Below are 66,117 nucleotides of genomic sequence, written 5' to 3'. Positions count from 1 at the left end.
AAGTTTTTTCAAATAAGTCCTAATTTTGGTTCTATGTTCAAATAGGTCCCAATTTTCGTCAATTTTGTTCAATTGGGTCCATTTTTGCTAACACCGTTTAAATCATTAACGGCCATGAACAGTGACTGTCACATGTCATTTCGTGATTTCTTTTATTTTTTTATTTCTTTATTTTTTTTAAATATTTTTTTAAATTTTTAAATTTTTTTTAAATGTACACGTGTCAATCCAGTAGCGTGTCACGTGTCATTTCATGAGTTTTTTAAATTTTTTTAAATGTCCACGTGTCAACCCATTAGCATGCCACGTGTCAAAGTCAATGTTCTATATTCAATTTGGTCCCTATATTTGTTATTTTTGTTCAATTTAGTCCCATTTTTTGTTAACATTAACCAATTTGGTCCCTCTCCAACTTGAAACCAAATTTAATTTTTATATTAAAATTTACATTTTTTATTAAATATTTTTATATAATATATTAAAATTCACATAATATAACTTTGATATACAAATTAAATTTGATCATATCTTCGATAGGGACCAAATTGGTTAATATTAACAAAAATTTGGACTAAATTGAATAAAAATAACAAATATAGGGACCAAATTGAATATAGAACATTGACTTTGACTCGTGGCACGCTACTGGGTTGACACGTGGACCTTTAAAATTTTTTTAAAAAAATAAAAAAAAATTCAAAAAAACCACAAAGTGACACGTGACACGCTACTGGGTTGACACGTGTACATTTAAAAAAATTTAAAAAAATTTAAAAAAATTTTAAAAAATTTTAAAAAATTTTAAAAAATAAAAAATAAAAATAAAAATAAAATTCAAAAAAACCATGAAGTGACACCTGGCAGTCACTGTTCATGGCCGTTAATGATTTAAACGGTGTTAGCAAATTGAACAAAATTGACGAAAATTAAGACCTATTTGAACACAAAACCAAAATTAGGACTTATTTGAAAAAACATGACGAAAATTAGGACTAAAAAGGTATTTTAACCTATTTTCTAAGATAGATTTAAGGTCGGGATATCATCAAATTAGAGTAAAAGAAGAAGACATACAAAAAAACTGCTTTCAGAACTAGGTATGGCCATTATGAATATCAAGTGATGCCTTTTGGTGTGACCAATGCTCCTACAATATTCATGGATTATATGAATAGGATCTTCCATCCATTTTTAGATCAATTTGTGGTTGTTTTTATAGATTATTCTAAGACTCTTGAGGAACATGAGGAACACCTTCAAATTGTCTTGCAAATCTTGTGAGAAAAGAAATTGTATGCTAAATTGTCTAGGTGTGAATTCTGGTTAGAGAAAGTAAAATTTTTAGGAGATGTGATTTCCAATAAGGGAGTGTCAATGGATCCAACCAAAATAGAAGTAGTTCTATAATGGGAACCACAAAAAATAGTGACTAAGATTCGCAATTTTCTCGGTTTGGCAAGATATTATAGAAGATTCATTGAGGGATTTTCTAAAATAGCTTTTCCTTTAACCCAACTCACCAAATAAGCTTTTGTGTGGACAGAAAAATGTGAGAATAGTTTTCAAGAACTCAAGAAAAGATTAACCACTTCTCTTGTTTTAGCATTACCTGATCCTACTGGGCACTTTGTTATATTTTGTGATGCTTCCAAAATGGGATTAGGTTGTGTTCTTATGCAAGATAGAAGGGTAGTGGCATATGCTTCTAGACAATTAAGAACAATGAGAAAAATTACCCAACCCATGATTTAGAACTAGCTGCCATTGTTTTTGCACTTAAGATATGAAGACATTATGTTTATGGTGGTAAGTTTGAAGTTTTTAGTGATCATAAGAGTCTTAAATACTTATTTGACCAAAAGGAATTAAATATGAGACAAAAGAGATGGATGGAATTTCTGAAAGATTATGATTTTGAATTACAGTATCATCTAGGTAAGGCAAATGTATTGTTAGAAAAATTTAGAGACATGATTTTGTCGGTCACCCTAAGCCATGATAAAATGCAATTAAATTCCATTCAGATCACTAACAATTTACAAAAACAAATCCATGAGGCATAAGAAAGTGATAAGTTCATTCAAAAGAAAAAGAAATTGATAGGGCAAAAAGATGGAGAGAATTTTGGCATAGATAGGACAAAAACTTTGAGATTTAAGGATAGGATGTATGTACCCAACAATGAAGAAATTAAGAAAATGATTCTAGAGGAAGCACATAAAAGTAAATTAAGCAAGCATCTTGGCACAACAAAAATGTATCAAGATCTCAAGAAAGTAACACCAACCACTAGAATTGGTAGAGTGGTGAAATCAAAGAAACTCACTCCACGATAAATTTGGACCTTACACAATTCTTAGAAAGATAGGTCCTGTTGCTTATCAAATTTGCTTACCTTCTTTCCTTTCCAATCTTCATAATGTCTTTCATGTGTCTCAATTAAGAAAATATATTTCTGATCCGTCTCATGTGATAAGGCATGATACAGTACAATTAAAGAATAACCTTACATTTGACGTAATGCCTATACAAATTTTGGACAAAAAGGTCAAGGAACTCAGAGGCAGACAAATTCAGTAAAAGTCATTTGGAATGAAACTACTAGAGATACCACATGGGAATTGGAAGAAAAAATAAGAGAAATTTATCCTCATTTGTTTTAGTAAATAAAATTTATATATTTACCTTTAAGTGAGGTGTCCCTAACCTCATTCTAATTTATATTTAGTTCTCGATCCTATTTATTTATTTATATTCATCTCTAGTTACGCACTGGTCCTATTTATTCAATTTATATGTTTCTCATTTACTTATTTATATTTATCTCCAATTATGTACTAGTCCTTTCTATTTATTTATATTTATTTTAACTATTCATTGATCCTACCTATTTATTTATATAATTATATGGTTTAATATTGAAATAAAATTTATGATAAATAAATATTTGATTATTGTAGTTTGAGGTATAACCTTGGGGATTTAAACGAGTTAGTATTACTCAAGATGAGATGTTCTTGAGTTACTTTGTTGGCCATGAGCTCATTTATCCTGACTAGTCACTACAAAATTAATAAATATCTTTATAAAGTATGATAAAATCTAGTTTTATGTATTTGGGAGAATTTTCATTTCAATTTATCTTATTATGATATGTTGTATATTTTTTATGTGATATTTGTCTCACTTCCCTATTTTATGATTGTGTGTGAAAAACAAAATTTTATAACCTTATCATAGATGGCTGATCCCTTCTTCGCCGACATTGTGGCTGTTTTCCCGGGGAATGCATGGAAAACCAATGCAGTAAATAATTCTGTAACATTTCAGGGAACAAGAAACTTTACTATTACTTTTCTCTCTGCTCCAAACGCGCCGATTGTCATCAAAGGACAAATTAGAGTTACCTTATATTTACCCCCAACAGTCTAAGTGAATCCTATCCATAACATTTTCCCTCCACCTGTTTGAAAACTAGTATATGAGGGGAAAACTGTAAATAAATAACACTTCTTCCTCTTCTAGTGTAGGAAATATAAGATGTACTAAACGATGTGGATATATGATGCATACAGTATTGTAAATACATATATATGTAAATATTTTAAGTATAATTAGATATCATTGTATAATTTTGCCTTTAAATTTTATGAGTATATTATAGAAAATAATAATAATAAACAAATAAATAGAACTTTTGTTTTTCGTCACAATGATACCTTACCTGATTTACCAAATATTTTGTAAATATATAGTATTGAGGAATATCACGACGTAATCAAACTACTGAGATTTAATTACATATAATTTTAATATATGAATATTTGCACCAATAAATATATCTCATAATATCTTACTACTAGTTTAGGTTAGTAAAATTGAATGGGCCTTATTGGGTTGAATCACTTAACATATTTGATGTCGGGTATGTATATAAGTTGCCCAAGCTCAGAAGTTTGATTAACGTAAATGGAATGCTTGTTGCGATTGTAACTATAACATTCTAGCATTGATATTACTTATTTAAAAAAATAAGGAAAAAAAGGGAAAAATAAATAAATTCAAATTGCATTTATTAAAAATACTTTCCCTAAAACACAGGGAAATTTTCAACTTTATTTCATAAACGCAAAAAATATAAAATCCATAAATGCGTTCAACACTTACAATTATCCAAACAGTTAATAGAAAATGATTACAAAATATACAAGAAAATCCATAACAATAAGTTCATGAAAAATTCTCCATGTTGGCCCCTCTTCGGCGCTAAGTATCCACGTGTTCACTTACATCAACATCTGCTCCCATGTAACGAGTTACATGATCATCACCAAACACACACAAATAGGGTGAGCTCAAATAAAATGATACACAATATACTATAAAATAACAATTTCAAACCCATGACCCTTATTAGAACCCCAACTCTTAAACCTGACTTTCAGATCTTCCTCTAGACACCTCTTGATCCTACACCTTTTAATGATTACTTTGGTTGATACTTATTGCCACGAATGTCTACTCGCCCCTCCAACTACAAGCCACCACCTATAGTCCACACGTGGGAATGATCTTGTCACGATCACAATTTGCAACACCAAGTGAAGTTTCCCAATACGAACCGTAGTCCGTATTTGTCCAAAGACTACCAAACTCGCCGGACAATACCGAGGAGGGCAACCCTTCGGAACCCATCCATACAAGCCACGATCTCGCACACTCCACTAGACTTCCAAAACCACCAGGCTACAACCTCGAGTGGCCACGTATTACCCCAATACAAGCTACACTCGTAATTGAGGCCCCAACAAAACATCATTTCAAGACCTCCATCCAAAGTTGTGTAGAATCCTCCCGCAGTCCAATTCTACACCTAGAACCGCCTGACACTTCATGCACATCACTAGGCAGAAACTGGTTCCAAACCGCCTAGCGAAGGCTACACGCCGCCAGGCACCACACACCTTCCCATACCTTTGCCAGTCCACTTTTTCCTAGCGAAACTACCCCTTTTGTCAGGCACCATGCGATTATAGTAGCCACTGCCACTGTTTTGGGTCTCTATTGCTTGGTGGCTCGTCCTACGTCGCCAGGCGCCATACTAGTAGCGCAAGTGCTACTGTTTTTTTTTTTGCCAATTTGGACAGGTCCTAAAGGACCTCACACTCAACATTCAATACATGATATCACATAACCTCATTCTGGCATACTCATATAATTAAATTACAGACCAACACAATCTCAAACATCATGGCCACTACTCAAACTCATTAGTCAAGTAAATCATGTTATTCCAATTGCTAACCCTTACACAATATGCACTTAAATGAAATTCACCCAAAAACAAACTCTTTACAACATCACAGTTAAGATAACATCACTTTTCCTCTCTTCCAATTCCAATCATCATATCCTCATCCATGTGTCTAATTTAATTACATGCATATAATTTCTTCTCACACCCTAGACCCAATTACTCAGTATTATGCACAAAATTGCAAGACAACTCACCTAGGAAACTCAACAATAAAACATAAACAAATTTTCCATCTGCCTTGATCTGTCGCCTGGCAGCAGTTCATGTGCCGCTAGGCGAAGCATACCATTCTGGAAAAATTCCAAATTTTTCAACACCTAGACGAACACTAAAACCCCCCAATCACCAATTCCAGCTGGGGTTTGTCATAATTTTAATGTTTAACATAATATAAAGTTCATGCTTGTTCAGTTTAAGATTATTTCATGAAACATATCATAAATCATAAACAACGATCACATTTGTTCATCCCCAATCCTAACATGAACCCTAATCCTCTAATTAGTTCACGATTCATACCAATTTCATATAAAACAATTCCATGACCTCAATCACATCAAAATTCCACACAATTGTACATATATATAGTCAAATTAAGCCTCGCAGACATCAAAAGAATCACCAAAACCATGAACTGGGTAACCCAGCTCGCGTCGCCTAGCGGGAAGAACATGCCGCTAGGCGGTTCATCTCCAAAACCCAAAAAATTGGGTTTAGGCACATGTGTCACCTAGCAGGTCATGATGACTACCAGACGATTTTTGGAAAATTTTCAAAAATGCACATAGTTACAAAATTTGACAAAAAGAGAGGTACACACAATGATCATACAACAATAAATCATATACATTTGAATTTAAACACATAATGCAACTACCCTAATATGGATTCCTCGTTCAAAAATGTGTCTAGCTTTTTCCTTCTCTAAGTTGCCCTCTCTTTGATCTCCCACTATCTCAAATCACCCTCAATTTCGTTCTACTCTATAGATCAGTGGTTGGTACTCTTTATTTTTCCTAACCCTAAACCAATTTAATTAAATTAAAATGCAATTAAATTAAATAAATAATTATTTATTTAATTATTTAAATTTCCTGGGTCTTACAATAACTGGCCATGTAGTCGAGTTGTAGCAAGGCTTTATGCTTATAGGTGGATTGGTGGTTTGGATGGACTATATGTGGTCGTCTTTAACCTTGCAAGTGGATTGGCTACCTGGTCAAACCATATGTGGTCATCTTTGACTTTGCAGGTGGATTGGTCATTTGGCCAAGCTGTGGGTGGTCATATTTGATCATGGATGCTATCTTGAGCGTTTTGAATTATTGACTTTGGTAGGATCTGACGCCATTTATTTAAGCAAGCTTTGTGCTACCAACTTAGCAAGCTTTATGTGTGTTGCCGACATAGGTAGGCTTGGGTGCCGCCTTAGTGGGCTTAATTTGATGCTACCATCTAGGTAGGCCAAGATGTTGCCTAAACGGGCTTAACTTATGTTATCGTCTAGGTAACTCGGGGGCCACATTTGTGGGCTCATGTTGCAGTCTATGTAACTCGTGTGCCACGTTTGTGGACTTTTGTTTCTGTCTAGATAACTTAGTGCCTTGTTTGAGGGATTTGCTTATGTTACTGTCTAAGTGACTCAATTCCTCATTTAAGAGCTTTGCTTAGGTTACTGTTTAAGTAACCTGGTGCCTCGTTTGAGGGCTTTGCTTAAGTTTGTCTAAGTAACTTGGTGTCTCACCTGTAGGGCTTCTGTTAAAGTTATTAAGTAACTTGATGCCTTGCCAGAGGTCTTTTTGTTAATAATACTTGTCTAAGTAACTCGGTGTCTCGCTTGAAGGGCTTTCATTATGTTACTATCTAAGTAACTAGGTGCCTTGTTTGAAGGGTTTTAAGTTAACTTGTTGTCACACCCAGAGGGTCTTTTGTTGATGTTACTGGTCTTAGTAACTCGGTGCCTCGTCTTGAGGGCTTTATGGTAACTGGATGCCTCGCTTGGAAGGCTTTTCTTTAATGTTACTTGTCTAAATAACTCAATGCCTTGCTTGGAGGGCTTTTGTTAAATTTATTAAGTAACTCGTTGCCTCACCTAGAGGGTTTTTCCTTAATGTTACTGTCTAAGTAATTGGGGTGTTAAAACACTAAACCACTCCTAATGAATCCAGCCCAAACCCATTTCTAGGCCCAATACCAAAAACAAGGCCAAAGCCTAAATAAAGGCCCAATCACTAGAGGAATGCTTAAGAAGATTTAAAATGCTAGTGATGGTCAAGATCCTTCAAGGCCTAATGGAATCAAGCTACCTTTCAAATGGGCTAAGGAATATATTAAAATATAGATAAACATTTGTTTACATGTGGATTTCGACCAATGTAATTGGGCCACCTTTGTAATTATTGTGTGCTTTCAATAATTGGATCAAAAATTCACCAAAGCATTGTTTAATTGGGCTCATAACTTCATTAAACAAGCTTTGACCGAATAGGTGTCTAGAAAACATGCCACACTTAACACATTGAGCACATGTTGAAATTTGGAAGGTGTGACTTGCCACATGGCACTTGATCCACCAAATAAGGAGATCTAGATCTAGATCTAGAAAGAATTCAACACATGTCATAAACTTAGCTTAGCTGAATTCTTCCTTCTCCTTAGGCTATATAAGAGAGCTCCTATGCATTGTGTAAAGGTTACTCTTAATTTGAATGGTAAATGCCTTGATGTTGAGAGCACTCCACACATTTGCCTTATTGAGAGTCATGAGAGCTAGGAATCTCCTTAGATCTCCTCTAGCCTCCTTCCTCTAAGATAATTTCTCTTTCCTAGAACTCCATCTCCACCACACCATTCCATTGCTCAAGGGCCTTTAACCTTGCTTACATTCCATTTCTATTGCATTAAGGAGCTTCTCCTTTCAAAAAACCAGGCAAGGAGCTCCATCAGCTATTGTACTCGGTCATTAGAACATCGAGATGTTCAATACTAAGGCATTAGAATTGCAAGTTGTTATTGTAATTAGGCATTGGAACATCATGCTGCTCTTGTACAAGGGCCTTAGAACGTTGAGTTTACTCCTATATTTAGACACTAGAACGTCGAGTTATTGTTGTAGTCATTGAATTCTTCTTGAACTCGGGTATTGGAATGCTGAATTGCTTTTTCTCTTGTACTATGTCATTGGAATGTCGAGGTGCTTTTGCACTCACTAAATTCTTCTTGTACTCGGGTATTGGAACACCAAGTTGCTCTAGCTCTTGTACTCAGTCATTGGAATATCAAAGTGCTTTTGTACTCAAGCACTAGAATTCAAGTTGTTCTTATACTCAAGCATTGGAACACCGAGTTGTTGTTGTGCTCAAACATTGTAACACCGAGTTTACTTTTGTACTCAGGTACTAGAGTGTTGAGTTGCTCTTGTACTCGGGTATGGTGGCACTGAGTTGCTCTTGTATTCAGGTACTATAACACCAAGTTACTCTTGTACTCGAGTACTGGAACGTTGAGTTGCTCCTTTCGTAGTCTACTCTACTAATTTCGACGTTTTGGAGATCAAAATTATTCTTGATCTTTGTGGTTGTCGTATTGATTAGGTAGTTCCAGTGTTTGGACTATCAGACTCCTTCCAAAATGGTTTGTGAAAAATTCCACAACTTTGATGAAGTTCGACGATTGCTCTTTAGGTTGTTCCTATTTGGAGTGATCTTTCTCTTTCCATTTTGCATGCTTTTCCCAGACTTCATGAATCAGCTTGGAGGTTTTCTTTGTTGTGCTCTTCATCAAAGTGTTGTCCTTTCAAGCTATAATAGTGTGTGACTCCCATTTCTTGTAAGGAAGAGTGAGGATGATTTTGGGGAGCTTTGGGCTTTTAATGAAGGACAATGTAAGTTGATATTGTTACCACCCAAATTGCCAATTGTGTGATGTATACAAGTTTTTTAAGGGAAATATTGTTGAAAGTTTAATAAGTAGTCTCTCAGGAAAGAAAAGTGAGTCACTAACAAACTTAAGAACCTTGTCTTTCCTAGCCAGAGTTTTCCTCAAACCCTTTTTACAAATTTCCTTATAGAAATTCATGTTCTTTATTTGATGAAACATCCTTAGCCACGACATCGAGGAACTCTACCAAAGAATATTGCTTGTTGTCCTGAGTTTCTTCTCGGTCATTATGCATATCGATCTATCAACATTGTCGTGCATCGAGGATTTTGTGGTTGTCGTGGTTGAGACTAATTTATGAGCCTCATCAAAGCTTCGTCTCTAAGTTGGAGTATTAGCTTTCAAGAGTCGTGCACGTGCTATTGCGCCCCTGTAAGAACACTCCAAGTTCTTATCATAGAGGGGAAGAGATCAACCAACTATCTTATCCATCCAAACACACCATTGAAAGGAAGTTTTTTTTTAGTTTGAGTTTCTGCGTTGTTAAGAAATAATGTGGTGGTGGAAAGGTATGAACAACGATGATGCATAGTGTTGTGTAGGCTATTACATTGGAAGCCATTGTCGCAACCACTCCACCAATAAAGAACATCACAAAAAATTATGCTTCGTCGACTTCTATAAATGGAAAAATGATTTTCTTATAGTTGTAGCACCAATGCATGTAAGCCTATTGGAACGTTAAACATCGAACATTTGAGTTGTGGTTTGGGATCTTTCATTATCATCGTCAAACTTGACAGAACCATAACCCTTTGAACTACCAAAATTGGCATAAAAAACAACTTTTGGAAATTTTGCATTACATGTTTCAATAACTTTTCCTATATTCCTTCTCATTTGTCTCTCTACTTATACTTTGACTTGACACCTTTATCACTAGAGGCTTCCTCTGGTTCCGCCACCATCAAACATTCTAAATGCACCTAACATTCCTTTGCAGACTTTAACGCGCCCGCTGAATAGTTGAGGAAGGAAAGCGAGTGGGAATTTCTTCTTTCTTTAAAAATGAAAATCAGATGTAGCTTAATGTTGGAAAGATGGATGCTAAGCAAAAGTGCTATTGTTGAAGGATCAAATATTGTTATTGAAGTTGTAGTGCAATGGCTTGGAGACCTTAAGAATTACATCATAGTACTCAATAAGAGTGAGGAACAAGGTCTGAAGTGTGACGAGTTCGACAAGAACTTTGATGGTCAGGATGCAAGTTCCTCTCTTGTGAGTGCATGAACTATTGCATTTTTTAAGTTTCCCACTTTAAAAGAGAGTGTCACATGGAGGCATTCATCTTTGTAGAAGCCATGGCAAAGAATATGAAGATTCACACAATGTGTAGTCTTGTAAGGGTTTGTAACCCTTCCTTCCATTCCCTTGCCATGGGTATTGCTTCTTGTGTTTCATGCATTGCCATCATTGCCATTATTGCCATTGTCAGGTGTTGAATTTACTTATTTGCTTTAACCATTCCAACACCAACTATTAAAGACACCCTTTCAGCTACACAAAACATTCCTTTTCCTTTCCTCCTTCCATGTGCTATGACATTACCAACTAGCCTTTCCCATAAGAACAATTTAACAATGTACTTCTTCTTCCGATACTTGAAACCGTCCATCTTATGTCCCAAGTCAAACCTTTCTCTCCTTTGAGCCACCTTACTTAGGACATCCATTGTACTATTGACTTGATATGTGGTTATTGCTCAGAAGATTCAATTGCCTCCCATTGATGTTGACCTGGTATAAAACCCTTAACATACTTCATTTTCATCACATGATTGGTCTTCCCCTTTTTGTAAGACACAGCATTGTCAGACTAATCTCTCAAGCTCTGCCTCAACTTAACATCCCACTTGAGATTCTCCCTTCCTCACTCCCTTCATGGTCTCTACTGTTTTAGCCTTAGCCTCATACGTTCCATAACTTCCCACTTCAGACCTCCAACATTGTTGGGATGTAGTACCAATTTGACTTCTCAAACTTTGTTCTACAATCATGCGCTCGTACCTCTCATTAATCTAACCTTTGATCTCAAATCCTCTTACAAAACTTGTGGTATTCGTCCCATGAACCTGTTCTTGAAGATCCCTGAGTCTAACGTGTCGCTTGTGAACTCGGATGTCGCTTTTAAGCCCACTAAACCAAACTTAACTTTCATCGTCCATCGATATACAACCTTCTGCATATTTTCATATTCTATCAAGAGATTGACTCAAAGGCCCTACCCACCCTTGCAAAGGCAAGTCAAGTTTGACCTTGGATCTGCATTCCCCTGCCATTACAGACAACACACACAAGCCACCGAGGTGCAAACATGACAAGAAGAGGTATAAAAGACAAAACTTCAACTATAACTCTACTCTCATTCCCCCAACCTTTAGAATTAAGAAAGGAAAGCTATCTCTGATATAGTCATGAGTGTGTACCCTTATCACTCTACCAAAACATTTTCTATTCTTAATACTTCCAGTTTCACACCCATTCCCTCCAAAGGCAAGCATATGAGATTCACCTTGACCCTGCGACCTAACACTTGGATAGAGCATCCAACATGTAACATCCCGATCGGATATTACTCATTTTAATAAAATAAAATATAAATGTAAAGGAAATCTCATTTATTATAACTCAATTTCCCAAAAACACAGAAAATTTAAAAAACTTATTACAACATAAAAATAAATCAAATCCTTACCTTATAAAACTCATTACATATAAAGGTATGTACATAAATGTTTACAAGTTTATTCAAAGCTATAAGTAATAAAAACTCAAATAAAGTTTGTTCCCACACTATCCCCGCTCCTATAAATCTAGGATTTTATTATCACTCATCATGATCAAGCGTATTATTAAAATAATAATCAATTAAATAACACACAATTTGGCATACATAAGACTCAAACACAGGTCCTCTCAACACAATCAAGTACTCACAACCATATAAGCTAGTACTTTTCCACCTCATATAAGCTAACATTAATTGTCATAAAGACTCCCACTACCCGCTCTTATTAATTAATTATTTATTTAATTAACTAATTTCCTCGGGTCTTACATTTCCATCACCTTATAAAATTTTCGTCCTCGAAAATTAACTACAAAGAAATAAGTGCGGATAAGACTATCTCATGAGGTCTTCCATCTCCCATGTCATATCCTAGGTTGCCTCATCCCAAAGAACCTTCATAGTCCAGATCTCCTTCCCTCTGAGTTGCTTGACTTGAGAATCTAAGATTCTCACTGGTCCAACTCTAGTACATGTGTAGGGTTTGCAATGTACTTCCTCAATTATGATACATGGAAGACATTGTGTAAGTTTGCCAAGTGAGGTGGCAAAGCAATCTCATACGCCGCTGGGCCAATCCTCCTCGTGATCTGGTACTGCCCAATTAATCAAGGAGTCAGATTTCTCGACTTGAGTGCTCTTCAAATACCGGTTGTCGGTGTAACCCTAAGGAATACATGGTCACCTGCCTCACTCAAGCAACCTTCTCTTCTTATCTGCATAAGACTTTATCCTGCTCTGAGTAGCTCGTATTCAATCTTGTATCATTTTGACTTTCTCAGTGGTCTATTACAAAAATTATGGTCCAAGTAGCACTAACTCTCCATCTTGCTACCAACATAATGATGTTCTGCATCTCCCACCATACAAAGCCTTGTATGGTGCCATCCCAATGTTGGAATGATAGCTATTATTGTACGTGAACTCAACTAATGGTAGCATATCACTCCATGTGCCCAAGTGATCCAACACGCATGCTCTTAGCAGATCCTCCAACGACTATATAGTTCTCTCAAACTGACCATCTATTTGAGGATGATTGGCTGAGCTCATTCTCAACTGAGTGTCTTGTTACATAGTGTTGTGAATGTGAGAGACGAAAATAGAAATATATTGTTTGTTGTTTTTACTTGAATCGTATCATGACACCCAATCTTGGTGAAGTTTTTATCTTATACTTAATCAAGCTATTTATTTCCATTGTGCCAATTTCTGTTTATGCTTTATAATAAATTCTAAAATTATTTTTTTTCTTTAAACAACAAATGTTTTGTTATTCTCAACCTTTATCAATAACTAACCAACTAATTTAGATCACATTAGTTCTTGTGGGATACAATATCTAGACTTGTTCACTTTATTTCTTGTATGATTTGGTACACTTACCGACACGTAACAACACCCTGCCTAGTCAGAATCATTGAAACCAATGATTTTAATATCATTCGTTGCATCACCGAAACTAGTCTTTTATGGCAGCTAGCCTAAGCAACATATGAACAATTGTTAGTTTTACGACTGGTGAAAAAGTATCGAGATAGTCCAATCCCTCTCTCTGTGTATACCCCTTTGCAACGAGGCGTGCCTTGTACCTATTAATATCTCCATTAGCTTTGTATTTTCTTTTATACACCCACTTATACCCTATGGTAGTTTTGTCACTAGGCAAGGTAGTAATGGTCCAAGTATGATTTCTATTCAAAGCATATATCTCATAATCCATAATAGAGTGCCACTTACTACATTTAACCGCTGCCTCAAACGTATTAGGTTCTTTGTTACCATCAATAGAACAAATCATATGCTTAAAACTAGAAGAAAGGTTCACTAGTGCAGGAAGGGCTTTTGGCAGCGGTTATTTTTGTCATTTTGCCCCGGTTCTAGAACCGGGGCATATTAGGACGAGGCCAAAAAGGTTAGCTTTTTGCCTCGGGTCTCAACCGAAGCAGAAGCTCCATATTCTGCCTCGGTTCTACTGAGAACCGAGGCCATATGTGCTTCTCTGCCCATCTTCTCCACCAGAAACCCTAGGTAGTCACCATGGTTAGACCACAACTCCGTCAACCACCGCCAGATCTGAAACTCAAAACAAAAGATCCGTAGCCACTGCAGTCTTCTCCTTCATCGTAAGAGCAATTTTTGAATCGTGCAACCACCATGGAACCTCCATGTTCTTCATACACAAAAATGTGAACATCACACTTGCATAAATGCAAACAAAAAGCAACCATCTGTAGCAAATCACAAACCCTAAATCGCGTCTCCTCCTCCAAATCGCGAAACCACCTCCTTCGCAATGACAAGTTTCTTCACGCTGCCGCCACGTACACATCTCGCCACCATCAACGACAAATCTCCATCCACGCACAACACCAATCTACCACGCACCTGTAACACAATGAACTGATGCCCACTTCGCGAGCCCCAAATCGCACTTCGCCAAGCCAGAACACGAATGAGCCAAACGTCTAGTAGTTGTGAGTGGTCGGAGTGCAACAACAGCAGTGGAGGTGGGTGGCTGAGAGAGAGAACGCGCACGCGAGGAAGAAGAGGAAAAAAAGTGATTCGCAATTTTTGAACCCTAATGAACCTTTTGGCCTCGGTTCAATTTTTAACCGAGGCAGAAAACCGGTTTTTGGCAGCGGTTCAATTCCACCCGAGGCAAAAAATACTTTTTGGCATCGGTTCAATTTTAACCGAGGCAAAAAACAGTTTTTGGCAGCGGTTCAATTTCAACCGAGGCCAAATGTCACTGCTATAATGGCATTTTTGAAATATTAGCCAACTTTTAGGCTTCGAGTCTTCAAAACCGAGGCATATTAGACCTTTTGGCACCAATTTTCTAATGAACCGAGGCATAAAAGTTGAAAAAAATTGCAAAATTGCCACCGCGCCATTTTATGCTTTGGTTAAGCGACAACCGAAGCCTATAACGCGAGTTAAAATGTCAAAACTGCACTAGTGGTTTTTCAAGAGAAACAAACTTTTCAATAGGATATCTTATATTTTTAGACAATAGAAAACATGTGGTAATCCTTTAAATATGAAGGAGGATTTCTAGTTCTAATGCTTCGATTATTTCTATTATCAGATTGCACATGTTCTTGTTCAAAATTATCATTAGAAGAGTTTGTGTTATCAGAAATATCATCTATGTTATCCAGCACAACATTGTCATTATTATCAGGAGTATGATCATTCACATCATCTTGAAAATTTAAAAAAAAATGAAAGGTCTCTTGATTATGTTTATCAATTTTATCATGCTGCTTTGAGTAAGATAAGATGTCTTCGTAAAAATAACATTTCTAGAGATAACTATATCATGTATTTTAAGGTTATAAACAACATGTCCGTTAGTATTGGTTTTAAAACCCAAAAACTCATCTAGATCAACATGTGAATCAAGTTTTCTTCTATTGGCAATTAAAGTACTATTAAAACAAAGACAACTGAAAACCTTGATACGATTTAAATCACATTTCTTGTTATATAGTTTCTCAAAAGGAGAAGAATCTTTTAAAAAAGGAGTAGGAGTAACATTTATTAAGTATGCAACATATAAGACAACAAAAGAGCAAAACTAAGAAGGCATTCTAGACCTTAAAAGCAGGGCATGAGTCACGTTTGTGAGATGTTGATGCTTTCTCTCCACCACTCCATTTTGCTCGGGGGTTTCTACACAACATGTTTGGTGTATAATTCCCTCAACATCATTAAAATTCTTCATGCTAAACTCAAGGCCATTAGCACTCATTATTTTATTGGTTTTATTGAACTTAGTCATCAAATAGATCCATGTAAAACATGTGTGGCCATCAACAGTAGTAAGATAATACTTGTGAGTATGCATAGAAGGGGTGGAACATGGTCCCTAAATATCAACGTGAACAACATCAAAAGCTTTCTCTATTTAGAAAAAATGACAGGCATCACATATATTAGTGTCACTATGAATGTAAGGATATTTCTCTTTCAAAATGTTCAATATATTGTCAAAGAGATGGCCTAGCCTATAATGTCATAAGTTTTTATTTAAACTATTACAAGAAGATTTGTCATTTAAAACTAGAGATTTCTCAGTATTGGAAAGCATATACAAGCCAGCTTCAGATTCAACTAAACCAATTAATCCTCCCTTTCGTGTTTGGATTCTGAATCACGCAAAGGTTAGGTGAAAACAAAATCTCAATATTAAGAGCAGAGAAAGGCTTTGAAATACAGATTAAGTTATACTCAAAGGCTGGAATATAAAGAACATCATTTAAAACAAGCTTTTTGTTAAGTTTGACTCTACCAATATGAGTTGCAATAACCTTTGAATTATTAGGAAGATGTACAAGTATGTTTTTGATGGTTTTATATGACAAAAAGTTGTTCAGAGAGCAAGAAACATGGTCTGTTGCTCTTGAGTCAAATATTTAGACACCTTTATCTTTTATATCACAAGAACTCACGAAAGGTTTACTTGGCTGGGACAAATAAGAGGTGATGATATTTATTTGAGTAGCATTAGAGTCTTCAACACCTTCCTATCTGGATCGAAGTAGAGCAAGCAAAGTTTGATCTTGTTGTTGTCTCAAACACATGTCTTGTTCACCACTCATATTATCATGCTTCTCTTCATGTTTACTCTCATTGACTTTAACATAATTGGCTTTGCTGTTGAAGAATTTGTGGCCAGACGGGAAACCATGTTTTCTGTTACATACGTCCACTTTATGTTCGTTTCTACCACCGTGTGTGCAAGTGTGTTTGGTGTAATTTCTTGAATTCTTTCCTTCATGGTTAGAAGGAAAACCGTTTTTCTTAAAAGAAATAGATTCAGTATGACCACCTTTCCCACAATAAGTACAAGTAATTTGAGTGTTGTTAGCATTAATGTTGACATCAATTTCTGATGAAGGATTGACCCCAACCAAGGATGAAGGCACATGCTTAAGAAGACTAAGCATGTTTAGAAAGGAAGTTCACTAATCCTTCATCCCTTTTCATTTGTGTTTATTATTTTTGATTCCCAAAGTTGACTTAGTTGAATCAACTTTAGTTGACTTGTTGACCTTTGACTAGGTTTGACTTATTGACTTATTGACTATAGTTGACTTGACTTAAGCCAACATGCTAATCTATGTTTATTTGCTTTGTAGGTTAATTAGGAGTAAGAAAGCAATGCTAGGTGGCGCATGGTGATTGGGGAGCATAAATGATGTGGAAGAGAGAGTAAAGCAAAGGCATAAAGCATAAAGCATAAAGTAAAAGGCATGAAGCAAGTGTACCTATGTACCTTTGGTCTCCTTTGTTTTTAGCACTCTTTGGCCACTTTTTGGAGACATATGAGACACATTCTTTGTCTCCTTTTGTGCTAGAACGAAATTAGCCTTGCACACACCATAGCTAGCTCTTTTGTCTCTCATTTTTTGTAACCTTATTTGACCTAGTTTCTAGAAGCTAGGGTTAGGTTTTTGTAGAGACATCCTTAGGTATCTTTTATTTGCTTAGAGGCCCCTAAACTCTTCTATATAAGGGGTGCTCCTAGACATGTAAAAGGGTTGAACATTTTGAAGTAAAAACACTCTTGTGTCTCAACCATTTGTGAGAGTTTCCTCCCTTGGGAGTGAATACTTCTTATCCTTATCTTGCATAGCAAGTGGCGGCACACATCCACTCATCTTCAAGGTTGTCATGGCTTCTTGCCTAGCCTTGTAGTGGCGTGCTTCTCACATTTTTACCATTTCTTTTCTTTCCATTTTATGTTTTCTTCTTCCTTTAATTGTTCTTGGTTTTCTATGGTTTATGTGCTTTCCATTTCCTTTTTGTTTTGAATCAATCCATCATCTTCTTCTCTTGAGCTTTGTGAAAGGAACCTTCACATCTAGATAGCTTGCTATCTTAATGTCCAGTGGAGATTTCACTTATCTTTCTTAATCAACTCACACCATATTCAATAATCTTAAAAAGGAACAAGTTAATCCTTCATCATTTGGTATCTAGAGCATTGGTTGTCCTTGAATATGGTGTTTTCATGTTCTAACCTTGTCTTGTGTAGCTATCTTTGAATGGTCCACATAAAAACAGTACTGGCAGCAACGTGTGCGTTTTTGAAAAAATTACTGCAACTAGCTCAGTGGTCCAAAAGTAACTTTCTTTATATCCAAAGAAAGCTCTGTGAGTCTAGTTTCCAACAAAAAAAGAATTAACGCATTTGGAGGTCTGTGGAGAGAGTTATGATAAAATGAGTGAGCAAAGGTCAGAGCTGCCGAGAATATGAAAAACAACGTTTTCAGGTTATGTTGTGGCAATTTTGGCTTCGGTTTTGTGACTCCTTTGCTCCTAAATGTGGTTGGATAACATGTCTTTGGATGCTTAGTCTTTGAGCCTCAAATCCATGAGTTTAAATGCATGATAGCTACATGTTTGTGTCTTTGTGTATGTCATGTTGAGTCTTTAAATGTGTCTAATTTTTGCTTGAGTCATATGTCATATGCTTCTTTGAGTTTTCTTATTCTTGTTTCTAAGTATTTGAGCTATTGCATGAGATCTATGCCTTTTGTTGTAGCATGCTCCTTGAAATTGATTTTGACCTAATTTTTAAGGAACTAAGTGTTCAAGACACCCTAAAATATCCTTCTCATCATCTTAAGTACCTAGTTTTGAAAAGAAAAATTATTTTCATGACCAAAAACAGTTTGGAAGAGAGCTAATGTGTTGCTTGGTGAATCCATTTGGCCATTTTTACTAGGTGTTATGCTACCAAATTTTATACTTGGATTTTGGGTGATATTGGCAAATTAGTTCCATGCTTTAACTTGGTTATGATCTTTCTTGGTGTATGCATAATTTGAGGTATAATCTTGGCTTGTTCAAATGCTTTCCATAGAGTCTTTAAAAGTGTTTTTCATTGCTTTAGTCTTGTTCAAGTTTTGTCTTTAAAAAAAAATTTCCTTAAAAGTTAAACTTTCTTGTTTTTGTGCTTTTCTTGCTTGTCACTAGGTGTTCTTTGTTGTGTCTTAGTAGTTTTCTTTTCTTGAAACTCTTGGGATGTTGTGGCCGAATCACTTGTCTTGCATTTGAAAGGTTTTGAACAAGTTTTTAAAAGTGTTTGCTTCACTCCTTTGGTGGATTTTGAGTGCTAGCCTTGCCTTGTTACTTTGGGAGAGTGATCTAAACACTTGGGTTACAATTTGGGTTGGATTTGGTCTCGGTTTTCATGTTGTCTAACCTCTAATCCATTTATTTTGTCTCGGATTTAAGTGTTTTTGTTGTAGGAATCATGGCAAGTTCATCAAATGCACCTACACCAAACAAAAATAATACATTGATGAGATTGCTTCGGGATTTGGAGTTGTCAAGGAAGGAGGCCTTTGAAAAATTGAGAAAAGACAAGGAGCAAAGTGACCTAAGAATCCAAGAGCACATTCAAAGGCTTGAAGCTAGGGAGAAAGAAAGAGATCCTAGGAAAAGAGGGCATTCTAGGCACAACCCATCACAAGAGAAGCAAACTCCAAAGATTCCTAAGTTCTATGGTGGAAGTGATCCCAAAATCTTCCTTGATTGGGAAGCTAAAGTTGATCAAATTTTCATTGAAAATCATGTAAAGGATCAAGCACAAGTTGATCTAGTAGTTTTAGGATTTTTGGAGTATGCCAATACTTGGTGGCATAAAGTTTGTAAGAATTATGACCAAGGGCCACCCGCGGCTTCTTGGATGGACATTAAAACTCTTATGTGCGCTAGATTTGTTCCTCCCTCCTATAGGAAGGAACTTCTTTTGAAGCTCCAAAGGCTTCACCAAGGTTCTATGAGTGTGAGTGAGTACTTTAAAGAATTAGAGTCTCAAATGCGTAGGGTTGAAATAAAAGAAACTAACAAAGAAAAAATAAAAAGATTTGTGAGTGGTCTTAGGAGAGACATACAAGACCAAGTAGAGTTGTATGAGTACTCCACTCTTGAAAATGTTTTCACACTTGCCCTTGGGATTGAAATTCAATTGAAAAGAAAAAGAAGGGCAAGGAAGAGTTACTCACCCAACCACTACTTTAGTCACTCATGGAAGGGAAAGGATAAAATGAAACATGATAAGTTCCCTTCTAACTCTCATCAAGAACCACCAAGTAAAAGTAAGTCACCAAGTGATCACATTCACCATTCCACTTCTCCAAGATCAAGTTCTATTAAATGTTTTAAATGTTTGGGTTATAATCACATTGCTTTAAATTGCCCAACCAAGAGGACCATGATCTTAAAGAAGAGTAATGATGTTGAAAGTGAACACTCATCTCCCCATTCTCTTTCAAAAGAACCTTCTTCCTCTAGTAAAACTAAAATTTTGAGAAAGACCTTATGTTATTAAGGCGCATGATAGGTCAAGATCAAAGTGAACTTGAGCCAACTCAAAGAGAAAACATTTTTCAATCTAGATGCAAAATTAACAAATGGGTTTGCTCTCTAATTATTGATGGAGGAAGTAGTACCAATGTAGCTAGCACAAGGTTGGTGGAAAAGCTTAGCTCAGAGACCATTTCTCATGCTAAGCCCTACAAGCTTGCTTGGATAAGTAAAGAGGGAGAAATAGATGTCAATAAACAAGTCCTAATTAACTTCTCTATAGGAAGCTACAAAGATGAGGTGCTATGTGATGTTGTTACCATGGAAGTCACACACATCTTACTAGGTAGGCCATGGCAATTTGATAAACAAACTTTACATGATGGCCATACCAACCAATACATTTTCTTCAAAAATGGGAAAAAGACAACTTTACTACCTCTATCACATCAAGAAGTTAATAAGGATAGAAATATAATAAAAAAAGATAAAGAAGAAAAAGAAAAGGGGCAAGCTTTCACCAAGTTTTTACTTGCCTACAAAAAAATTCTTCCAAAGCAAGATGTGCATCACTCTTCCTTCTCTTCCCAAGCCAAAAAGGAAGGCCCAAAGCATAAGCAAGAGAGGAAGAGTAGTCTAGAAAATAAAGATGGCCTAACCAAAGCTAGGGGTAATACATGATTAGGCCTAAAGTTATCTATATCATCCCAAATTATATGCAACTTAGTGAAAAATTCAATTACAATGGATTCATCTTGCTTCATGGTAGAAACTTCAGATTGTAAGTCAGAGATGCACATGAAGCCACCTTGAAAATATCTGGATTTCAAATCATTCCAAATTGTTGTTGCGTTATCCATCCATAACACACTTTGTCGAATTGAATGAGATACCGAGTGGACAATCCAAGAAGTGACCATTTCGCTACAACGCTTCCATGCTTGATACAAAGCATCCTTTTTCTCTGGTTCAGTGGTAGTCCCATCTACGAACTGGATCTTGTTATTGGCACGTCATCATGGATCTACACCGTGAATGATAATTGTTTTCATCAAGCACTAGAAAAACCAAGGCAGTGGAAGGATTCTCACTAGGATGCAAGAACATATGATCGGGTGTTGAAGATTGAACAAAAGATATGCCAACTATGGTGGAAAGAATCAAGAACGAACAAAAACCTACACCAAGAAAAGAAAGAAAAGATTTAGATATGTGTAGCAGAGAAAGTGCTCTGATACCATCTTAGTGTTTGTAGAAAAGATGATGATGCAGCTTTGATGTATCAGGGTGAGAATGAGTTTCTGCGTGCAGAAAAAGTAATATGGGTAAAATAGAAAAAAAGAAGTAAAAGTTGTATTATTGCTTTGAAATAGAATGCAAGCAATATCTATAAAAGGAAAGGAGAGTCACACTTTATATAGAAGTGTAACTTGTACGTGCGCCGGACTATATGGTCAGCCTTTATTACAAGGATAATGATATTTCAACAAAAGTTTTTGACAAGTATTTCACAAAATGAAATTAAATGTCAGTTAGAGAGAGAAAGTGAAGAGAGAAAAAGGGGGAAAGTGAGGCCGGGGGTTGCGAAGTGAGAAAGTGAAGAGAGAAAAGGGGGAAAGTGAGCCCGCCAGAGTTTGTGGTTCAGTGAAAGTGAGATTCCGGCAACTATTTCGCCAGGGGGGGTGGAGGATAGTTATCAGTGAAACCGAGAAAGATAGAGAGCAAGAGGGATAAAGCGAGAACGAGAATGAGAGAGTGATCGGAGTTAAGCATTGCAGATTAGTGGTGGATAATTGCAGTCATTGACGCCGTTTGGGTGGGTTACCAGAGGCAGGTCGTAGAAGAAGTCGTCGACGACAAGGAATTCGTCATCCCGAGCGTACACAACTGTATAAACAGCTGACGCCGATGTGGGTAGTAAGGACGTTGTATGTGGGGAGTTGAAGCAAAGTTTTTTGAACAAAACTGCAGGACAAACCAATAAACCTAATTAAAATGTGGTAATTGTAAGCAATATATGTCTGACTGAATCGAATATTATTGATGTATTTACTAAATTTAAAATCATTGTATTGGGTTTTTTTGCAACTTTCTTAGTAAAGTTTACCCAAACTCCGGCGGGCTCACTTTCCCCCTTTTCTCTCTTCACTTTCTCACTTCGCAACCCCCCCGGCCTCACTTTCCCCCTTTTCTCTCCACAATCATGTGTAAAACATGTCACGCAGATGTGGGGAGTTATGCATATATGTTTGGGGAGTTTGGGCAAACTTTACTAAGAAAGTTGCAAAAAAACCCAATACAATGATTTTAAATTTAGTAAATACATCAATAATATTCGATTCAGTCAGACATATATTGCTTACAATTACCACATTTTAATTAGGTTATTGGTTTGTCCTGCAGTTTTGTTCAAAAAACTTTGCATCAACTCCCCACATACAGCGTCCTTACTACCCACATCGGCGTCAACTGTTTATACAGTTGTGTACGCTCGGGATGACGAATTCCTTGTCGTCGACGACTTCTTCTACGACCTGCCTCTGGTAACCCACCCAAACGGCGTCAATGACTGCAATTATCCACCACTAATCTGCAATGCTTAACTCCGATCACTCTCTCATTCTCGTTCTCGCTTTATCCCTCTTGCTTTCTATCTTTCTCGCTTTCACTGATAACTATCCTCCACCCCCCCTGGCGAAATAGTTGCCGGAATCTCACTTTCACTGAACCACAAAGTCTGGCGGGCTCACTTTCCCCCTTTTCTCTCTTCACTTTCTCACTTCGCAACCCCCGGCCTCACTTTCCCCCTTTTCTCTCTTCACTTTCTCTCTCTAACTGACATTTAATTTCATTTTGATTTCTCTTTCCGCTGCACGTGTGAACTAACCATTTCGTAATTAAAATTAAAAAAAAAACCGCTGCTACGTCACCTTTGTCAAATACTTGTCAAAAACTTTTGTTGAAATATCATTATCCTTATTACAAAGGTTTTCATGATTACCATGACATATTCTTTCGTTTAGGTTGCCAAAAATGGTTTTAGAGGAATAATCTCTTATATTTTTTGTTTGTTGTTTTTAATTATGAAAATCTCATCACATTTTTTACATTTTCTTACATCAGATACTTTGTAGACAGATGTTAAATTTTTATGTAAATGCCTCCTTTAGTGTTATTTTTTTTTCTTCTCATTTTTCTTAATTATCATACATTATAATTTAAATGTATATTTTAAATTACAATTCTTTTATCTTTATGAGTATATTAGTGAAAACACAATTATGTTCACTTTTTTGTATAATAACAAATAATAATAAAATTATAATTATAAAAACAAATAAATAATATTTATAATTTGATTATAGATGATTTTTATTTATTTTGTAGATATTTTTTATTTATTTAATTTTAAAAAAATTAAATTAAAAAATGATTAAATAAAAAAATAGTTAAATTTAAAAACCTTTATTCTTAAAAGATAAATTTGAAAAAAAAAACTTAAAAGTGAAATTGAAAAAAAAACGTAGCAAAAAGAATAACCATGTTTATATAATAGTTTAAATATAGTAATTTTAATCGCAAATCTCCTTGAAGCTATCTTTTCTCGTCTCAATGTTTAATTTCAGTAATTATTTAAAAACTGAATTATTGAATTAAACTTATATCATATCTTACTGTAAAACAATAATGTAACTTACACACTTAAAATATTTATTTATTGTAAATTTTAATTATAAAAATACTATAGTTAAATAAACTAGTTTCAAAATATAGTTAAATAAAGGGTTTTCCTTTTCGCTTCCCTTCCTCCTAACATAATCTTCTTAAGTTTTAAAATTTAAACGGTGTTATGAATTAATGATTGTCCATTGATTTGATACATTTACTAATATAATTGATACTCATATGATTCATTATTCTTGATGTAAATATATTTGTATTAACGAGTTGATTTGTTTTCTTTATGGATTACATGTTGTATCTATAAATAGGACTATTTCTATCAATAATAATACACAGCAGAAAGTTGTTCCCTATTCTCTCATTCTCTATTCTTTCGCTCCTTCTTCTCTCTTATTAGCTTTATTTTTATAATACATTATCAACACAATGCTCCAACTAACTGAGGACTAGTGGAAGTTTTTTCTCTCTAACAACATTACTTTGTGTGTCTCAATCCAAACTCTTTCTAATCCTTTCTTCATTTACAATTTTACCTTATATTCTTATTCTTCTGATAAGAATTGTTTGGCTTTATCAATTTTTTTCTCCGTCTTATTATTGTTATTTTTATTATAATGATGATTTTTATTATTATTATTTTTTGTGCTAGTTCTAAACACGTGAAACGTTGTAAAATTTGGATTTGTGACCTTTGATATTACAATGAAGAATTATTTATATTGGATATTAAATATTGAAATACATTTAGATGCAATGGATCCTAGTGATACCATTAAAGAAAGAAATAAAGCCTCTGAGCAACTAATTTGTTCTTGCGAGAACAATCTTGTGAATAGAGATTTCAAAAATATTATGAATTTATTTCATGCTTTTGTATGGTTGAATAAAGTAATGAAGCTTTTGATGAAAAATCATGAGATCCATCTAATAATCTGCTTCATTCCTAGAAGTGAATGCAACAATAAATATTATGAATTTATTTCATATCTTTATATGGCTGAACAAAGCAATGAAGCTTTTGATGAAAAATCATGAGATCCATCTAATCTGCTCCATTCCCAGAAGTGAATGCAGCAATAAATATTATGAATTTATTTCATGCCTTTGTACGGTTGAACCAAGTAATGAAGCTTTTGATACAAAAATCATGAGATCCATCCAATCTGCTCCATTCCCAGAAGTGAATGCAACAATAAATATTATGAATTTATTTCATGCCTTTGTATGGTTGAATAAAGCATTGAGCTTTTGATGGAAAATCAAGTAACTTGTCCAATCAGTTCTGTTCCATTCCTAGAAGTGAATGTAACAACATTTGATTTATATTTTCATGATCGTGATATTGATTATGGACATGGTTTTAAAGGAAATTTCAAAGATACATTTTGTCAACAGAAGTGGCACAAAAATGTGAAAAAGGAAAAAGAAAAATGTGAAAATATTGGCAAATAAGATGAAAGTATATATTATCATTACGATAATAAAGGTCATTTGAGTTGTACTTGTCGTAAACCAAAGTATCTTACAAATAATAGAAACACATTTTGCTTATGAAGATGGTGATTCTGATTATAACCATATGTATGCTACTCATCTTGATATTATTATTTTCTTTGTTAAATCAAATGAAAGCATTGATCACCTCATTGGTTATGAGAGTGTTAAAAAAATATCATATTGATATTTATGTTTATATGAAAAATGAATGTTGGCACTAGCACCAATGATGAAGATATTTGTCTTATTGATAGTGCAACAACTTATACAATTTTTAAGAGTAATAAATTTTTCTCTTGTTTGATAATGTGAGACATCAATGTTAGCATTATTTATAGTACTAGAAGTATAAGTGAAGGCTCTGAAAGAGCTATTATACTTCTACCAAGAAGTTGAATAGAAACTTATTAAGTTTTAAGGATATTTGTCTAAATAGATATCACATTGAGACAAACAAGAATGAAAAAGATATGAAATATCTTTATATCTCTATAATTGAGTTGAAAAAAAAGAAAGAATATGTATTGGAGAAATTATTAGCCTTCTCTTATGGCTTATACTAGACATATAGTAATGCAATTGAGATGCACGTCATTGTAAGCTAGTAGCTTACAAATGGAAATGAATTTCTTGTTTGGCATGATCGATTGAGTCATCCTGAATATATCATGATGCGAAAAATAGTTCAAAAACTCATGTGGACACCTACTTAAGAGTTAAGAAACTTCTTCAGACCAATGAGTTGTCATGTACTATACGTTCACAAAAGTTAATAATAAGACCATCACCAGAAAAATTAGAAATGAGTCAATCTCATTTTCAAAACAAATACATGGTGATATTTGTGGTCCAATACACCCACCATGTGGATCATTTATATATTTCATGGTTTTAATTGATGCATCAACTAGATGGTCACATATTTGTTTATTATCAACTTGCAATCAGGTATTTGCAAATTTATTAGTACAATTAAGAGCTCACTTCCCAAATTATCCGATTAAGAAAATATGTTTTGATAATACTAGTGAAATTACATCTCATTCTTTTCATGAGTATTGTATATCAATTGGAATTGAAGTTGAGCATCTAGTAGCACATGTTCATACTCAAAATAGACTTGCAAAATCATTACTAAAACATCTAAAATTGGTTGCAAGACATTACTTACTAGAGCTAATCTTCCAAAGGCTACTTGGAGATATGCAATTTTTCATTTTGCATTATTAATTTGCATCAAGCCAACAATTTATCACAAATACTCTATTATGCAGTTGGCTTTTGGTCAGTGACATTATTCTCATGTAAATTTTTTTTATTGTGGTGTATATGTTTCAATTTCCCCACCAAAAGGGACCATGATGGGTCCTCAAAGACGATTGAGAATATATGTTGAATATGATTCTCCCTCAATAATAAAATATCTTGAACTTCCAATAGTTCGACTTATTTACAGTTCGACTTTTCGACTGTCACTTTGATGAATATGTTTTTCCAACATTAGGGGGAGAAAGAAAACAATTGGAAAAGAATATTGGTTGGAATGAATTATCATTATCTTATCTTGATCCTCATATAAAAGAATGTGAACTAGAAGTTCAAAGGATAATTCATTTACAAAATTACTAAATCCATTACCAAATGTTCTTACTAACAGAAAGGATAATCAAATCATCTATACCAGCTACTAATGCTTCAAGTATATTTGATATTAATTCATAACACGCCTGAAGCGTGGTAAGCCTGTTAGTTCCAAAGACACATTTGAAGCGTGGTAGACCTATTGGTTCCAAAGATAAAAACTCTTAAATGAGAAAGAAGCTAAAATGCAAGATGACCTAATCGAAAAGGTCGAAATCCCAAAAGATTTATTTTACATAATTAATGATTTGGTTCTAGAAGAACCTCAGGTACCTGAAATTGTTAAAAATGATGAGATCTCAATAAATTATGTCATGAATCATATAATATGGAATCAAAATGAAGTTAACATTGATGAAACTTTTACATATAATATAGCAATGAATGCTATGAATGACAATGAGGATCAATAATAAATGATCATTGAAGATTGTCGACATAGAAAAGATTGGCGAAAATGAAAATATGCAAAGAATCATAACTATATTTGCTTGCTAAACGAAAGTTTTTTGAACCTATAGTTCGCACACATGAAGGTGTCAAACCTATTGAGTACATATGGATTTTTGCACAAAAATCAAATTAAAAATGATGAAATTGTTAGATACAAAACACAATTGGTTGCTCAATGTTTTTCAAAAAATCTGATATTGATTTGTGAAAAGACATATTTTCTGGTGTTGGATGCAACAACATTGCAATATTTGATTATCCTAATTGCACAACAAGGTTTGCATTTACATCTAATGGATGATGTTACAACTTATTTGTACGGTTCTGTTGAGAATCATATTTATATGAAAATCCCTAAAGGATTTTATTTGCCCAACAAGGCAAATTCTAAAGAGGGTTATTCAACAAAATTGAACAAGCCCTTTTATTGATTAAAGCAATCAGAACATGTATGACAACCGTCTTATTGATTACTTATTAAAAGAAGGATATAGATATGATCCTATTTGTTCTTGTATTTATATGAAAAGATCCAAAAATGAATTTGCCATAATTATTGTTTATGTAGATGAGATAAACATCATTGGAACTACTAATGAGCTCACAAAGGCAATTGATTGCTTAAAGAAAGAATTTGAGATGAAAGATCTTGAAAAGGCAAAATTTTTGTTTGAGATTACAAATTGAGTATTTAAACAAATGTGTTTTTTATACATCAAGAAGTTTATATAATTAAGGTTTTAACGAGACACATTCTCTTATCAATGGACACTCAAGGGAGAGTGTTATGAATTAATGATTGTCCATTGATTTGATACATTTACTCATATGATTGATAGTCATATGATTCATTACTCTTTATTTAAATATTTGTATTAAACTAGTTGATTTGTTTCCTTTATGGATCACATGTTGTATCTATAAATAAGACTTTTCCTATCAATAATAATACACAGCAGAAAGTTACACCCTATTCTCTCATTCTCTATTCTTCCTCTCCTTCTTCTATTTCTTATTAGCTTCATTTTTATAATAAATTGTACTTATTTTACTTTTAAATTTTTATTTCAAACTTTTATTTTAAAGTAACACAGCCGTATTTTTCTTTTCTTTTCATCTCATTTTATTCTTAAGAATATTTATCTGAAAGTTTTCACATTATAATCACAACTAACTGTAGCTACCCTTATGAAATAAATAAACCAAAATTTGAAGGATTTGCTTGTAGTTACGAAGAGCTCCATTCACCCCAGGAATAGTCCATCTGATACAATTTATCAATTTATCAATTTTTTTAATCTAAATATTGAAATTCATTTTTTAAATTTATTCAATAACTAAAAATAGTTTTATATATCAATTTCAATGATTAACTGTGAAATTAAATATAATTTATCTATTTAAAAATATTTGTATCATACATTATAATTATAAAAAAATAAATATTTTTACACATACATGATGGAATTCTCAACGTGATAATTTATCGAAATAAAAACAATATAAAAGATACTTAAGTTCAACCATGTAAGTAAGTAATAAAGACATTAGTATTAAATAATCGAAAGAAAAACAATATAAAAGAGACTTAAGTTCAATCCACCTAAGAAATAAAGACACTAGTTTTATATAAGCTTGAGGCTGAACTCTAGAAATAAAAACTGATTTCTTTTTTCTCTCTTCACCCTATTATTTTTCTAAGCATTCTCTTTCAAAATAAAACAAAATAAACTGATAAATATTTTTTTGCACACCTTTGATTTTGTTCATTGTATTCATGATCATAAAGTTGTCATAAAAAAAACTTAGTAGCCAGCTATGCTTCATACTGGAAGGGCTTGTACTGGTGAAGAGCATGATCGATGCCATGAATGGCGGCACATGCTATGGCCAAAGACAGAAGCAAGAAAGAGAAGCTCAAGGTTTTAAGTCCAAACCACTTGGTTCCCTTTTTGATGTTTTTTCTTGCAATGTACATCTCCACTGGAAAATATATTGTCAATGGCCAGAACCCAATGGCCCCCAAAAGAGCAAGCATCTCATTGAAAAAGGGCATTGCCATAGCCATAACAGTCAATACCACCACAAATATGCTCCTCCAAACTAACCTAAACAAGTTAAGCCTCAACTTCATTTTTCCAATGCTCATAGGGTATTCCTTATTAACAAAACTTGACCTTTCCCACCTTTGTCTAGCACATGTTTCCACTATAGTAAAAATGGGTTGGACAACAACCTGCCACAATGTGTTCATTCAAGATCAATATAGTGAAACATGGAGTTGAAAATAGATCTCTAAACATATCTATGAACTTTGTGAAGAAAATATTTTGAATATATTTCAAGAGATGAAAGGGAATATGTGGAACCTGATATGCTCCAACCAGATGCACAACAATGAAGACATTGGCTAAGTCAATTAGCCAAAAAGGCTCTTTAAAGCCAGAGCTGAGTAGGATGTTACCAGGTGTGTCTGAACCAAATGCAGCATAACCAGAGCATCCACATATCAAGAACAACATTGTCATTGTGGATATTCCTATCTTGTTTGCCTTCTTCATCACTTTATTTTCAGGTGGTGATGATTTCAAAGAATCCTGTCTCAATATGAATTAACAATTTTTAAGTGTATAAAAAGTTAGGTTTAATTATAAAAGTGTACACTCAAAAACAAAACAAATCATTTCGTCATTTCTTAACCAATGTGGTTTTAGAAGACTTGAGTTTACAACAATATTTTTTTGGGTAAGATCAATACCTGAATATCTATAACAATTTGTGAATAACTGTTAGCAGTTGCAAGGTTTCCAAGTGCAATCAGAATATTCAAGAACTTGTGTATTGGTTTTTGTACGTTGCTGCCCCACATTAAAGAAGTGCTCTTTCCTTTCCCTGGTTCAATCCATGTTTAGCCAGATATTAATCCTCAAATAAATACAAAAAAATTTAAACGTGAGTTAAAAATTTAAACACGAGTTAAAAGTTTTACATCGAATAAAACTATAAAAATTAAATGATATTAAAAAAACAAAATCTATTATACATTAAACCTTAAAATTTTACATTAAAATGTTTAAAAAAAAAGTGAATAAGAAGTAGGGAATTAACCTGTGAAAACTATAGCAAGAGATAGTCCAGAACCAATTAATGCATAACCAAAAGACGTGAGCGCGGCTATGACAGAGAGCCAAGACAGCTTGTGAAAGTGTGGGATTTGAGACACAAAGATTTCTACAATTCCAAAACCAATCATGTACGGATTAGTCGAAAAACGACAGGCTGCTCCAATTCCATTCTGGTGGAAACAGTTGATTTTTCGTATTGTCCTGTAATATGCACCAATTAAACTTACAAAATTATTGTAATTTTTTTAATCAGTTATTGAGTAACCATGGTGTTAGCATTTCATCTAATCCTTCAGCTACATTAGCGCTCAATTGGAAAAATTAGCGCTCAATTGGAAAAATTTGCAAAGGAGGTATGAGATCACTTATCTTGATTTTATACACAATCTAATTTTACCAAACAGTATCAACTTGAGATAGATATTTGTGCACTGAAGAAAAATGACATGAGCATTCAAGATTTTTATTGTGTCATGACAACCATGTGAGATCAACTTGCCTTGACAGAGCCTACACAATTGAGTGCTTTTGCACCGTATATTACTCGTAGGAAATCACAACATTTGGTTCAATTTCTTATAATCTTGCGTAATGATTTTGAAAGTTTGTGTCGTTCAATTTTGCATCGTAACCGTCTCCCTTTTGTTGATGATGTTGTTAATGAATTATTAGCAGAGGAAATTAGACTTGTTTCCTAGTCGCAGGCCAACATAGCCTTGTAATTTGAAGGTACATCATCATCAAATATATCTTCTGGGAAATAGATCATTGACTCAGGTGTCACTAATCATATGTCACATCATTTGCCTTCTTTTGTTTCGTTATCACCTAACTCACCCATATTAATTACCACTACTAACGGTAATTCAGTTTCATTATATGGTATTGGTACCATTGTCACATCATTTGTCTTTGTTTGATGTTTACTACATACATGGTCTTGCTATGAATCTTGCTTATGTTGCAAAAATATGTGAATATGGATATAATGTGTATTTCTCTCTATTTGAATATTTTATACAGGATCGCACATCTCATAAGGTGATTGAGATAGGTCGAATGTAAGGTGGACTCTATGTCCTTAATTAGTTCAAAGAGTTAATAGTTGTAATCTCTAGTGTCGATTTATCTTCGTTTTGTTTATCTTCTTCTTCTTCCCTTTTTTATTTGTGTCATTCTTGTTTGGGTCATGTTTCTACATCTCGTTTAAAGTTTTTAGCGTCTACTAGAGTCTTGGGGTGCTTTGGACAGTCATGATATTTCTTATTGTAGTGGTTATAAATTGGAAAAAACAATTTTCTTTACATTTTAATAAAAGTATTTATTCTTCTCTTACTGCTTTTGATCTTATGCCTTTTGATGTGTGAGGACCTTCCTCTGTATCCACCAAAAGAGGTTCTATATATTATGTCTCTAATTGCATTGATGGTTTTGCTTGTTTCACTTGGATCTATCTTATGAAACATTAGTTTGATTTTCTCACAATTTCTAAAAGTTTTAATGCTCTTGTAAAGACCCAACATTTTGCTACCATAAAAACCTTTTTGTTGTGACTTGGGGGGTGAATATAGTTTTAATGATTTTACCACTTTACTTTCCTCTAATGGAGCTATACATCAAACCTCTTGCATCAACACTCCTATACAAAATGGCATTACTGAAAGGAAACATTGTCATCTTGTTGGGATTGCAAGCTCATTCTTGTTATTTACTAATGTTCCAAGTGTCTTCTGGGGAGAAGCTATCGTTACAACAACTCATGTTGTAAATCGAATCCCGACTACACATAATTATGGTTTGTCTCATTTTGAATATTTGTATGGTCATGCACTTGATAACTTTGCTTTGTGTGTATTTGGATGTACCTGTTTTGTTCTAAAACCACATGTTGAGTGTACTAAATTATCAACTAAGTCTACTTCGTGTGTCTTTTTGGGATATGGTCTTGGTAAAAAGGGATATCGTTGTTTTGATCTAGTTAGTCAAAAATTGTATGTATACGTCCTGTTGTATTTTTAAAACATATTCCATTACTTTCTATTCTAGCTAGCTCACATTATTTGACTACATCTGATGTAATTAAAATTGATCCTTTTGATATTGATTACATTACACCTACTTCTGTACCAAATCCAAAACATGTCTTAGATCAACTAAGTCTGCTTCGTGTGTCCTTTTGGGATATAGTCTTGGTAAAAAGGGATATTGTTGCTTTGATCCAATTAGTCAAAAATTGTATGTCTACGTCCTGATGTGATTTTAAAACATATTCCATTCTTTTCTATTCCAGCTAGCTCACATTATTTGACTACATCTGATGTAATTAAAATTGATCCTTTTGATATTGATTACACTACTCTTACTTTTGTACCAAATCCAAAACATGTCTTAGATCCAATTATAGACACTACACTAGAGGTTGTACTTGTTGATTCCTTTACTGTGCCTACTCAATCATCTCCTGAGGTTATGGTTCCTTTGTCACATGTTTGATATAGTCATAATTATAAATTTATTCAACTACCAGATTTTGTTCAGTCCTCTTATTCTAGTTCATTTGTTGCTTTTATTGCCTTTATTTATCGTCTTCATGAGCCTTCATCCTATAGAGAGACTGTCCATGATCCACTTTGGCAAAATGTTATGGCTGAGGAACTTACTACTCTACATTAGACTCATACATGGGATCTAGTTCCATTGCCACCAGAAAATGTCTTGTTGGATCTAGGTGGGTATACAAAATTAAGACAAAATTAGATGGCTAAGTTGAAAGATATAAAGCTAAACTTGTTGCTAAAGGATATAACCAAGAGTATGAGTTGGATTATGAAGAAACATTGTCTCCTATGGCAAAGATGACTATTGTTTTGTACCTTGATTGTTGTCGCTTCTATTTTTCAATGGAAGAATTTATAAATGAATGTGAACAATGCCTTTTTGAATGGGTATCTACACGAAGAAGTCTACATGACTCAACCATCAGGTGTCTCTCACAAATCTAGTGAAGTTTGCAAACTTCAAAAATCCCTTTATGGTCTTAAACAAGCACCTCGTGCTTGGTTTCAAAAGAGTTCTATAGTAATTGTTTCTCTTAGTTTTGTTGTTAGTCATCATGATTTTGCTTTATTTGTCCAAAAAACCAATGCAAGACGTATTTGGCTATCCTTATATGTTGGTGATATGATTATTACTGATGATGATTTTGATGAAATTACATCTTTAAAAACTACATTATTCCATCATTTTTCTATGAAATATTTTGGTGTATTGCGTTACCTTTTGGGTATTGAGGTTGCTTCTTCTTCCAAAGGTCATCTTCTGTCTCAGTTCAAGTATATTACTGACCTATTTGAATGTGCTCAGGCTACTGACAATAAGATTGTTGATACTCCTCTTGAGACAAGTGTACGATATTTCCCATCAAAAGATGTTCCTTTGACTTATTCTATTTTATATTGTACTATTGTTGGGAGTCTAGTTTATCTTACTATGACTCCTCTAAACATTTCACATGTTGTTCATGTTGGTAGTATGTTTGTTTCAACTCCAACAACATTTCATTGGGGTGTTATTCTTCGTATTCCTGAGTAACTTTGGAGCACTCAATTTCATTCTCTTTTGTTTTCTTCTACGTCATCTTTCGACTTGCGTACCTATTGTGATGTAGATTCGAATGATGGTTCTAATGATCAGAAATCCACTACTTAAGGGTGTATTTTTCTTTATGATTCACTTATATAATTGAAGAGTAAGAAACAAGATGTTACATCTCGATCGTCCATAGAAGTATCATGCCATGACTTTGACTATCTATAAGATTATTTGGCTGTGTTGGTTACTTGCAGATATGAATGTCTATTTGAAAGATCCTATGCCTCTACATTGCACTAGTGAAAAAAGGAGAATCTACGATGACTTATTATGACAAGTATAAGCCACCTGTCATAATAAGTTGACCGGTGACATTTTTGTAATAAAAATAACAATTATTATGATTGGTAAAAAGGGATATGTCATAATAAGTGAAAAGGGAAAACTTATTATGACAGGTGCAATTAACCTATCATAGTAAATAGGCACGGTGGAAAAATTGAAATTATGTTAAAAATATATTATGACAAATTTTGGGAGAACAATCATAGTATCTTTAAATCCCAAATTTTCCCCTTCCCTCATTTCTCTTTCTCATCTTCATTCTTTCTCAAGAAGTCTGCCTTCTTTCTCAAATAGTCACATTGCCTTCGTTGTCTCCGTTCATCTGCCTTCGACGAAGCCATTTTTTGCATCGTTCGTTGCATAGTTTGCCACTCCATTGGTTGTGCCATTCATCACGTCGTTCGTTGCGTCATTCGTCGCGTCGTTCGCTGTTGTTTGCCCTGGTTGCTGCACTAGTGATTCTGCCACCGTTTGGACATGTTTTCTCTCTTTCCTTCACTTAGTTTGTGCATGTATGTTAGGCCATGGTTCTACTTTGGAGTGAGTGAGAGATGCTTTGACATTTTAATGTGTGATGTCACTGTTATTTTGTGTTGGCATCATATTTCATCTTAAAGGTGTTTCTAGATTGGTTGAAATGTTCTAAGGGAATGAATGCTTATCTTGGGTTGTAATGGTTTAAAGTCATACCATGCTTGTGTTTGGTTTAATGCTTTAATTTGGTTGGTTTTCGATTCATTCCAAGTTTTTTTGTTCATGGTTTGGAGATAGGGAAATGTTAGATATGGTTTTGTTCATTAATGGTATAAGTAGGAACTAACATTAGCATCCTTAATAATTGGTTTGCTTGTTTTTCTTATTTGAAATTTTTTGTGGAAATTATGATTTTAACTTTAATTCGCCTAGCTTTTTCTCACTTTTCTAATTCATTTTTATGTCTACAAATTATTTGTTTTAGTCTCTACTTTGATGGTATCTCTTGTTAGTTTTTTATTGTGTAAAATCAATACAAAATGGAGATATATATAGGAAGGAAAACATAAAAGAATGGTGTATATAAAGACTAAAACATATATTGTTAAAGAAGTATCGTGTATGTTATTTGAGATTCAATTATGTTCAATCATATCCAAGTTTATATTCTTGGTTCTTCCTATTATCCTTTCCTAAAGAATCAGGGGATGATATTGATGATCTTATTGATTGTGAACTATATGTTGATGACTCCCCTCAACAGTTTGGTGGTCTTAGGTAAATCTTATTCCAATTATATAATTTTTCTTTATATTTTGTTTATTATCATCTATTTTTTTTGTTTTAGGTAAAATATATAATTTAGGAAAGACCATCCACCATCAGACTATTAAATATGATATGATGCGAGTGGTGGTTGTAGATGTTAAAGATTCTTCCACTAACGTTCATGTACCCACTGAGGAGGTTGAAACAATGGGGCAAGCTCTAGAGAATTTTATCATTTGGCCAGCCAGATTGGCAAAGCCAATTTTAGTAAGTATTGGTTTTCATATTTGCTTTATTTATGTACGTATTTGTTGTAATTGGATGGATATATTATTCTAATAATTTTATTTAAATTTAGGAGGGTTCTAAGAATGCAAACATTGTTACACCTCCACAACCATAATTATCTCCTCTCCAACAACTCGGTGCAACAGTAGTGACAATAGGGAATAAAATTTTCTAGTTAGATATGCCTCCTGAATTGACAGGCAAGACTGGTGCCACCTCTTTTTTGTATGTCATAAGGATATTTGTGAAATTGTGATTGGTAATGATCTCTTATCCATAATAGTTCTACAAGTTTTAAATTTGTAAGTAAGCCTTCATTAACCATAAAAATAGTTCAGTATTGTATTCAATAATTTATTCTAACATTATTTGTTGATATTTAAGGTATTTGCATCACCTATGCATCAAGAAGAATAATGCTAATATTTATGGATTTCTTGACCCTATTATCATTCAGAATGTAGGAAATAGATCAGAGGAGGTGCAAAAATAATTAACAATGATATTTGAAAAAGCCGACAAAGAGGTGTACTTAGCACCTTACTTGCATAAGTACACAATTCTTGAATTATAGGTAACTAATTTAGAACTTATTTTTATTAATATTATTCCAACTTGTAGGGGTCATTGGGAGTTGCTAGTAATTCTTCCTAATCATTCTCTTGTGGTTCTCTTGTGTTCCTTGCTTAAGAAAGCTAACACATTGTCCATCAAAAATATATTAGAGGTGTAAGTTTTTTGTTCTATTTTATTTCCTTCCAATATGATTAATATGATTTAATGAATGTTTACTTTTTGTAGGTCTTTGGAAGCTCATTCAAGGTTGTGGGGTATTCCATCTGTATCTAGGAAGATGATGCAAATAATTGCACCTAACGTAATTTATATGTCTGACTACCATTTAAGTTCTAATATAAAACATATTATAATTATTTGTATTTGATTTGTAGTGTCGACGTCCATTGGGGAGTTATGAGTGTGGGTATTACGTCATGAAACACATGCACACGATTATATGTACAAACATTATTGACTAATGGAATAAGGTAATAAAAAATTGACTAAATACTTATGTAATTTTTAATTACAATATTGTTTAACTTCATTATGATTTTTGTAGATATTTAATGATTCATCCCCATTGGAAGGTAGATAGGTGGAAGAAATTAGAACCAAGTGGGTTTCCTTTCTTTTGAATGTTGCTGATAACTTGTAGAAATCTTAGTTTTATAGTACTTTACAATCTTTTTGAGAGTATTTGTAAAAGTTATCGAGGTTGTAGGTTTATTATATACAATTTCAATTTTTGAGTTTGTTAGACAAATTAACTGTGTGGAATTGGTATGGTTTGGAATTGTTTGGTCTGGTGATATGAAATTTATTTGCATGTGAATTGAATGGAGAGGAAAATGGTAAAACAAAAAAAATCATAAAGAAAATCTGACTTACTATGACGTACTTTGCATTACCTGTCATAGTAATCTAGACTTGCTATGATGTACTTTGCATTACCTGTCTAAATAAGTTCGACTTATTATGACAAGTTTTACAAAAAATTGTCATAGTAAGTTCACTAATTGTTCCAACATCGTCATCTTGTGCGGTTGTGAGTTAGACTTATATGAATGTTAATCGAACACCTATCATACTAAGTCTGACTTACTATGATAGGTTTCTGCGACATTATAAAAAGTGTGGATTTTCTATGAATCCTACAACTATGAGGCCATAATACCTCTTATAATAAGCTTGTTTTACCTGTCATAATAAGCTCATTTTCCACTAGTGTTGTGACAATAAAAGTGTTATTCATATTGCTCGCAACCCTACTTTCATGAGCAAACCAAACATAATGAAACAGATTGTCATTTTACTCGTTATCATCTTCAACTTGGCACTATAGTTTTAACATTTGTTCCTTCGACTTTACATATTACAGATATATTTATCAAATCGCACTCCATTTTACGTTTTCATTTTTTATTTTACAAACTCTCAATATATTTAACCATAACATTATGAGTTTGAGGAGATATTAGCATAAGCCTATGTTTTAAACCCATTTACTTTGATTTTTAGAATTATCTTTGTGAATTATATAATACATCTCTTATAATAATTTCTACTCAATCACTAATACACAATCTACTTCTTCGTATATTTCTTTGATTTCTACGATGCTAGCCCTTCTTATACTCTAGCAAATTATTCTCATGTGGTAACATATTTTTTCTACTCACAAGTCACAAGTCATATAATTTGTCTCTAGTTTCCAACAACGAACCATCTTAGTTTTGAATCTTGAGGAAAACCATGTTGCATTGATTCAGTGATGAATGGATTAACGGGTCTTACTTCTAAACTCTTCTTAGCATCTAACCCATTAGCAACAAATGAGTTTTATTAAGCTGAAAAATGGGACTATTAACGAAACAGTTTGTTTGCATACTCTTTCGTAAAATATAACAAGTAGTGTTTTTAACTATATATATGTACTTTTTTTCCGGTTATTTTGGAAAATGGATTTTTTTTTTTCATTCACAAGCCTGTAATGGATTTTCAAACACACTTCAAGTAGTCACATTACTAGATTTTTATTTAAGAGAGTTGAGGTCAAAATACCTGATCAGAGACAAAAAAAAAAAACTGAATTTTAAAAAAAACTTAAAACAAAAATTACTACCTATATTTAAATCAATCTTATTTATTACTCCTTTAACATATCACGTAATATGATAAATCACTGTTTTCTACCATTCTACAAGCCATTCAAGTGACATGAGAAAAAGAGAGAACTTACACCATACTTAGGGCTGTAGTTATTGTGTAACCAACCCCTGCTGCAAGAAGGTTGGTGTACTGGATGAGTGCACATATCATAGGCATTTTACCACCTATTGTTTGACAAATAAATTGCAATTAGAATTGAGCTTTGGAATTTAATTATATATATGAGAATTACAAGGTAGACATACCCAAGATGTTTCTGACAGCATCCATGTAAACATGATTCCTCTTGCCAGTGACAGGATCTGGTGATCTATAACAGTCTGCTAGAAGACTTGAAGTAAAGAGGTTGACAATTGCAAAGAGCAAGATTGAGAATATGCCTATAATCCATCCCAATTGAGACATGGCCCAAGCTATAGACAACACTCCAGCACCAACCACTGTTGTTATTATATGTGCACTTGCTGTCCATGTTGTCCCTGCTTATTCTCAATCAAACTTAAACTGTCACTATATGCAGTAACAACTGTATAACTGTCTCAACATACGCACAAAAATTCTTGAAAATATAAAAGATAGAAAACAAAAGGTAAGAAAAAAATTTTTTTGACCGGGGACATTGATTACTTATGATGTATGAGTTGTTTATATAAGATGTCGGATACCATTTTTAATATAAAATCTTATGATTTAAACGCTTCCCCTCAAAACTTGGTTATGATATCATGTTAGAAATGAGTTTTAAGTCTAACTCAATCCCATAAAATTGACTTGTACGGTAAGATTTGCACCTCACTTATATATTACGAAATTGCCTTCATGTAGGACTTCCAACAACAACGATCATACTTAAATTCTTATATCCTCCTAGTATCATACGTGATCCCTCTTCTAAGAGGATTATTTAGAAGAGAAATATTACAGTTTTAGATTAATCAAACTTATAATATTTAGTTTAAACCATTTGGACTTGGTGATGAATAGAGTGAAACCTTGATTAAGGGTTCTATTATCATATTTAAAGTTCATGTATTCAAAACTCACATAGTAATGACCATATTAGCAATGTGTGAGGGAATCATAACTTATTCTTATTGGAGCTTACACGAAGCTAAGATTTAAAAAAAAAAGTTTACAAATCAATCAGGCAAAACACTTCCAAATCTAATAAACCTTATCGGTAATAGAAAAAAAAATCTGAACCATTCATTAATATTGATATTAAACAATTTAATATATAAAAAATAGATTAATTAGTGTACTATACCTAGGTGGACTAAGGCAACTACACGGACAAGTCTACCTAGACATAGTCCCACAAATAAAAACTAGTACATAGGTAATCAGTCAAGCAGAACCATATAGCGGCCCAGGCCGCGTATTGCAAAGAACAATACTTGTTAAGCCAATAAACCCAAACTTAGAATGTCGCAAACAAGGGTCCCTAGTACCAACAAACGCAAACACAAGGTTTGGGCCAAGCCTAGGCCCATCTACGATCCAAATACTGGTTCAGTCTATAAAGGTGGCAAGACATAATTAATTATTCTAATACGAGTGGACCCAACAATTAAAGTTATGTTTTCATTAATTCCCTAATCTGATATTTGACTTTTGAGAGCCTTTTTGCTGACTTGATCGTCAGACCCCTTTCCGCAGGTAACCCCTAAGGGTCCAGACCGCCTACGTTAAGAGATAATATGTACAAGTCAAGAAAAAGCCGACTCGAAGGGTCAAGGATTGAGGTAAGACATTATTTGTGTTTTCTAATATCTCTTATTTGTTTTCACAAGAACAATTACAAGCAATGGTTGTGTGTGTATTACACACTGTCTAGTTATTTTTAACCCTAAAGATCTATATGAAATTAGTGTTAAATGAAATAACGACACAACCTAAAAAAATGTTCAACAAGTTAGATTACGTCATCCTTAATTTAATTAAACTCTAGTTTTATCTTGGAAAGTTTGTATGACTACTTAACAGCAAGGGAAACTTTGAAGTAATCAAACTTATTTCATCTTTTGCTTTAGCTGTGAATAGTTTGTCAATTTCAGTACAGTTGTTGTTGTACTCTAAATCAAGTGAACCACATATAATGTTTAGTAAATTTAAATATAAAAAAAATTTCATATCTTAATTTAAATAATGATGTTTAGTAAATTTAAGTATAAAATTTTTATACCTTAATTGTATTCCACTATTTTAAAAATATTCTTGTCTCTAACTTTTGGGATCATCTATATTAACTAGACTGTTAATTGGAAAAAAAAATTTGGTCATTTAATGAAATTAAAATAATTAGATTGACATGGCTTTTGCACTGGCAGAACATCCTCAACAATCACCTTCCCTTTTTTTGTCACCTTTTCACTTCATGCTTAAAACGAAGTTTATTGAATTAAGTCTTGTTGTGGAGTTTAACTAATGCCATTATATATTATATAAGAGGGACAAAATAGCTAAGTTAAAAAAAAAAAACATCATAAAGCAACACAAAAACATATTGTCTAAATCACTGTGGCAAAGGAATTTAGTACTATAAAAATGAAAAAAAAAAAAACCCTTGAAGCATCGCTATTAGAAACAAGGTCGAACACAAAATCTAAAAAGTTTGGAGTGACACCCAACTATTCAAATGCATGCAACTATGTTCTATTCACGAAGTAAATCCAAATTTTGTATTCTTTTGATGAGTCATTATATGAAAAATAATAGATATTCATGTACATGCTTCTAATCCATTTATTCAATGAAAACATAAAAAAGTAAGCAGAAACTTATTAACTATTTTCTTAAAGAAGTGCTTTGGAAAAACACAGGAAACTCTATCTCTGTCCGTTGATGAATATGGATAGAATAAAAATATTTAATCAGAAAATGAGTTGTTTAAGAACCTTTATTAATTAGTGACACTGATTCTCATGGTCCTCAGACTAATTAACAGAGTCAAACTTTCAAAAACAAAACTCAAAGTTCCAACAGTCAAAGAAAAGAAAAAGAGATCATTCAGTTTAGTAAGATGTGAAAAAGGACTTTTATATATTTAATGTGCATTGCATGTCATTAATATAGTTTGAAATTATAATCACAGGAGTTAGAGCCTAATTTACTTACTTTCACCTGTGGAATAAATGTTCAAAAAAATATTTAATTTTTACATGTTTTTAGTTTCTTTATTTCAGTTTAATGTTTAACCTCCATGATAAAAAATAATAACTACAATTAAAAAATTATTTAATCTTCAAATTTAAAAAGACGATTAAAAATTTATTAATAAGAATAATTTTAAAGTAACCGAGGAGTGATTATTTAATATTTCCTATGTTGTAAAACAATTATATTACTTCATAAAAGAACTATCTTTAAGATTATTTCATATGAAATTTTAAAATAATTAAAGTTTTTAATGATGACAGAGTAAAAAAGGTATTTTCAGTGATAGTTGAAAACATTAATCAGTTTTAGAATAGAGGAAGAGCGTGAAATGTTGTATCAATTACCCCAAAATCGTATTTCGCGTTTATGATTTTAAATTATATTTATGGGAAAACAGTTATTGTAAATGTCTTAATTAATTAAAATATTTAATATATTAGATAAAAACATTTAATAATGTTATATCTGACCATATTCTTTAATTATTTATTGAACTTTTAACAATTTAAAGTTATAAAATAATATATATAAGGTTAACTTTCTATAAAAACTAAAATTCGTCAAACTGTAGATAACGTTTAAGTTTGATGTAATATTATTAGTGTAAAAGAATTTATTTTATCCATGAATAGAAAACAGTATCATCAATATAAATTTTCAAAATAAATAAATTTTATAAAACAAAACAGACTTATCATTTACCACAACGTAAATGCTACCGTTTCAATTGACCTGGCTTTGAATCTATATATGTAAACCAAGACATATACACCAGACATTTGGTTTAGACTTAATTATTAAAATTATTTTTTAATCGTAAAAAGGTTCTTATTTCAAATTAATTTTTCTTTTTCCTACCAAGAATTTTTCTAATTTATTTACAGAAGATTAATTTTAAGTAGTTTTTCTACCATAACAAAATCAATTTATACTGGGTAAATTTGCAAAATAATGTATGTATATTAAAAAAATAGTTACAAAAATAAATTATTTTAGTAATACACTCTACAAAAGTTTAACTAAAATTAGTCACTAAATGTAACGTGTAGATATGAAGTTGAACCATTATTCAAATGTAGAACAACTTTGAAGGTTTTATGAACCAATCTAACAAAATCTAAACCAAGGTGAATGAAAGTTTCTTAATATTAATTTTTAGAATGCACACAATGATTTTTTTCTTTTTCAAAATTAAAAGAGCGTTAACAGGAAATGCTGAAGCTAATAACAATTTGTGGAATAAGAACAGAAAATAATCACATTCTGATAATTTGGACAAGGAAACAAAAACATGTCTGTTGGTTTGCCATAATCAATGTCAAGAATTTAATTTAAAACTAAAGTAATTTAATTTTAATTTAAAACTAAGGGATTTGCATGAAAAAGATTTGGATTGAGAAACAAACCTGTTCTTTTAGGCTTGCCATCATCGTCCAAAAATGAACCTGCACTTTCAATTATCCCTAAAATATTCTCCTCTATCTTCATTTTCTTTTCCAAAACGTGCTTCAAACTTTTAACTCTTTTTGCTTCTATCCAAATTGGTACCAAGTCTAGAACCAAACTCAACTGCACAGTAGGTATATATATTTGGGGACTGCTACGCTTATAGGTACACATTTTTGTATTTATATATTTAAATGTAATTTAATTTTAAAATACTTTCTCTATGAAATTATACAAATGCATTTTACTTATTTTACTTTTACAAATATAATTTAATTGTTTTAAAAAAGTATTATATTTCCATTAGTTATGTATTATATTAATCTTTTTAATTGTTTAAAAAGGTTAAAATGTGTAGTCTTATAAGAAATAAGAACGGTTATAATAAATATTAATTTTTAAAATCTAAGAAATGGTCAATTTAATTTATTCTATAAATAAAAAACAATGACATTTAATATAATTTATAATAAATTTTATATGGGAGGGTTATTGGAAGACCGTGCCTATGCGAAAACTACTGTGAATAGGTATGTTATAAAATTCATCTTTTACGGCAGGACTAAAATAATTAATAATAATGTGATACGATTGCTTGATAAATAAAATATTTTAAAAATATATAGTATTAAGAAATATCAAGAGGTAATTAAACTAGCGACATTTATTCATATATATTATCAATATATAAGTATTTGCACCAAAGAAATATATTTTAGGATATCTTCTAGCCACTTTAGCTTAGAAAAGCTAGACGGGTCTTGTTGGGCCATAGCATATTCGTGTTGGATTGGGAACGTACATATTTAAAAGTATTTTTGTCTCCTGCTACTCTCACCACTTGAGTCAGTACGCTCTACGTGAGACTAACTAGCTCTTTAAAGTGTCACAATGCAATCCTTACCTTGAATCCTTACTAAATTATATAATGAGGCACCACCACGAACTTCGTGGAATTACGTCCTAAGTATGAGGCACCACCATGAGCTCCCACTAACAGGGGTCATGAAATTACGTCCTGACCATGAGGCATCACCACACAACCAACGTGGAATTACATCCTGACCAATGAGGCACCACCATGAGATCTCACCTAGAGATTTCATGGAATTACGTCCTGATCAAATTAGGCACCACCACAAAACTATCGTGGAATTACATCCTGACCACACCAACATCATGTTCCTCCAACCAACATAAATCATTATTCATACCAATTCCATGTTAACATTTATAACCAACCATTCAATCATATTCCATACTAAGATCATGCCAAACTCATCCATTTCATCCCCATTTCGTCATATATAATACATACAAGGCATCTTACGTGACTTTGTAAACTAGCACACCAACCAAACATTTGAAAGCACACACTTATCCAATCAACACCATCAATCTCGCTCAAACGAAGGAGCCCTCGCTCAGGCGAGTGAAACCCCTCGCTCAAGCTGCCAGGTCTCGCTTGGGTGAGATTATAACAGTGGGCACGTCGAGGTCTCGCTCAAGCTAGCCCATCTCACTTAGGCAAGACTACACTAACTCAAGCGAGTAGGCTTCGCTTAGGCGAGCCCTTGAAACAGGGAAATGGGTGAGAGCGTTACTTCCATTAAGACCCGTAAGCAACAACTCTTGCTTGCTCACCAAAGCCTAGAAAAACAATCACCCTTACGTACTCACCAAAACTCGATAAGGATGTTGCTTACCATGATACTTACACCAACCACCCTTGCTTGCTCATCAAAACCCGACAAGAGTCCACCACTTACCTGTTCACCAAAACCCAGTAAGAATGTTGCTTCCCCTGAGTCTCACAAACATAACTCCTGTCTGGTCAACAAAACCCGACAAGAGTCTCACCCTTACCTGTTCACCAAAACATGGTAAGAGCATAACTTTTCCTAAGCCTCCCAAGCAACATTCCTTGCCTGCTCAACCAAACCTAACAAGGACATTGTTACTAAGCTTATATCAAAGTCTTACAGTAACTCAAAATTCCATTTTTACCCGACTCTCCAAGGTCTTAAGGGTAAAATAACAACTACTTTTACTCGACTCTCCCTAGTCTTCTGAGTAAAAGTACAACCTGGTTTTAAAGGTATGAACAAATTTCGAGCATACATCACACAACTAACATAAAATTTATTTTTCCAGCCCTTTTTTGTGCAAGATTATTTCATCAAATTGTTTCTTTCTGTGTCTAATACATTTTTCATGAAACCTAGGTTCTATATTCATTTCAAAAGCAATTCCTTGGTAGATATCAATTCATTTTCAAATCCATTTTGTTTGTACTTTTCAAAAAATGAAATAAGACCTTTTAACTATTCAATAGCTTCATCAATGCACATATCTTTTGATTGTAAATTCTTACTAACTGGGTTAATTGCAAATAAAATGTCACACCAAATATTCATCCTTAACAAAAACTCAGTTTTCTAGCTCATAAGTTGCTAAGCAATCAACTTCACTTTTTATTTTAGGATCATCACTAGCTTAAGTTAATTCAAATAAATAATCTCTTATTTGTGAAGTTTTAAATCTTATAGCTTTCGCACTCTCAATACAGGTTTCCCAACGTGTTTGTGACAATGATTTAAGAGTTAAACTATGTATATGGTCTTGTAAAATTTTCCACTTTTTTGTAGAGGAAGAAAATAAAGTATATATACATTGTAACATGCCAAAGAAAGATGTAGCTTTTGGACAAGAGTTAGCCATATCATAAAGTACTAAGTTTAAACTATGACAACCACAAGGGTATACAATGATTTAGGATTAATATCAAGAAATTTTTTTTGCACACTGTGATGTTTTCCTTTGATATTAGATCTGTTATCATATCCTTGTTCTCTAAGGTTGTTAATATCAAATTGAAGACTTCTTAACTTATCTACAATAACATCAAAAAGGTCTTTTCCACTTGTATCATCTACTTTAAAAATTCTAAAAAATACTCATTAAATTGTATTGAAGTTGATGAAATATCTACACACCGAAATACATAAGACATTTGCTCTTGATCATGGTAGTTGAATCGTGAATCATATCGTGTATCAGAGAGCTGATTTATCGTATCGTGTATCGGAGAGCTGATTTATCGTATCGTGAATCGTTTCGTATTGTGAATCGTACAATTCATAAACATTTTGAAAGTTATCTTTTTTTAATTTTTTGGATGTAGTGACAGTTTTTAGAGTTACTTTTTTTGGGTGAAGTAGTAACTTTATTCATTTTTTTATGCAGTAACTTTAGTGGAAGTTACCATTTACTTATTAGATTTTAAGATATTTTAAACAAAATGAGCTAAAATTTAGGTTAATACATGCCTAATTCCAATACACTAAAAATCCTAGGGTTTTTTGTCTATCATATGCACAAGACCAACTTTGAGGTTGTGCCACCATAAGATACAATGATATCGTGCAAGTTGCTACAAGTTGTCATCGCTGAGGTCTATTAACATCTCTTTCATCGCTCCGTGAGGTAGTGAGAGACACCACGACAAGAGGGTGAGCGACAATGAGAGACACCATGACAAGAGGGGCCACCGCGAGAGACACCACCATAAGAGGCGCCACCGCAAGTGGCACCATCGCAAAAGGCGCCACCACCAGAGATGTTGCAGCAAGAATCACCGTCGTGAGAGGTGTCATCGGGAGGAACATTTGTGCCTGTGAATGCTATGATTCGGATCGATTCGGAATGATTCATGCGATTTGGAGTCCGAATCGTACAATACAAACACAATATAGGAACAAAAAAAATTCATCAAACGATTCGTATCGTGAAGCTGTTGAATCGTTTCGTATTGTACAATTCGTATCGTGGATTGTACGATACTTACTACCATGCTCTTGATGACTTATATCTGGAGTGCAATCAAGTATGATTAAATAAAATTTGCATCCCTAATATGCTGAAACCCTAAAAAAAAGGACTCTTAGAAGAGAAGAAAGTAAGGAGAGGCGAGAGAACTCACATAGAGATAAAAATATAAAAGAAGAAAATATAATTCAGATTGATTATAAGAGAATAAAGATAACTAATCATTCTCTTTTTCGTAAACAAAATTATAGTTTACTAAATAAAGGTTTTAACTCATTAGTTATCATTTTTAATACCAATAAAAATTAACAAACACTAATAATAATTTAATTACATTTTATTCTCAAACATAAACTTATAATTAATTTAATAGAGCTATATTTGTAATAAAATATTATTTTAGACATTTTTTTTCTTAAGCATAATTTTATAATTAATTTAATAGAGGTATATATTAGTACAAAAGCAAATTTTTAATTAATATAATGGAGAAATATTAATAGTAGAAAAAAATTCTGAGGTCTTCTTTTCTTAGAAGCCTAAAATGAGTATTTTACATCCTTAAGTCGGTTTTGGCGTTATCCATAGGGATAGAAATGAGACAGAAATTTCATACCCGTTGAATTTTGATAAATTTTTTCTTTGGAGGTAAATATAAGACAAAAAACTTATCTCCACCCCGCTCATGGCCATCCCCAATTATTACAAGCAATAGCTACAATTGAAGCATTGCTGTCCAAAGCAATCTTTTTAGAGAATATAACTTTCCATACCTCTGTACCTAGATTTTATAATTGATTTCTCAAAAGTAATCGAAATTCGTTAATTTTATTCCTTATATTCTTCATATTTCCCGCACTAACGAAAATATTAGACATATGTACCTTGTTCATAACATAATTCTTTTTTTTTTACTTCCAACTTTAGCCTCCTTTGTTGATATCTAGGAAGCTCTAACATGCGATGTAATCGTGTTTCCCCGCTTTTGACTTAGTACCCACACAAACATGCAATTGGAGTGCCTACGACGTGGTGTTCGATACCTTTCGTTGAACTTGACATGATCTTGTCCATACACGCTGGAGGAGATATAGTCCAATTTCGAGAAATGCCATAATATTACGGTCCAATCTTTGGACACGTGTCTCATAAAAAGACCCAAATAAATTTTTTTCAATAAAAAAATAGAATAAAGATAAAGATAAATGTGCAAATAATCTCAACTGAAAATTTTTGATAGAAGAAACCAAAACTCAAAATCTTAACAAATTAAAATTGAAAATAAAATAAAGATAAATATATAAACAATCTTAACTGAAAATTTTTGGTAAAGCAAATTAAAACTCAAAATCGAACTAAAATTGAATATCAGTGAACCAAAATTGAATGAACGAAATATTCTTCAAATATATCTATTCTATTCGAATATCTTTATGCCAATATATATCATTTTCTGATAACATAAAACCTAAACATTGTTTATAAAAGTCTAAAAAAATAACCTACAAATAGACTTACAAGAATTATAGGGAAGAAAAATATTATGTTGGTTGAGTTTGGTGAAGGAAGAAGGAAGAAAAGTCGAGAAGAAGAAAGAAGAATAGCAGAAGAGAAAGGTATTTGATAGGAAGAAGAAGTATAAATATTTTCAAGAAGAACAATCTAGAAAAAGCGAAAAAGGTACCTTCTTTACACTCTTTTTCTACAATTCTAAACGTAAATATGTTATTCATATTAAATACTAATAATTTTGTTAAATTATTTAATATTTTAAATAAAAAGAGCACTACTGCAAAACTGTGATATTAGAACAAGATATAAGATCGGTGGAAGCGAAAGCGATTTAATTTAAAACACGATGGCAATTTTGTAAATACTGGAAAATATTTTAAATCGATTATAGGGAGAACATATCTAATATATACATATTAGATCGGTTATATAAAGAACCGATCTAATATGTACATATTAGATCGATTAAAAAAACAACCGATCTAATATGTTTTCTGCACTACAAATTGCAAAAACCCTTTTCATTTTTCAAACTTCGTCTTCTCTCTCGTGCCTCCTTTGGTCTTCTCTCTTGCACCTCCACTGCTTCTTCTTCTCTTCCAAGCGTCATTGACCACCGTCGTCGTGCCCTACCACCATCGCATCGTGTTTCAATAAGCTTCTTCTTCTCTTCCATGCCACTCTTCAACAACCAATGCAACAAGTTAGTGTTCTTCCCCTCATTTTCTCATGCCTAGGGTTTTTGTTTGTGGAGAAAGCTCTCTTTATAGTTTTCTTTCTCGATGCTTGGTGATTTCCCATCTCCTTTGCAAATGAAGCAAATTTGTGACGTCGTTGCTTTACCGAATGTGTGTCGTTGGTCCCCATGGTGTTTCGTGAAGTCTCTTAGTCAAGTTTGTGGTCGGGGTGCGGTGTTCTCCATGGTGGTTCACTTCGTGGTTCATTGGTGTTGGTCCGTGGTGGTTTGTTGGTGGTCTTTGGTGGCTCGTTTTTCCTTTGCTCTTTCGCATGGTCACTTTCAAAAATGTTTTTTTTTCTTTTCAGTAAAAGATATTAGATCAGTTGTTTCAGAACTGATCAAATATGTCTTTGACATATTACATCAGTGTATATTAGATCGGTTGCGGAACCGATCTAATATGCACTCTAGAACCGATCTAAAATACTTATTTTGCACTAGTGGTACTTTCATTATTTACATCAATCCATCAATATATTTGTACCATTAACACTTTATAAGTTATAGATTTGTTCTATTACACCACTACAAGAAAGGTTAATTTTAAAGAGGGTTTATTAATGGAGGCTATTAAACCTCCAGTAAATTACACATGTAGGCAGAGGTTTTTTGAACCTCCCCTAAGTATTAGGGGTTTTATAATGAACCCCAGGGAAATTTCCCTCCATATTTTTCATAACGTCTTTACATAAATTTCCCTCATTCTTCGTAAGTTCAAAAAACACTACAATTTTTTTCTTTTTCATACCTTAATTTCTTCTTCCAATCTTCATCTATCGGACTCACAAAATTCTTCAAATCTTCAAACAACAGGCTCTTCCCATTTTTCTTCACTGCAGCTTCCGATCTCTCTTCATTTCCCTCTTCGACTCTCTCCCTGTCAATCGTATTTTTCAATTGGTATTGGTTCTCTTTTCTTTTATGTTTGGCTTTGTGAAAGAATTCAGTTTCAGGTGCTGTGTTTTCCAAAATTTGTGGTGCATCTATGACCGGCTGCAACAATTTCGTGGTTCTAGCATCTGCATTGTGTTGTGATTGTTTCGTGATTGTTTCGTATGTTCACAATTCTTGCAACAATTTCAATTATAGAAGTTCGCATTTCAATTGCAATTTCATTTCCCTTCAATTCATTATGGTTTCCCCAACAAATAATTTTCATTTCATTATATCTTACTAGCTGTAAACTGTTGGAAAGGTATAAATGTTAGAATCATGTCCACATTTATATTCCTCAGATAGCAAGAGGAATGTTTAGGTTAGAAGTTAGGAGAAAATTAAAACTAAGTTAGTTGGGAAATATTAGTTAAGTACTTCGAGGGATAGGTTTGGATTGAGGAGACTCATTACCTTTGTATTGTTTATAAATTCAGCACTGTCTCTTTCTGAAATTGAAATACTTTCAGGAAAGTTCTTTCTCTTGTGTAATATTCAATTAGTAAAATCTTTGTTGGTTCATATAAATTTATGGTTTTCTTACTTATAAATTAGGTTTCTTATACGTTTTTGTTAAGTTAGTTCTTATTTGATGCTTTTCATGATGTTTTTTATTGTCATGTGCAGAACAAATTTATGCTGACACTCAGCCCTTGATTAGATCCGTTCTAGATGGTTATAATGTATGCTTCTTTGCATACGGGTAGATTGGCTCAAGGAAAACATACACAATGGTATGAGACATGCATAATGATTACTACTTCATGGTAAGAGAAGATAAATGATGTTTTTTATTTGTGCGCCTTAAACAATAAATAATGGTATAACCAAAATATTTTAGGTTCTTTACGAAAACAGGGTCTTGCAACAAAACCAAAAGTTTAGCATTTAGAATAAAGATTTCCTAACTTTACCATAATTCAAAGGTGTAGTGTGCCTTCTATTTTAAAGGTTGAAGAATGTCTTCTTAGAGAGAGGTTGTTCAATGAAATTTATACTATTATTTATTAGGAACGTGTACTGAATCTCTATGCATGTTTACTTCCAGTGTTACCTTTATTAGTCTCTATACTTTTATTATTCTCAGTATTGTTTCATTACTTTGATATTTATATGAATTATGCTTTCTGTTTCAAGATAAGCTTTGTATTTTTAAGTGCTTTCTGTTTCTACGAGAAACATAAGTACCAATCCTCTACCATTGTCACTGATGAGAGAAAAAAAGCATATCTAACAGTGATTTATGTAATAACCATTTCCATTGCCACAATAATGGTAAGAGAATCCACTTGCACATTTTTAAATCTACTGCCATATTTAAATTGCCTACTGCATTCACAAAATGTTGATTGCACTGAATCTAGTTCCACTCTTCACTTTCTAAAATAAAGTTTTCATTGTATTATAATTTGGTTGGAATAGAATTAGAAAAAGTATGTTAAGTTATAGCTTTGGTTGGATTTAGATTTGTGGTTTTATTTTGATCATTTTTTCTTTGATTTAGGAAATGACAATTGTGTCATGACTACTTTCGGTGATTCTTTCTCTTGATTTTGGTGAATCAAACTAACTGCTGCATCAACAAAATTACAGGATGTGTCATGACTGCTTTAAGAGAGAAAACATTCATTATAGTGACTCGCCAAGTGGAGTTTCTTGTAGAAGTTGATATGATCTTAGTAAAACATCTCATTTGGGTTCCTTTTTTTCTTTAATATTAAATTAGTAAATAATAATATTATAATGAAAATTCTAGGTAATGGAGGATGGAAAAGTTACTTAATTAAGTAGTTATGAAGATCTCTAATCAACCATGTTAGTAAAATTTGTTTTATTGCTTTGCGGACTGCATCCTGGTTTTGGCTTGCTTTATCTTTTGAAATTCTAAAAGTAACCAGTGGCATTTTGACATGAGTTTATGCATCATTTTCATTTCTTATTTTCATTTTTTAATATTACATTTCCTTTTAAATTGTATTAAAATATATATTTCCATTTGTTTATTCACAAGTATCATAGTAAAATGGCAAGTTCTTATTTTTGTTGTTCTTGCTATAGTGGCACCAATATACATTCATGTATCCTCACTTCCTAATATTTATTTGTAGAATTTTATTGCCTTATTAAAATCTTTATATAGAAAATCATAGTTCTAGATAAATACAACGTAGAATTATGTACAAGAAAAGGATGTAGATCATGCTAGATTATTAAGGATTTAAAAATACTGTGACCTATCATTTTATAGTCTTTCTCAATAGTATTCTTGTCTTGTCAGGGATATAATTGAAAAGAGTTATGTCGTTCCTCTTTGTTTATCTTTTGGTACTTGTTTGGTTTATCATGTCGTGCAATCGTTGTTCGTATTATATTAAGCAATAATGTGCCAACTAATAAGACAATTCCTGACGAGGGTTGAAACCACAGTAGTACCGGGGGTTTTCTGAAACCCCAACCAATACTGGAGATTTTCCAAAACCCCAATGAGTACTAGGGGTTTTCCAAAACCCCAACCAGTACCGGGGGTTTGAAACCCCAACTAATACCGGAGGTTTTGTAAACCTCTGGTAATTTGTGCAAATTCTAGGGGTTGCTAAAAACCCCTAGTAATCCGTTACCGACGCTAGTTCTTTTGGGGGAAAGGGAAACCCCTGATAAAACCCTTAGTGGGGGTTAAAACCCCAGAAACGTCAAATATAACCCCCACTAAAAACATACTAAAATTAAAAAAAAATATATTAAATAGTGTAATAATTTAATATTATTTTAAAAATATATTATAAGTAATTATATTTTATAACATATGTTTTATATTCATGTAATATATAGTTTCTATTAGATTACGACATGATGTTTTATTAGTTTTTAGTTTCGGATTTTAATCTATGTTATATGTAAAAAAAAATCATACCCGCGGGTATCTACGGATAAAACTCGTAACAAATAGAAAATGAATATTGTAAATAGATACCCGTGGGTAACGGGTACAAGTATTTTTAATACCCACATATTAACGAGACGAGTACATATATCATAGTATTCGTACCTGTGGATATCCGTACCCGCTATACTCTAATTTAAATTAAAAAAACATGATTAAAATATTAACATATTGATTTTGAATGAGTTATTTTTTTATCAATTAGTTTTTTTTTTAAAAATCATTTCTTTGTAAACTATCATTCAATACTATTTACATGAGTTATTTGGACTTTGTTTAAAATTTATGAATGTTATGTATTGTATTTTATTTGAATTTACGATTAAAATACGTTGTTAAATATTTTTTAAAATTTTTTTGTAAATACTCACGGGTACCCTAGGATATCCGTGGATATTAAAAAATTATGCAGGTACCCGCATAATGGATACCCGACAGATATGGGTACGAGTACAAGGCAAATATTTATTCAACGGGTAGGGTACGAAGGAGCTACTACATGTACCCTACCCGCCCCGTTGACATCCCTATATATAATTTTATTTTATTTTATTTTAAATTATAAACATAAAAATATAAGTTTTATAATTTGAACTTAATTTTATAAATATATTAAGTATACAAATCATTTAAATCATATACTTTTATTTTATTTTATTTTTAAATTATAAATATTAAGTAAATTTGTATTTTTAATTTTTTTTATTATAAGAAATTAAGATGAGTATGCCTAATGAAGCTATTGAATAAGAAGATTAAACAAAACCTCTTTGGAGATATGTTTCAAAGATAAGAAAAACGTCTGGTGGTGGAACTTATATGATCCAGTGTAGTTTGTGTGATCTTTCATTTAATGGATCTTACACTTTAGCGGGAGATCATATGTTAAAAATTACGGGAAAAGGGGTTAGAATTTGTCCAAAGCTAAATCCGTCAAAACTTGCCGAGTTTAAAAGATTACACAATGAAGCAACTTTGAAAATAGATTCAAAGAAGAAGAAAGTATTTCTACCACCTTAGCGGGATATCATATGTTAAAAATTACGGGAAAAGGGGTTAGAATTTGTCCAAAGCTAAATCCGTCAAAACTTGCCGAGTTTAAAAGATTACACAATGAAGCAACTTTGAAAATAGATTCAAAGAAGAAGAAAGTATCTCTACCACCTGTATCTAAGGAAAGAAAGCAAACAAGCAATGGTGTTAATTAAAAACACAAAAGTACTCTAGAAGGTTCTTTCAACATTCAAGCTAGGGATTCTCTTGCATTAAAAGAAAATCCTCAATTTGAAACCAATTTTAGAAACAAAAAATAGTTAGTCACTATAGTAACAAGTTTAGATACCAATTTACAAAATTAAAATTATTGGTTACTAAAATAGTCACTATTATAAAAATATATATAATTGGTCACTAAATTGGTCACTAATTAAATAAAGCATAATTTAGAAACTAATTCATTTTGGTAGCTAGAACCTAGGTAGCAAATTTTTAGTGACTAATTTTCTTTGGTAGCTAAAACCATGGTAGCTAACTTTAATGACCAATTTAGTGACTAATTATAAATTTTTATTCATAATAGTGACTGTTTTAGTAACCAATAATTTTTGGTTTTGTAAATTGGTATGTAAATTGATCACTATAGCAATCTATAAGAAATTCATAGAACCGGAAAGGTGTGACAATCGTTAGTGATTGGTGGAATGACTCTCAAAGAAGACCATTGATAAATTTTATGGCTATTAATGAGAGTGGACTAATGTTTTAAAAATCAATAGATGGATCTGGTGAGATAAAGGATAAGGATTTTATTGTCAAACACATGAGAGATGTAATTATAGAAGTTGGACCAAAAAATGTGATACAAATTATAATCAACAATGCAATTGTATGTAAGGCAGCATGTATGCTCATAGAATCATAATTTCCTTCAATTTGTTGGACTCCTTGTGTAGTGCACAGCTTGAATCTTGCATTGAAAAATATTTGTGCAACAAAAAATACAAAAAGAAATATTGATTTTTATGAAGAATTTTCTTGGATTTCACAAATTGTTGATGATACTACATTTACTAAAAATTTATTTTGGGGCACTCTATGAGATTATCCGTTTAATAACTTCAATTTATTGAAGTTGCTTTCTATTGCTCCAACCAAATTTATTTCAACCATTATCAAGCTCAAAAGGTTTAGAAGTTTGAAAAGAGGACTCCAAGAGATGGTAATTAGTAATGAATGGTCTTCTTACAAAGAGGATAATGTGGAAAGTGCACAATTTTTGAAAGAAACTTTATTAAATGATAATTGGTGGATGAAGGTTGATTATATACTTGCTTTTACTGCCTCTATTTATGATGTTCTTAGAAAAATAGTTATGGATATGGCTACTCTTCACTTAGTATATGAAATGTGTGATTCATTGATTGCAAATGTGAGAAAAATCATATACCAACATGAAAGAAAGGCACAAGTTGAATATTAATCTTTTTTTGAGGCAGTAAACCCAATGTTAATCGATCGTTGGACTAAGAGTAGCACATATCTTCATTGTCTTGCTCATTCTTTAAATCCAAGGTAATTATATTATTAAATTATTTTATTATTCTTCTTAAGGGGACAATATATATCCTACGAAGTCTCCAAATTGATCCTTTTGGCCTCTACAATCTTCACTTCAAGGGTATCTCATCCTCAACTCTCGAGCACAAGAAAGAGAGAGTGCCTGCAAAAGACACTCTAATGCTAAAGTTAGTTCGAGATACTGGGCTCTAATCTTAGAATAGTAACGTAAGCATATGTTTCGTAAAATATGCCTTTTATAGTAGGGTTCATGGACCTTACCTGGTTAGGCTTTGATTTAGTACTTTTAATTACCTGCTAATCTTTATTGATTATGTAATCTGGTGTTATTTTCCTTTAAGATGATTAGAATGACTTGATTAGCTAGTTAGTCTGAGTACATGTTGTCTTACTAGGCCGACATGTACTCAGCGAGGTCGTGTACTGAATTGTTCCTTTGGGTAGGTGGTCTTCAGTAGCCTTTCTAGGAACTAGTGTCCTAGGGAGGACGCGAACGGGTAGTCCTTTGTTCACGACGAGGATGACTAGTCCTTTGTCTAGGACGAGGATGAGTAGTGCACCACCCCTGGGGTTACTTATTAGGACCGTGTGCCCTAGGGGACGAGGAGTCCATCAACCCCTAGTCTTGATGTGTTTACATATTAAAGACTAGGAAATGGTCGTGTAGGTTCTTGGACGCTGACTTCGCAACTTGTGTGCTCTTTTGAAAAGAAAATTTGAACTTCTTTGGTCGTATGGCCCTATAGTAGTTCTAATGTTGGTGTTAGTGAAGAGTCGGGTAGTATTTGGCTTTTAGAGGAGTTTAGCAATTCTGCTTCTAGGATATTAGGAGTTATTGTTGAGGTTATTAGGGAAAACAAGAAGACCCTTATGGACACTCTCCCTATGAATATTGGGTATAGCTAGGTCCATAAGGAGGTTCGAGTAGCTTCGTCTAAGTTTCGTTGGTTGAAGCTACTGATGTCTTGGTTAAACAATATATATTTTTTAATAAGGGAGTGAATCGTGGCATCGTCTCCCTAAAGAGAATTAACGTCGTGGTTCGCGTATGTCATGTTCATGAAAGGGATGAGGACAAGTTCTTTTATGTCTACTTGTCCTTGTTCTTGTGTCTACATGTCCACCTACCCTTTGACGAGTTCACAATGGTTGTGCTCTGCCTCTTAAACATTGTTCCTACGGAGGAGTTGCCTGAGGACTTTCTCCTATAAGGACTGGGTATGGTTGGGTCCATGAGGAGGTTCAAGTAGCTTCGTCTAAGTTCCGTTGGTCGAAGATGCTAAAGTCTTGGTTGCACAATTATATATTTTTATTAGGGAGTAAGTTGTGGCATTGTCTCCCTGAAGAGACTTAGTGTCGTGGACCGTGTATGTTGTGGTCACGAAAGGGATGAGGATGAGTTGTTTTATGTCTACCATTCCTTGTTCTTGCAGCTACATTTCCGTCTACCCTTTTACGAGTTCAACATGGGTGTGCTTTACCTCCTAAACATTACTTTTAAGTACCTCCATCCACATAGTTAGGGTGGGTTACAAGCATTTTGGCTAATCTATGAAGCCTTATACTTGTCTCCCTCCCTCGAGAGTTTTCTTTATTTCTACGTGACCCGACCCAAGGGTTTAGTGAAGTGGTTGTCCCTAATAGGGAGGTCAAACTCGTGCTTGTTCGACGGGTACTCACGATCATTTCACTACAAGAAAATTGCTTATTATCTACGAAAAATTATCTATAAAATTTTTTTCATAGATAATTTCATTTATCTACAAAAGAAGTTCATAGATAACATTAACGTTGGTGGGTAACACAAAAAATAAATTACATACGAAAATTTCATAGGTAAACATAACGAATTTTGTAAGAGTTTTTTTATACGAAATATTACGTACAAAATTTTACATAGAAAAAATATTATAAAAAAATATATATAAATTATTTTAAAAAGCAGTTACCTACAAAAAGTATTCGTATGTAAGAATTATAAAAAAACATTTATTAAATTTTTTTCTCTTACATTTTGTTCCCTCTCAAATTGAACCAATTCAAGAAATTGGGGGACCAAATTAATAATTATACCTTTATTTTGTTTAGGTTTCTCTATTCATTTTCAGATCTATACAATGCCGTTCTCATTAGTGATTTCACCCAACCCAACTCCAATCCTCCGGTTTCAAAACACTCAATCTCAAACCTATTTACTCTCGTAAGGATTTTTCACGTTCTTTAGCTCCAGTCCTCTCATTTAAAAAAAAAACTCAATCTCTAATCCTCTAGCTCTTGGTTCACTCTCGCGTATCCAAATGATTTTCGCGTTAGCTCTCACTCTTGATTGGGGAGCATATTGATTATAAGGGTTATTCGGTGTTGCATGTGGCTAGTCAACAAGATATGATCGTGGCAATTCAGAAAAACGAGGTAGAAAATGTTCTCAGGATTGCTAACATGAATGATGAAAAATATTGTATTTGTACTTATTCTACTGATCGTCTCCAGGTGGATTAACGAACCCTTTTGTGTTCTAATCTATAGGAGTGCGTGTTTAACATTCTTTATGATTCTTCTTGTTTTGTTGATAATTTGATTTGGTGCTCTTTGTTGTGCTTTTCATGTAGGAAATCGACTTGAAGAATCACAAATGGGACCACTATTATATTTATGGGTGAGATTATTTCATATACCTTTTTTATCTTGCCATTCTTTCATTTTTTTTAGGATTGATAGTTGCATAGACCTCTACTTTTTACCGGTGAAAATTACTCATTATAGAAAGTTAGAACGCAAATATTTTTGGAATCAATCGATAGGGGTATTTGGGATGTTGTTTTGAATGGACCATTTGTTCCTGTTAACATTGTTAATGAAGTGAAGGAACCAAAGTCTTTTGCGCAATGAACTACTGATGAAAATAGGCGAGCTCAATATGATGTTAAAGTCAGAAACATCATATCATCTGCTCTAACTCTTGATCAGTTCTATAAAATTTATGTTTGTTGTAAGACCAGTTAAAATTAATTAATTAATTAATGCGGGTAGTGGGAGCCTTTATGGCATTTAATTCTAATATGTATGACGTGGAATAGTACTAGCTCAAATGATTGAGACTACTTAATTGTGTAAGAGGACTTGGGTTCAAGTCCTATGTATGCCAATTGTGTGTTATTTGATTTATTATTATTTTTAATAATATGCATGATCATGTTGAGTGATAATGTAATCATATAATTATATGAATTATCACAAAACATGAATTGGTTGAATTGGTTGTGAATTGATTTGACATTAGCATGGTTATAGGTTTAAACCTTGGTAGAACCAAAGTATACTTTCTTTTTGCTAACCTTATTTTTGGCAAAGATGAGAAGGGCTGGGACCCTAGTAGCCACATGAAGGCAGTCTAAGGGGTTGGAAAAAAGCCACTAAGTGATCTTGAATGGCAATTAAGCTAGCTTAATGCCATTTTCGTTTTTCTATCATCATTGCCAATTAAGACAATTTTTAGTGATCAATTAAGGAGAAATAGAGAGTGTTTGTGGCTGCCTTTGTTCTGGAAAAATTGAGAGAGAATTTGGTGTGGTGAGTGAAGTATAGAGGTGGAATTGAAGGAAACTAAGGCAAGCCATTGGTGATCAAGGGAGCTCTTCAAATTTCAAAGTTTAGCTAAGGATTCCAGGTCAGGGGAGCTAGACTACATTAATCTGACTTCTTTGATTAAATGCATGATGTATGATTTTAATATATGTATGTTTCCTCTCTGCTTTGATTTCATTTTGTGTTTCTGGAATTTTCCAAAAACCGCCTGGCGGGTGATGAACTACCGTTAGGCACCTCATATGATTTTTTGTTAATTTTGGGTTCCTGAAGAGGAACCGCCTGGCGGCATATCCCTGGCTGCCAAGTGACGCAGACTATGCCACCCAGTTTTCTGGGTTTTCTATGAACGACCTAGCGGTGGTAATTGACCCGCCGGGCGACGCGAGCCCTGTTGGTTCGATTTTAGTAATTTTTTTTGGGTTCTGGGATATGGTGATCATTTGGAACGGTGTGGTAATCATGATTTGATAAAAAGGGAGATGGTTATTGTGAAATTAACTGGTGCCGCGAGGGAATGGAGTGAAAATCATAAGAGCATGAAGTAAGGGTTGATGATTTAGGGTTATCAAAAAGTACACCAAGTTGAGTCGTAAATGTTATGAAGATTTAATGTAATAGGTAATTTAGGAATAAACCATGAACCTGAACATGTGAGTGAAACTTATTGGATTATGAATTGAAAAAAAAAATCAGAACAGTTGGAGTTGATAGGGTTTGCAGGTGCAGGGAGAAGTGCTGGGTTTCTAGAGTTGTAGGAACCGCTTGGCGGCACCCATTTGGCTGCCAGGCGCCATACCAGATATGCGTGGTATTCTGATTCACGAAAAACGTTGTTTTTCGTATTTTCGCGGAATAGGAACCGCCCAGCTTTAGTTTTGTACCGCTAGGCACCAGGCTCTTGATTTATGGGCGCTAGGTGCCACCCATTTTCTGATTCGTGCAGTTTTCATAAAACTGTATTTCCCGGTTCGTTAACTGTCTGATTTAGCTGAAATTTTGACAGGGAGTCCATAACATGTGGTTCTTCACTTTGAACGGTGGAGATTTGATTTGGAGGTCTGTAGATAGAGATATACGTTACTCAATATTGCTGATTTTGGAGTCTTTAAAATGCATGAATAACCTCTTGATAATTCCTAGTAATTTCTAATGAAGCATGATTGGGTTATGTTATAAGTCTCTATGAAATTGAATGTTACTTTGGGTTAGTCACATGTTGAGAATTGGTTTATTGATGAATGCATGTGTGTTAATATAACTTTGCATAGGTGCATAAGAGCATGTGCTTAAGTTGTTAGAGTGCTACTGCTTTATTTCGTTTGAGCATGTGTTATTCAGAAGTTAGAATTGAATGCTAACATGGATTTAAAGGGTAGAGTGTGTGTGTGTGTGTGTGTGTATATATATATATATATATATGTATGAATATGGGGGATTGATGCATATGATATATGGTGATACTTGTGTACGCGTATGATGAAGCCATCTAAGTTGAGATTATGCATGTAAGTCATGTTGATTTCTAGAAGCCTATATTCTTGATTGTGGATATGCTTAATTATAAGAGTAGGATTGATTTTTACCTTGTTCTAGGTGCTTAAAAACCAGTATTGTGTAAGTACTGGTGTAGTGCCTAACGGTGGTGTTTGACCGCCAAGCAATAGCTACAAAACCAGTAGAGTATTGAAGTGTGTGGCGCTTGGCGGTAAGGGTTGTCCCGCCAGACGATACTTGCTGAAACAATAGCATCAGAGGCGCTTGGCGCCTGGCGGCACGTGTCCCCCGTCAAGCGGTCTAGAAGTGTGGTGCGCCTAGCGACTCGTGAGTAGAGCCAGGCGATGTTGTTGAGGCAAAGGTGTTTGGCTTGCTTTGGATGTCCGTGGTCTACAAGGCTTTGCTGATATCTTAAAGGTCGGCTTGTTGGTGTTCCTTGAGTTGTGGCTCAGAATATATCCCTTGAGTTGTGGCTCGAAACATATCCCTTGAGTTGAGCTCGGGATAGGGGTTAAGCACGTGGCATTCCTTGAGTTGAGCTCGAAATGGTATCCCTCAAGTTGAGCTCGGGATGGCGGATGAACACGAGAAACTCTTGAGTTGAGCTCGGGTTGACGAGTGTTGTAGGTGAGAGTGCGCTGGTGGTGGCCAGTACGGATGGGTCCAGATAGATATCCCTTGAGTTGTGGCCAGTACAAACGAGTTGGGTAGTCTTGGGACATTACGAACTATGTTCGTATTGGGAACTCCACCTGTCGTTACGGTGTGTGATTCGTAGCATGGTTTCCCGCATGTGCTCTATCGGTTATGGTTGATAGGTATGAAAGCAAGACATCTTAAGGTACTCACTAGAAGACGTAGAACACGATTAACATGGTTGTGGCCATGCGGTATGAGATCAAAGGCATGATTTCCTTTGTTGTGATTGTGTGATATATATAATTGTGCTATATATATATATATATGTTTGTTTTGTTAGCTCACCCTATCTGTTTGTGTTTGGCGATGATCGTGTATGCGGTACACGTGAGCAAAAATGTTGTAGGTGTATCTTGTAAGACATAGTGCTGGAGTGGGGCTAAGCTGGGATAAAGAGTATTCTCAATGTTTTATTGTTTTATGGTTTGGAATAATTTTGTAAACACTTTGCGATAGTTATGAGTTAATCAAGTTTATGAATTGGATTTAGTTTATTAGACTATGTAATGAAGTTTTAAATTTTCCGCGTTTTGGGAAATGAGATTTAATAAATGACGCTGACGTATTATTTCTATTTTATTTTATTTTAAACTGTAATATCCGGACAAAATGTTACATTTGCACCAGTGCACGTAAGATGTGGGAAATCCTTCAAGTGACTCACGAAGGAACTGATGATGTCAAATGAGCTAGAAAGAACTCTTTGATTCAAGAATATGAAATATTTCGCATGAAGTAGGGAGAAACCATCTACAATGTGCAGAAGTGGTTCACACACATCGTCAACCATCTCAATGGGCTAGGTAAAACCTTTGATACTGATGAACTTAACATAAAAATTCCTAAATCTTTGAATAGGACTTTCCAACCAAAGGTGACGGCCATCACAGAGTCACATAATCTTGCAACAATGACCATGGCGACTCTCTTTGGAAAACTGAGGGAGCACGAGCACTACAAGAAAACTGTTTATTACCGACGGATAAATTTCGACGGATATAAATCCGTCGGTAATTTATTGTTTCCGACGGATTTATCGATGGATATTCTTTGCGAACATTACCGACGGATTGATCCGTCGGTATCATGTATTTTAAAATTTTTTATTTATTTACCGACGGATTGATCCGTCGGTATGTTTCCCAGATACTGTCACTAATTTACCGACGGAACTTAATCCTTTACCGACGGATTATTTCCTTCGGTAATTTCCTCGCTGAAATTAAAATCGAATTTCGCTCTTCCCCCAATTCAGTTTCCCTGAAAACGCGAAGACGAAGGTGCAGAGGGAGGAAGGTGCAGACCAGCGTGGTGGCGCGAGCGATTCCGTCCAAGCTTTTCCGATTCAAGGTTCTTCCCCGTGCCGGCGCGACGTTGCAACAGTGAGTGTGCCCTAGCCTTGCCGTGACGTTCGTGGGTGCGACGCAATCAACTGCAGGGAGCTCCGTCTGCGTTCTTCGTCAAGGTCACCGGCGTAGTGGAGTGGTGTGGTGCAGAGCAAGCCCTTTTCCGATTGGACTTTACCGGTGTGACGCTGCCACCGTGAGCATGCCCTGAGCCATCCTTTGATTCACGATCTCCGTCAGCGTTCTCCGTCGAAGTCACCGGCGTAGTGGTAATTGACACTCTTCCTTTGATTTCTTTATCTCTCTGCATATTCTCATTGTCGTTTTGTAATTGGTAAGGATTTTTTGGGGCACCACCGTGGTTGAAGCTTTGGATTGGGGGAGGCAGCTGCTACCAAATTTTTGGGTGCTTAAGCGCGAGTGTGAGCCATTGCAGGTATGAGCTTTTTCTCTTTCTCTCTGAAGCGATAATTGATTGATGTTATTTTTTGTTTGTATGTTAATTTGATTATGTGTTTGAGCTAGTAGGCAGAGATGTGGTGTATTTTTTGTTTGTATGTTAATTTGATTATGTGTTTGAGCTGGTAGGCAGAGATGTGGTGGGGAGCAGAGTGTAAAGCGTGTGTTGATTGATTGAAATGGATAATTAAAGTGAAAGGTTAAATGTGCGTTTAGATTTTGAAATTTGGTTTAGAGTGACCCCTCAAATTGTTTTTGTTTTGCAACATCTTGCAAGTAGGCTTTGGCCTCATGAGTGTAGTATATTTGGTGTTGCTTTACTAAAAATTTCCCTTCATCACTTGATGCTGGTTTTGTTACTGATTTATTATGTTGGTTTGCTCTTGATTACACTTGAATCATTCCCTCGCCTTTCCTTTACTTGAAAGGCATGAAGTCAAAAACGTATTAAATAATACATTAAATTTTAAGTGCATATCTATACAAACAGTTGTAATCATAGTTTGACTAGGTTCTTTCGATTACGACAATGATGAGTTTCATAACTCTTCAAATTTGTTACCCAATAAGTGAGATATATATTCCCACAATATGATACTTTTGGGAACATCTCACTGTTTTACATGGCCTTCCATGTTAGACTTAAGTAATAATAGGTTTATTACTTAATTCCCATGTTCTTTCACTATCACAAATGTAACACTGTCTATCTTTGCCTTGTCACAGAACATGGGCGAAGTTCCCAGCCACCGTCGTTGGGTTTATGACCGTTGTTACAGTTGTAGGAGAGGCTTGAAGGAATCTTTTGTGATAGGAGTTGAAGAGTTTATCCAGACGGCTCGTCAATATAAATATTATGCTCTTGAGGGAGGGATTCGATGTCCATGCATCAAATGCGAATGTACTCGTATTTTGAAAGACGAAGAAGTTAAAGTTCATCTATACAAAAAAGGATTCATGCCAGATTACTGGATTTGGACATTTCACGGTGAAGAGGTGCCATCTGTTTATTTGGGTGAACATGAAAGATGTCTTCCTAGTTCAAGCACGGTTGTACCTACCTTTGAGATGAATCAAGCAATGTATATGCAAGAGATGTTGAATAATGCTCTTGGCCAACATGCTTCATTTGAACAAGTTAACGATAATTGTTTAGAGGAATCTCCAAATGAACTCACTCAAAGGTTTTACAATTTATTGGCAGAGGCAAATGAACCTGTCTTTGAAGGGGTAAGGGAGTCAAAGTTGTCTGTATGCATTAGACTTCTGGCCTTCAAATCGAACTGGAACATTCCCAACCAAGCATTGGACCAAATGGAAAAACTAATTTTAGATCTAACACCACCAAATAATCCTTTGTCGAACAATTATTATGAAGCAAAGAAATTAGTTTCAAAGTTGGGATTGGAATCTAAGAAGATTGATTGTTGTATGAATGGCTGTATGTTTTTTTACGACAATGATAATGGAAAAAATGATGCATCCTTGCTACAATGCAAATATTGTGGGCAACCACGATACCGCACAAAACATCCAGAACAGAGGCAAAAAAAACCAATACCATTGAAGTCCATGTTTTACTTGCCTATAATTCCAAGACTGCAAAGAATGTTTGCTTCAATGCAAACAGCACAACATATGACATGGCATTATGAGAACAAAATAGAAGGCATGCTACGACATCCATCTGATGGGGAAGCTTGTAAGCACTTTGATCGAAAGCATCCATCTTTCGCCAATGATCCCCGTAATGTGCGACTTGGTCTATGTACGGATGGCTTTAATCCATACATTCAAGCATCATCATCCCCTTATTCTTGTTGGCCAGTGATTGTTACTCCATATAATCTTCCACCTGAGATGTGTATGACTAAGCCTTATATGTTTTTAACGTGTCTTATACCAGGTCCATCTAATCCAAAGGCATCTATAGATGTTTATCTAGAGCCCTTGATTGATGATTTGAATAAGTTGTGGAATGGTATTTGGACGTATGATGTTTCAAGGAAACAAAATTTTCTTATGCGGGCAGCTTTGATGTGGACTATTAATGATTTCCCTGCATATGGGATGCTATCCGGTTGGAGCACACACGGTAGATTATCTTGTCCGCATTGTATGGAGCACACTAAGTCATTCACATTAACTTATGGTCGGAAAAGTTGTTGGTTTGATTGTCATCGTCGATTCTTGCCCATAGAACATCCGTTTAGGAGGAACAATAAGGCATTTCGGAAAGGGGAAGTTGAAAAGGATGGGCCACCTCCGATTTTGACCCCATCACAAGTATGTCGAAGAGTCAAAGATTTTCCAAAAGTAACTGAAAGTGGTGTGACAAGGATGGATGGGTATGGAGAATGGCATAATTGGAATAAAAGAAGCATCTTTTGGGATCTTTCATATTGGAAAGATAACTTGCTAAGACATAATCT

General features: G+C 33.9%; 2 protein-coding genes across 2 annotated transcripts in view; one reads left to right on the top strand and one right to left on the bottom strand.

Moving 5' to 3' along the window:
• Nucleotides 1-29,459: 29,459 nt before the first annotated feature.
• On the bottom strand, nt 29,460-43,743 carry LOC114194960 (amino acid permease 8-like). The gene is made up of 7 exons (XM_028085361.1): nt 43,530-43,743; nt 39,210-39,443; nt 39,035-39,128; nt 30,752-30,969; nt 30,402-30,535; nt 30,013-30,240; nt 29,460-29,879 (listed from the first exon to the last, which is right to left on the bottom strand). Exons 1-7 carry the CDS (start codon nt 43,741-43,743, stop codon nt 29,460-29,462), a joined length of 1,542 nt encoding a protein of 513 aa, XP_027941162.1.
• Nucleotides 43,744-64,414: 20,671 nt separating this feature from the next.
• The window catches only part of LOC114194958, a 3,162-nt gene continuing 1,459 nt past the window's right edge, over nt 64,415-66,117 (top strand). Inside the window, exon 1 of the mRNA XM_028085360.1 lies at nt 64,415-66,117. This exon is cut by the window's right edge and continues 606 nt beyond it. Within this exon, the coding sequence (XP_027941161.1) occupies nt 64,415-66,117 (1,703 nt within the window).

The sequence above is a fragment of the Vigna unguiculata genome, chromosome 8 (assembly GCF_004118075.2).
Source record: "Vigna unguiculata cultivar IT97K-499-35 chromosome 8, ASM411807v1, whole genome shotgun sequence".
NCBI classification, from domain to species: domain Eukaryota; kingdom Viridiplantae; phylum Streptophyta; class Magnoliopsida; order Fabales; family Fabaceae; genus Vigna; species Vigna unguiculata.
The sequence above is the reverse complement of the archived record's forward strand: the minus strand, read 5'-3'. Positions and strand labels throughout refer to the sequence as shown.

What these genes read in the sequence shown, in the direction of transcription:
- LOC114194960 (XM_028085361.1), bottom strand. Translation starts at nt 43,743, where the DNA reads ATGTGTACCTATAAGCGTAGCAGTCCCCAAATATATATACCTACTGTG. An exon ending in TGGCAAGCCTAAAAGAACAG is followed by an intron (nt 39,444 to 43,529) that starts GTTTGTTTCTCA and finishes GAGAATAAGCAG; the next exon opens with GGACAACATGGACAGCAAGT. An exon ending in AAATTGTTATAGATATTCAG is followed by an intron (nt 30,241 to 30,401) that starts GTATTGATCTTA and finishes ATATTGAGACAG; the next exon opens with GATTCTTTGAAATCATCACC.